The following is a 72,089-nucleotide window of genomic DNA, read 5'->3' on the forward strand; positions in this document are numbered from 1 at the left end:
ATATCGCTACAAATAAAAAACAATGGCTGCGCAGTGCGATGTTGCGCTGCCTTAGTTCGCACTGTGCTGCCTTAGCAATAGTAAGCATTCAGAAAGGTACAAGACAGGACTATAGATTGGAGTGTAACTAGTAGCAACCGCAGCTCACAGTCACGTCCACAGAAGCAGAGCAAGCAGGCTAACAACAGTCACCAGCAAGCATCCACCCAGGCAAGATTACAGGATAGAACGTAACTAACAGCAACTGCAGCCTATAGTTACGTTCCCTGAAACTAGAGTAGCAGGAATACTACCAGTCACCAACGTGGTGATGGCAGAATCCAAGCTATCTGGATAATGGACTTCACTGACCCACCGCAGATGCAGCGAACGTCCATCAAGCATGGAACTAGGCAATACACAATAATAAGAAAAATAACAAGCGGCTCAACTAACGGATACATATATATTAGCAAGTCTGCATATATATTTATAAAAAACTAGCTAAAGCACAAGTAATAAGGTCTCATAGAATTACAATAACAGAACTATACAGAGTAACAAGGTGCCCAGCAGATCAGCGCACTGACCACTATGATGGGCGGGATATGAAATGGGAGGCAGACTTTTATGATGGCATCAGCCAATGGATGCAGGTATGCAAATCTCCACACAGCTGAATGATAATCACTCAATCCTGAGCTGGCTTGATTACCATTTGCTAGCTGGCTGTGAATGCAAAGGACTCCCATAAGAAATACATGCAATATTATGTAACAACATGCATGCAGGAAATCCAGGGCTAGCTCAGCTGCATCAAGCAATTGGTGGAATGATGACAACATCCTGAGCTGCCCAGAACTGCAGAGCGATTGCAAATGACAATTAGACCCATTGAAAATGCACAACCAAATGCAAGCAGATAAGCCATAACTGTCCGTTTGCAGCTCCACTGCAACGGACAGAATACGCTACAGGAGGGATCCTAACACCCTACCTCTGTATTACATGCAGTATATAAAATATATTGGTGCTTTGACTGATGTGATCTGTCAGGGGGGTACGTTTTTGGTGGTAACTCACTACAAATATTGAGCTTGCACTTGACGTAACCTATAGAACAATCCTGTTCAGTCTTGTGGCTTTCCCTAAATTAGTACTTTATTTTGGATTCTGGCTTTCTCAAGCTTTAGCACTGGATAAGAGTCCCAAATATTAATGTACTACATCCCATTTTTATAAAATTACCAATATTTTTTTTATTGACAGTTATTGACATTTTTTTTCAAATTGCTCATTGATCAATAATGTAAATATACAGATACTCTCCTTTCCAACATTTGAGTTAGAAATGGTTCGTAATTATAAATAAAGGTGTCCATGTGTTCAAAATGTAATATTCTGTCTTTATTACATACATTATGTTTGTAGTCCAAACGGTTGTAAGTTCTTTCAAGCATATTAAAGCACGATGAAAACTGTAAAGAAAAAAAAACATTGTTTATACCATATATAAAAAATTCAAAGTTGTTGGAAAATAAAGCATTTTATACACACATACCATTATGTATAATACATGCTGGACTTGCAAACAAAGGGATTTACAAATAGCCTCTGGGAATAGAACCTGTTTGTAAGTAGGGGACCAACTGTAGTGCATTGCTGGTTTTATACTTGTGAAGAGATATGAGGATCCTCCAGCTACCTGTTATTTTCAAACACTTGTCCTCCACAACGACCTGCATACTGTGTACATTGTACAACGGCTTTACTATTCCAGCAGCCCTGTGTGAAATCTTTAATCATGTAGCTTGAATATCAGGGGTGATCATTGCTTACTATGCTGTCCATCCTTTTCCTATCAACGGCCTCCATTCTTCTAAGGCACACACATGAACAGGAAGTGATAAACTGAGAATGATTATTGGACTGGGATGCATAGCGCAGATGCATAGATATGTGCACACTGAAAATGGTGATGCGCTTGTGATTTTGCTGAGGCTATAATTTCCTGGTTTTCTGATTGTTTATATAAAAAATGCAATAAAAATCACATGCATTGCGGTTTTTATGTGTTTTTTCAAACACAGCACTTAAAGAGAATCTGAAGTCTCCCTAAAATGAGGTTTTTATTTTAAAAACCTCATTAACATTACAGTCCGACCTAAAACGCAGCAGAACCGTGGTTGAAACCCCTTCAGGCAGAGCTGCGCTGCCTCTATGCGGAAATTGCCTCCGTGTACCGACGTGAGTTTGGGGTGATTGAGGGGGTTTTCAGCCGCGGTTCTGCAGTGTTTTAGGTTGGACTATACTGTTAATGAGGTTTTTAAATTAAAAATCTCATTATAGAGAGACTTCAGAGTCTCTTTAAAAAGCGCAGCAGTCATTGAGCCTGCGCAGTACAGCCCGGAGGACGTCTGATGATGTCAGTGCGCCGGCGTGGAACGCACAAAGGAGCGCAGAAGAGGCCCGACCTGGCCGCCGGCCTGGCCAGGTCGGGTCGGCCACCGGAGACCACCGGGAGCCTGCGGAGCAGCGCCGAGGGCACCTCCTGCCTGCCATGGGTAAGTGGATTTGGACTTATTTTTTTATGCCTGTGCCTGAACCTTCCTTTTAACAATCATTAATCATTAGAGGGCTCTGCGGGGAGAGAGGACAATAAAGATCCAATGTTCAGGTATAGCCAAGAACCACATACTGTTCTATGGAGAGGAGGAACAAAAGGAGGCAAATGGCTTCCAGCTGGCAGGCTACAAATGAACACACTTTTTTGTCACTTGTTGTTTTTTGGTCCATCCTTTTGAGTTGTCTGTGTGAGAACTAAAAACAGTTGTCATTGACTAAACACAGTAAAACTTTTTAAACCTACATTTTTGGGCTTTTATACACAAAACAAGTCTATGGGATTAGAGGAAAACTCTATTTAGGTCTAGGACTATAGATGTAATTAATTATTTCATCCGTTTATTTTCACTGCGGGTTTATATTGATTTTAAAGCATTCCGTGATGAAAATGTTAAAATATTTTTATCCCATATACCATAATACTATCACTAAAACATTATTATTGAGATGAAAAATAGATTAAAATGTCAAAAGCAGCCCCAGTCCTACTGCAAAATACAGCAAGTGACAGCAGCTTATGCCAATCATCTGGCAGCACTAGCTGTCACAAAGATGTCATTCTTCCTGGCTCGTGCTTTGTAGCACAGGTGGAACAGGTCATTGTTATATTGAGACGCAGCAGGCTTTAAAGGAAACCTGAACTGAGAGGAATATGGAAGGTACCATTGCTGATTTCCTTTAAAAGGGCTACTTCCCTGGCAGTTGAGCTGAGATATCAATGTTCAGATTAGCAATGTAGAGAAATCAGAAGTGTTGGGGGAGTTGTCACTTCAGCTTTCTGTATAGACTATAGCAGGAAGCAGAAATGCTACATAATCATGTGATTATCACAAGAAAATAGGGAGACTTATAAATCAGCCACATGATCAAACGGATCACATAGTTCTTTACAATTTTTCCAATGGAAAAATATCTAAGAAAAGTCAATCATCTCTAATCTATAGGACTAAAATTTTTCACTTAGGTGATATTTCACATCTTATCAATAAAATGCCTTTTAAACTGAATCTGAAGCGATATTAAAAAACAAACAAAAACAAAAAAAATATATATTCACCTAAGGCAGAGGTCTCAAACTAGCGGCCCGTGGGCCATTTGCGGCCCTCGATACAATATTTTGTGGCCCTCGCCGGCAAAAGCTACCTTATAGTTCACTTCAGTGCTCCAAGTAATCCGCCGCATTCTCGCCGCTAAACGAGGGCTGCAGAGCCCCCAAATTGCCAGGGGGCAATCCACCAGCATTTCCTGGAAGGGGCAGAGCTTTCAGCTTCAGCTCTGCCCCTCCTGACGTCAATCGCGGCGCATCACCGCCTCTTCCCGCCCCTCTCTGTGAAGGAAGGGTGAGAGGGGCGGGCAGAGGCAGCGATTGTGAAATCCCTTATGCGGCCCAGCCTTATCCTGACTTTGCCTCCTGCGGCACCCCAGGTAAATTGAGTTTGAGACCCCTGACCTAAGGAGACGGAAGCCTCTGGGTCCTATAGAGCCTTCCTGTTCCTCTCCTCATCTGCTCGTTCTCCCACAGGCTCCTCCATTCAAATCTCCTGCTGCAGGAGACTTTGGAAGTCTTCGGGTGCCCAAGTGCTCCCGAAGATGGGTGGCTTTGTACTGCGCACGCATGAGTGTGCAAGAGAGGGTGTTTGCCCATATGCAGTATGGAGCAGCCCGTCTTCGGGACACTGAGTGCTCGGAAGCCCACTTGAATTGGAAGAGAGCAGACTCTGACCGATCGGTCGGAGACTACTAGCGGGGGAGCCTGAGGGAGAATGCGGGGACCAGGAGAGGACTGGGGAAGGCCTTCCCTTTTTGCTTTGTTTTTTTAAATTTCGCTTCAGACTCTCTTTAAGTCACCAGCAAACAAGAAAATACTTTTTGGTACTTTTTCAGTTGCAGAGTGTTGAAAAGTTATTTTAAGCAGAAGATGAGAATGATCTCCTAGGAGAAAACTTAGGAGAAAAAAGTGAATTGGATCAGACCATAGTGTCAAGTGTATATTGCCTTAATTGCAGAGAAGAAAAAAATACTGGACAGCTTCCTTATTCAAAATTTTAATGAAACACAATAATAATGACAATAATAATAATAATAATATATACTTACCTTAGTAGGGGGAAGCCTCAAGGCAATGCAGAAGCTACCCCGATCTGCTTACCCTCCACCATTCCAGTGCTAGGTTCCTTTAAACATGATATTAGACAAAATTGTTGGCTCCTCATGGCCAAAAACTGGTACAAGTTTATGCGCAATGGCTTAGCTATGGAGCTTTGGGCCCAGTGCAAAATTTACATTGCCCCCCAGCACTCTATACATAACAATTAATATAGAATACAGAAACTTGCAAAGGAATGCCACAGTATTAGAGGTGCAGGAAGGGGATGGGGAACGGTTTGTTCATGATTTACCACTATTCAAGGGGCCATATGCAATTCACTTTTTCTCCTGCGTTTTCTCCCAGGTGATATTTTCACAACTTAAAATAAAATGCCTTTTAAACCACCAGCAAGCAAACAAATACTCAAAATATTTTTTACAGTACTTATTTACCTACTTTTTAGTACTTTTTCCATTGCAAAGTGCTAAAAAGTTATTTTAAATTGAAGATGAAAAATTATCTCCTAGGAGAAAACTCAGGAGAAATAGTAAATTGCATTTGGGCCAAGATGTGACCAATAAAAAGCTAATTCTGCGACTCAGGGAGGGCCCCTAGGGGCCCCGGTGCCGTTGCAACCTCTGCACCCCTATATTTACGCCACTGCTTATGTGTTCTGAGCCTTTGTAAGTGGGCTGTGTATGCTCAGTAGAATTAAGTTATTTGTACATTACTTTTTTCCTCCTTGAGTGAGTGCTTCATTCTACTAGGCATGCTCAGAGCTCACTCACACATGCCCAGTAAGGAGAAGCTCATACATGGATAAGGAGCACGGCCACAAGAAGAATAGGGTCCTGGGCAGCAACGCAAGGCTAAATGAGGAACTGTTAAAACTTAGGACCATCTGGAGGCTTCTCACTAATTCTCACAACTGAGGTCAGGGATTTAAACTTCTTTCTTGTTTGCTTATAAAAAATGAATTCAAATTTGTTAAGTGCTAGCTGATACTAGCCCTATCAAACTAATACAGGGGCTAGGGATGGTCGGGAAGGCTGATTTCGGGTTCAGATGGATTTCCGCATTCTGATAATTGTCTCTCCAATTTCCGCAGAAATCAAATTTTTCAATTACCGATTTCCACAGAATTTTTTTTTTGTGTTGGCCAATAGGGTTAGTTAACTGTAAAAATAAAAAAAAATTGCTATTTTTTAAGCATATATGCTATTATGCAGAATACGCATTTCCAATCGGCAACTGTGGTAAACATCTGCATTCCCTAATTGTCCTATTACTTTCGAGTCTTCTGAATGGCCTAAAATGTCTATGGTAATCCGATTACCCTGGCACAATGCTGATTCTCCGATTAGTCCAATGCGTCTGAGTCATGAGACTAAAATGTCTGAGTCTTGGTAATGCAGTATTTCTGTGTAATGGCAATTTGGATAGTGTGCATAAGAATGACATTTTTCTGACTTATTACTTCTGTCCTCCTTAAAGGGAAGGTTCAGGCACAGGCATAAAAAAATAAAAATCCAAATCCACTTACCTGGGGCTTCCTCCAGCCCGTGGCAGGCAGGAGGTGCCCTCGGCGCCGCTCTGCAGGCTCCCGGTGGTCTCCGGTGGCCGACCCGACCTGGCCAGGTCAGCGGCCAGGTCGGGCCTCTTCTGCGCTCCATTGTGCGTTCCACGCCGGCGCGCTGACGTCATCGGACGTCCTCCAGGCTGTACTGCGCAGGCTCAGAACTACTGAGCCCGCGCAGTGCAGCCTGGAGGACGTCTGATGACGTCAGCGCGCCGGCGTGGAACACACAATGGAGCGCAGAAGAGGCCCGACCTGGCCGCCAGCCTGGCCAGGTCGGGTCGGCCACCGAAGACCACTGGGAGCCTGCGGAGCGGCGCCGAGGGCACCTCCTGCCTGCCACGGGCTGGAGGAAGCCCCAGGTAAGTGGATTTGGATTTTTATTTTTTTTTTGCCTGTGCCTGAACCTTCCCTTTAAGGATGGCACTGACTGAAAGTCTGTATGAAGCTTTAGACTCACTTTCCCCTGTACTCCACAGTCTGAGGTCCTATCTGTCAGGGGTCTTATAACAAATGTAGTGGTATGTGTGTTTGTGTGTGTTTATTTGTGTGTGTGTCGGGGGGGGGGGAGGGCGGATAGAAAGCACCCAAAATAGAATACTTTAAAAATTAGAGGCAATGGAAGCATTCCTCTCCTGATGAAGCGGCCAAACTTATAGGACAAAGCAATGTGCCAAGTGGCTGAAGTGGACAGGAGTGAGTGCCTCTTTCCGGCCCTATTCCAAGTGGGGATGAAAAGAATCCCTTGCAGACACATATGGTGAGCAAGTACCCCTTTATGTTGTATACATTTATTTGATGTACTTGCAGTAAGCACAATTGGCCCTGTTTTTTTCTGTTGATATATTCTTGTCCACGGATCCCCTGGTACCATTGTTTTCAAGTTGTTATAACACGTGTGGCCACCATGATCAACTCTCATAACAGTGCATCCACTATTATATCCCCAACCGTAACAAGTGTGGCCACAGTAACACCAGCTCTTGAATGAAATGAGGCCTTTGCATTGAAGGGAGGGTGAGTAGTTGGGACCTCCACAGCACTGGGACTCCGTGGCTGCAGTGTCTCCTCCTCTAGTAGTTATGCCTCTGTTAACTCCCTAATCCCAGCTCTTCCCTATTCATATAGTTGCTGGACAAGGTCGAGAAAGACTGAAATAAAAGGCAGTAACAGTGTGGTATTATCAGGGCCGGTTCGCCCATGAGGTGGGGTGAGGCAGGTCCCTCAGGCGGCAAAGTCCAGAGGGTTCCAACCTCCTGGCCGTGGGTGTGGGGGGCCGCCGAGCTGGAGGAGGTAACAGGCAGGAAGGGGGGTATTGGGCACAGCGGTGGGGAGGGGGGTCGACCCCCTCCCTCACCTGGGTCCCCTGATCTGCGCTCCCCCTGTAGCTTTTAAGTGCAGCAGCAGCGTATTAATACCAGGCAGCGGGCGGGGATGACTCACCTCTCCCGCATTCCAGCGTGCATTCCACTATCGTCACTTCCTGCAATGCAGTCCACTTACAATACAGTGGGTGGCAGTGCAGGAAGTGACGAGAGTGAAATGCATGCTGGAACACAGAAGAGGTGAGTCAACCCTGCCCGCTGCCTGGCATTAATACGCTGCTGCTGCACTTAAAAGCTAGAGGGGGAGGACCCAGGTGAGGGAGGGGGGTCCGACCCCCCTCCACGCCACTGTGCCCAATACCACCTTGCTGCCCGCTACCCCCTCCAGCTTGGCGGCCCCCCACATCCACGGCTTGAGTGGGGGGGCTGGAGCGGCAGTGGTTTCTCACAAGTTGCCTCAGGCAGCAAAAAGTCTAGAAACGACCCTGGGTATTAAGCTTTTCTTTTGTTTGCCAAATGGCATTAATTGACAGCACACATTACTTATCTTTTTATGGCTGCACTTTCAGCATCTATGGTGCTGAGAATGTCAAGAAAAATGCATCTGCTACAGTACTATAGCCTCAATTCATCATTGTCTTTGAGATAACTTTTTCCAGTTTGTTAAATTACCGAATTCGAAGTTTATCAATTTCTAGTTGTATTCATCAAGGTTTTTCCGCATTCGGTGTGAATTTGATAAAATATCGATAACAATTTGGTAACCATTCGGTAACGTGTCGATATTTCCATTTTACAGCGGTAATTTAACACAAGGCCATAAGATTCCCATGGAATTGTGGGTAAAAGGCAGTCCTTTGAACACTACATAGCATTGGTATGGTTCTAGACCTTATTCTTGCCCTTCTGGGCCTTTGAATTACTCTCAGCTGATACATAACCACTTCAAATGGTTCCATCTTCTCTGTCAGCAATGATCTGACAGAAATAACGACAGAGCAGTGAAGGAGATAACTAATCCTAAATGTAACGCTAAACCACGCCCACTTTCATTTTTCATGAATTGCATTTTCTTCTGTTTTAACGCATCACTAACGAATGATTACCGAATGATTACCGAATGCTCGCTAACAGCTGTAGATAAATTTGATGAATCCTGAAATCAACTTAACGAATTCGGTATTTTACAGAACTGTCGTTAAACAATTCGATAAGTCTTGATGAATCGAGGCCATTATGTAAAAATGGAGCTGTTACAATGTTTAAGAGCATAGATATTTATTTCTGGCTACATCAGAGCACAGGCTGCCTAAGCATTGTCACTGTTCTGCTTTATGATTATTTTACTCACATAACACACTTCGGACCAATCATAATTTATGTTCAGGGACTATCTCTGATTCAGACAATGTTCTGCTTTTTTTACTTTTATCTATAAGATGGTTTTTCATTGAGGCTCTGAATCCATTTCTAAAATAGACGCGGCACCCATGCTGATGCGAATTCGCTTCTGATACATTCTGTGGAAATCTGCAGGTGCATTGTGATTCTGCATATGAATTGCATGCGGAAAATGCCCGCGATTAGGGTCTAGTAGAAATGGGCCTTTATGCTTACCCTGAAATTATTCCCAAGCTACCATTGTTGTCTGCACTGAGTTCCTGGTGTTTGTTAAAGAATACAGGAAGATCAGAAAAGCTTTGGGACCAGTTTTGTGATATGCAAGCAAACTGAGTTTATTGCGAGTGTTGGTATAAAATAAATGTTATCAGTGTTATTTGTAAAGTGGGCCAGGAGCTAATGCTGCAGACTCTCAGTGCAGACTCCCGATGATCGTATTGTGCTAAGTAAAATTTCATGAAATTTTGCATCACTTTCATAATGATCGTAATAGAAAAGTCTTAATTGCAAAGAATTATGTGAAGTTTCACATAATCACCACCATACACACATTTGTTTCGTAACTATGATCGCTTTCATAATTACATTAGTTTTTGTGATAACATTTTTGTAATTACTAAAATTTTCCTAATTACTAATATTTTTAGTGATACAGTGTAAAACGCAAAATTACCATTTCCTGTTACAATAATTTGGTAATTTTGGGGACTTTTCTTATTTTACAATTAAGAGTAACATGAAATTAAACACAATCAAACAAATTTAATTAAGAGTAACATGAAATTAAACACGAAATTAAGATTGGATGCGAAATAATGACACAAAATTAGGAAAGATGAAATTATGAATTATGAATGCTCTGATAATTACAGATTACAATTTGGTGTCGTAATTGCAAATTTTGTGTTGTAATTGTGAAAATGTGAAATGTCAGCCCATTGCTAGTGCAGACTGGCTTATAAATAGGTACCTGAGGGCCTGTGAAAAGTCAATAATGCAATATAAAACATTTACTCTAGCTATCGGGATTACTTTAAATGATTTCTGTGAGAAAGCTGAAAGAAAAGCTGTGTTTATGATGTTTATTAATCCAAAGTGCCACTTAACTCCATGGCCCCAGATAGCTACAGGGTGATCTGGGGACAGTGTATCATTAATGTTGGCACTTTGTTTACTCACCAATGCTCCTTCCAGACCACTATATCTACCTATGTGTCTACTATGATGTAGACATAGGAGTATGGTACACACGTTTAAGGCACAGTGGAACTACTGTAAATTTTGAGTATTGCTAAAAGATAGCCAAGTTATATATTGGCCTTACCTTAAATACGTTGCCTTCTACTGAAAGGTAGTTCAAAAGAATAAAAAAACTTCATTTGGCACTTTGTTTTGACAACACGTTTCATGGCATAAGCCCCTTCCTCAGGTCGGGTTATGTGCCTCCAAAGTGCTATGGACAATCTCGGGCTCCTGTTATGCTGGTTATAATTTGGTTACTTTTTAGCTATACTCAAAGTTTACAGTACTTACACTGTGCAATACCCTTCTCTCAGGGTCACATCGGACCAATGTATGGCATAGACTGTTAGATAGTAGATTGCTGTCTAGTTAGCGGAATATGTTGAGGCGTTGTTTTAGTCGCCTCTGTTGTTTAAGTGTACCATAAAATATAAAATCAATAAAAATATTCTTTCAAAAACACTGTGCAATATACGTATGGCTTTTTTGGATAATTCTGGGAACCCCCTACCATACTCCTATACCTTACCTTCCTCACGCGCAGGCAGGGGCGTAGCAATAGGGAGTGCAGAGGTTGCGACCGTATTGTGGCCCTTGGGCCAGAGGGGCCCTCCCTGAACTTCATTATTAGCTCTCTATTGGTCCTGTGCTCATAATAATCACTTCTATGGATACTTTGATTAGTGGTAATCATTAACAAACTGTTCCCCATCCCCTTCTTGCACCTCTGACACTGTGGTTGCCATCGGCAGGTTTGGGTGTGCCACATAAATTGTTATGTTTAGAGTGCTTAGGGGGCCCCAATGTAAAACTTGCATCAGGGCCCACAGCTCCTTAGCCACCTGCTGCGCGCAGGTGCAGAAGATGCTGACCTAGCAAGGTCAGCATCTGCAACAGAGGGGACCCAGAGAGACACCAGAGCTGCGGCAAGGGATATATCGGCTGCCAGGAGCGGCTGGAGGAAGCCCGGGGTAAGTAGAGCTTGTTTTTTTTTAATTGACGTCAGATGTGTCCTTTAAGGTTGAAAGGCACTGCTAAAGGGATCTTAGGGTTATGCATCACAGGGGGGGGGGGGGGGGGGGTCTTAGGGGGTCTTACTTTAAGGCATTGGTAAAGAGAAGTTCTGTGTAGTACTGCGTAGTTCTGAGAGTAGGGTTAAATTAGGTTATAGTAAAATATTGGTAAGTAATACCCATATTTTTGTATATGAATTAAATAGTAGAATATCAGTAATTTTACAGTTGGCTATTTCCTGTGCCCATTTCAGTGGGCACCTTCATTAAACGTACAAATTGTTAATTCATGGATACAATAATTATTTGGCCTTCCCCTGGTTCTGCTGCTGCTGCTGCTGCTGGGTGCTTTTCTTTTTGGTTATTAAACATTTCCTACGTTTAATCATCTAATTCTTCAACTTTGACTATAAAGAATAAGGGGCAGAATTTTGAAAGTGTCTGTTTACAGTAGCTTTACAGCAAAAACTAAATCATTTTCATACTCTTTCTCTGTGAAGCCATTAAGAGTAGAACATGCTGGTTTTGGCAATACAGAAATCAAAGTGGCAGCACAGCAGTCACTATCTATGTTAAAGGAGGAAAATCTACAGGCTGCTTCAAATATCAACAAGGAACCCTGAAATTTTCCATCAATTTCTTTTTATGGCCTTCTGACATTTTCAACTTAAAACTATATTGCTTAACATCAAGGCACTTTGCGATAGCTTCAGTTGGCAAAGGTAATTTTTGAGTGAGATTCCGCAGGAAGAAAAGGTAATTCTTTTTTTCAGAGCATTTCACAAGAAAAAGGTAATTTTTAGAACTGCTTGTTGTTGTTTTTTTCGATGTTATTTTGTATCATTCTAAGTACTTCTAATGTCATTCATGGACACACTTTGTCGATATATCCACAGCAGCTAAGCTGCTTTTGCAAAGCAAGTTTACGCAAAATCTAGCTAGAGGCCAATGTTATTTCAGAGCTGTGAAGTTCAAACAATACAATTTGATTTAGAAATTTCATCAATTTTGCATCAATTGTCATTTGAGATTGGGGGTAGTGCAGTCAGTTGCATACAAAATGGTAATGTCCTAGAGATGAATATGAGCTCAATACTGCTGTCATTCAAAGAGCAACTTTACTGTGTATAACTTAATAAATAAAATAACTGTTTTGTACAATATTAATTTATAAATTAATTTATCTGTCCCATTTTAAGATTATACCTCACCCTGATTTACTTTCTTAAAGTTATCAGAGATGCTGGCATCTTTACTGCTGGCAAGTTGAATAACTGATACATTTTTCCCCCTTCTATGAATTTAGCAGAAACATCTCAACACCTTCCCGAGTGCTCTAGGGCAGGGCTTTTCAATGTTTTCACTCACTGTACCACTTTTATCACCTGAAAAATGTGAAGTACCACCAGTGTGCCAGCACAATAGATCTGACCAGATTAGGCTCGGCTGTTTCCAGAGGAGCCCGAGCGGAGAGAGCCGCCACAACCACGCATACACTCACACCAACAAGGAGATCTTCGAGGGGTTCCAGCGCTGGATCCCCTCTACTGAGGAGGAAGGGGGAAGCCTCTTCAGGATCAAGAGGCTTCCTCCTCCCGGGGCACTTTTTTCTTACAGGTACACTATAAGAAAGGGGGGGGGGCATATGGTAGGGGAATAGCAGGAGGCATTGGTGGGGAGGCATAGGAGCAAGTGAGGGGTAGCCAAACTTTGTGGAGGCAGGGCGGGACCAGGACAAGCGGCAGGTGGGCAATTAAGTAGCAGACAAACTTGGAATGTACCACCTGGCCAACAGCAAAGTACCACTGGTGGTACGCGTACCACAGGTTGAAAAGCCCTGCTCTAGGGAGAAGGCTAAGGCATCATTGCTAGAGATGGCCCGAACGGTTTGCCGGCAAACAGTTCCCGGCGAACTTCTGTGGTAACGCAAACTTTTCCGGAAGTTCTATTCGCCCCCATAGTGCATCATTAGGGTCAACTTTGACCCTCTACATCACAGTCAGCAGGCACATTGTAGCCAATCAGGCTACACTCCCTCCTCAAGCCCCACCCCCTTTATAAAAGGCAGGCAGCATCAGGCTTTTCACTCACTTGTACTGCAGGCACACTCACTTGTGTGCCTGCAGTAATTAGAGAAGGGAGAGCTACTGTGCAGAGACCTATAGGGAAAGCTTAGTTAGGCTCTTGTAGGCTTGTTAGCTTGCTCCTTGCTGACTCTTATTGCTAAAAAAGCATCCCTCAACAGCTCTTAAAGCTAATCTTGTTCTTGTGATTTTTTTTTGTGTGTGTGCGTCCCACAGACACTTGTGTTGCATAGACAGGCTTGGTAATTTCTACTGTGTGTGCCCATCAATGCATATACCTACCTGTTGTTCACTGTGCACCCACCTAAATACGTGAGCACACGCAGTGTGATATTTAACCATCTTAGCGGTATGGACGAGCTCAGCTCGTCCATCACCGCCGATGGCTGCCGCTCAGGCCCTGCTGGGCCGATTTTGTTCAAATAAAGAGCAGCACACGCAGCCGGCACTTTGCCAGCCGCGTGTGCTGCCCGATCGCCGCCGCTCTGCGGCGATTCGCCGCGAGCAGCGGCGAAAGAGGGTCCCCCCAGCCGCCTGAGCCCAGCGTAGCCGGAACAAAAAGTTCCGACCAGCGCTAAGGGCTGGATCGGAGGCGGCTGACGTCAGGACGTCGGCTGACGTCCATGACGTCACTCCGCTCGTCGCTATGGCGACGATCTAAACAAAACAAGGAAGGCCGCTCATTGCGGCCTTCCTTGTTTATTCTGGGCGCCGGAGGCGATCGGAAGAACGCCTCCGGAGCGCCCTCTAGTGGGCTTTCATGCAGCCAACTTTCAGTTGGCTGCATGAAATAGTTTTTTTAAAATTTAAAAAAAACCCTCCCGCAGCCGCCCTGGCGATCTTAATAGAACGCCAGGGTGGTTAATACCACCAGTCACTGTACCTGTACACAGTACGTGTGTGTGACAGGTGCACATTTGTAATACCCATCACTGCATATAACTACCTGTTGTTCACAGTGCACCCACTTACCTACGTGAGCACATGCAATGTCACTGTGCCTGTCTGGTACCTGTCTGTGTGTGACAGGTGCACATTGTAATACCCACTGCATATACCTACCTGTTGTACACTGTGCACCCACCCACCTACGTGAGCGCACGCAGTGTCACTGTGCCTGTTCTGTACCTGTCTGGGTGTGACAGGTGCACATTGTAATACCCATCAGCATATACCTACTACTACCTGTTGTTCACTTCAGTGCACCCACCCAGCTACGTGAGTGCACGCTGTGTGATATACCACTCCATGCATACCTGTTAACGCACCTGTGTGACTGCACACAGCAGTCTGTGCGAGGTCTGTGCGAGGTCGTGCTGATGTGATTTTGTGTGGCCCTGGACCAAAGTACAGTGCTCAAAAGAAGGCACGTCCCATCAACACCCAAGATTGTCAGGACGTGGTTGACTATTTAACACAGAACACCTCATCTTCTGCAGCCACCAGCGCTACTCCAAGTACCACATCCGCTACATTTGACAGTTCACAGTAGTTATTTGGTGGGGAAATCACTGATGCACAGCCATTATTGTTACTACCAGATGAAGGTGCTAAGCAAGTTGCACCACCTCATATGTCTGAGTTAGGTGACACTATGGACGAAACGTGTGAGGGGGAGAATGATGAAGTACCTGCTGTTGGTGCAGTTTTGGAGGTGTCTGAGTCAAGCGAAGCTGGGCAGGATGATTATGATGATGACGATAATACGGATGCCACGTGGGTTCCTAAGAGACGAGATGACCAAGGGGACAGTTCAGAGGGGGAGTCAGAGAGGAGTAAGAGGAGACAAGTTGCTTCACAGCCACCCTCTTCCACTCTGCCTCTTACCTGCTCCTCTGCCCACCATAGCAGTCAGGTGTCTTTGAGGGAAATCTTTGAGCAAAAGAAGGCAATGTCTGCCAGTCACCCCCTTGCCCGGTGTCTGACAGCTGGCTTGGCAGAACTGTTAGCTAGCCAGCTGTTAACACACGAGTTGGTGGACTCTGAGGCCTTCCCTAAATTTGTGGACATTGGGACACCGCAGTGGAAGATACCAGGCCACAATTATTTCTCTAAAAAGGCGATACCCAAACTGTACTATGAAGTTGAGAGGCAAGTGGTGTCACCTGACAACGGATGCCTGGTCTGCAAAGCATGATCAGGGCGGGTGCATTATTACACAGCCCATTGGGTCAACCTGGTGACCGCTGACAAGCAGGGAGTACGTGGCTGTGCAGCCAGCCTAGTTGTGACACCTCCATGGCTTGCAGGCAGGCCTCCTGCCACCTCCTCTTCTCCTGCTACATCCTCTTCGCTGTCGTCCTACTGCTCCTCCTTGGCTGAGTGGCAGTTCAACTCTACTGGTGCTGCGATCTCCTCTCCAGCTACACAGCCCCAGCTCCCCAGGGCCTATGCTGCATGCCAGGTACGACGGTGTCACGCCATCTTAGACATGTCTTGCCTCAAAGCGGAGAGTCACACTGGAGCAACTCTCCCGCCTGCTCTTAACAAACAGGTGGATCAGTGGCTGACCCCGCACCAGCTGGAGATCAGCAACATGGTGTGTGACCACGGCAGCAATCTCATTTCCACTTTGAATATGGGAAAGCTGACACATGTACTCTGCATGGCACAGAGTACCCAGGCTTAGAGGACGTCCTGAAGCAGGCCAGAAAGGTGTGTGGGCATTTCAGGCGGTCTTACACGGCCATGGCACACTTTGCCGATATTCAGCGGAGAAACAAGTTGCCGGTGAGACGCTTGATTTGTGATAGCCCGACTCACTGGAATTCGACCCTTTTTATGTTCTCTCGCCTGCTAGAACAGGAAAAAGCCGTCACCCAGTACCTCTACAACTACAGTAGATGGACACAGTTTGGGGAGATGGGGATGTTCTGGCCCAACAACTGGCCACTCATGCGAAATGCACGCAGGCTCATGTGGCCATTTGAGGAGGTGACCAACCTGGTGAGTCGCAATGAGGGCACCATCAGCGACTTGATCCCGTACGCTTACTTCCTGGAGCGTGCCGTGCGTAGAGTGGTGGATCAAGCTGTGGAGGGGCGTGAACAGGAACAGTTACAGGAGGAAGCATTGTGGGATCAATTCTCATCAGAACCAGATGTTTCCTCAACACCTGCGGCAGCACAGAGGGGGGAGGAGGAGGATGAGGAAGAGTCGTGTGCGGAGGAGGAGTCAGACTCGGATGATGAGGAAGGTGTTTCTTTGGAGGAGGAGGAGGCGGCGGCAGAAGAACAACCGCAGCAGGCATCGCAGGCGGCTTGTGCTGCTCAGCATTCCTATGGTATTGTTCGTGGCTGGGGGGAGGAGGAGGACTTACCTGACGTCACTAAGGAAGAGCAAGAGGAGATGGATAGTACATCCAACTTTGTGCAGATGGCATCTTTCATGCTGTCCAGCCTGTTGAGGGACCCCCGTATAAAAAAACTCAAGGGGAATGAGCGGTACTGGGTGGCCACACTACTAGACTCTCGGTATAGGCACAAAGTGGCGGAGATGTTTCCAAATCACCAGAAGGCAGAAAGGATGCAGCACTTGCAGAACAATCTGGCAACTATGCTTTACAATGCTTTTAAGGGTGATGTCACAGCATAACGCAATAAAGGAACCACTGCCAGTAATCCTTCTCCCATGTCCAAGCAGGCAAGCACAGGATGCTCCAGCGATCTCATGGTGATGTCGGACATACGGACATTCTTTAGTCCAATGCCTCGCCTTAGCCCTTCTGGATCTACCCTCCACCAATGCCTGGACCGGCAGGTAGCCGACTACCTGGCCTTAAGTGTGGAAGTATACACTGTGAGCAGCAATAAACCCTTGGACTACTGGGTGCGCAGGCTTGTCACAATTTGCCATCCAACTTCTGTCTTGCCCTGCTTCAAGTGTCCTGTCAGAAAGGACCTTCAGCGCAGCTGGGGGCATTGTCACTGAGAAGAGAAGTCGCCTAAGTCACGAAAGTGTTCAGTACCTCACCTTTATCAAAATGAATGAGGCATGGATCCCGGAGGGCTACTGCCCGCCCGAAGACTAAGTCAGTCCCCACACACAGCATCTCTGCCTATACATCGTGTGACTGCCTGCCCCAAGACTAAGTCACTCCCCACACAGCATCTCTGTCTGCAGGGTGCTTGACTGCCTTCTCTGCCACCACCTACAGGGTCCAGGACACCAGGCGGATTCCTGAATTTTTAACACCGCTGCTAGCAGCGGCCGCCATAATAATTTTTCTGGTGCGTGTGCATGCCTGCTCAATTTTTCTGGCTGCACTGCAGCTGCAACAACAAAACAAAAGGCATGTACATGTGCCAATTCCCCTTCGTGATCATTACCTTGCCACGGTAAAGGGGCGGATCGTTCAGAAACAGCCTTATCAGTCCGCCGACAGACTGTACACACGCTGTACTGTCTGCTGAAAACCCGCCCAGCGGGAGGTGACGATGGACCCGTTGTTGCCTTTTATACGACGTGTGTACGAGCCTTAAGGGCCTGTTTCCACAACACACAGATTGGACGCAGAATGGATGCAGAAAAACTGACTTCAATGTATTTTTATTATATCTAACTTTACCTTGATGGGTGACTCAAAAAAAGCCAAGAATGGACATTCTTGGCTGATCCTTATGGTCCTGAGATGATCATAAAGCTAGAGCTTGTCTATACATAATAGTAGTTTATGGATAGTATATGGACAGCTCCATCCCTGGACGTGTTTAAATCCAGACTGAAAACCCACCTGTTCAGTTTGGCATTTGCATAAATATAACTTTTGTTGTGTGAATACTTCATCCTACTACGAATTACTGAATCTGAGCGAGCCTAAGCGCTTTGAGTCCTATTGGAGAAAAACGCTATAGAAATGTTATTGTATTGTATTGTATTATATGTATCAGGCTGAGACTTGCTTATTCCAAGATATCTGTACAATATGGTAATATGGCAGTCAATGTCTTTGACTGATGCTTTAATTATATGGCTACCTTAAAGAGAAACTCCAACCAAGAATTTAACTTTATCCCAATCAGTAGCTGATACCCCCTTTTACATGACAAATCTATTGCATTTCACAAACAGACCATCATGGGGCGCTGTATGACTGATATTGTGGTGAAACCCCTCCCACAAGAAGCTCTGAGTACCGTGGTACTCTGGGCAAACTGCCACAATGTAACAATGTTCACAGACAGGAAATGGCTGTTTACAGCTGTCTGTAACAGCCAGAACAGCTAGAAACAGCTACATAACCTGCCCACAGTAACAATGTCACCATGTAATACATGTCAGAATGTGAATCTTGGAGAGGAAAGATTTTACAATGAGCAAACACTGACTAAATCATTTATACATAATTATTGTAAAAAATGAAGCACTTTTTTTATTACATTATTTTCACTGGAGTTCCTCTTTAAGTGTTAAGAGCTAAACCTATCCTGTGAAGTACTTGAAACAAAAAGAAAAACCGAGAGCCCAATATAGTGCAGTAAGTCTAACAATAGTTGGCGAAATAATTAACAGATGTGGATATACTCACAAACACGGGTTACCACATAGGCAACCACTTGAAATGCAGGTGGGGAGCATTAGAACCTGACCCCACTCAGGTTTAAGAAGTCGTTCTCTGTAGATAGAAAGAAGGGGACAGTCCCCTCCACCCAAGGTGGACTATAGACTGTGCAAATTTGGACAGAGGCGCCAATGACAGATGGCCCTATCCTGTGAAGTGCATTCTTTCAAACCCCAGATATGTCATTATATTGCATGCATGTGGAGTCTGTTGACTGTGCTGCTCCATTTGCCTGCATTCACATGTATGAACATGTACAGTGGCTTGCAAAAGTATTCGGTCCCCTTGAAGTTTTCCACATTTTGTCACATTACTGCCGCAAACATGAAACAATTTTTTTGGAATTCCACGTGAAAGACTAAAACAAAGTGGTGTACACGTGAGAAGTGGAAAGAAAATCATACATGATTCCAAACATTTTTTACAAATCAATAACTGCAAAATAGGATGTGCGTAATTATTCAGCCCCCTTTGGTCTGAGTGCAGTCAGTTGCCCATAGACATTGCCTGATGCGTGCTAATGACTAAATAGAGTGCACCTGTGTGTAATCTAATGTCAGTACAAATACAGCTGCTCTGTGACGGCCTCAGAGGTTGTCTAAGAGAATCTTGGGAACAACAACGCCATGAAGTCCAAAGAACACATCAGACAGGTCAGGAATAAAGTTATTGAGAAATTTAAAGCAGACTTAGGCTACAAAAAGATTTCCAAAGCCTTGAACATCCCACGGAGCACTGTTCAAGCGATCATTCAGAAATGGAAGGAGTATGGCACAACTGTAAACCTACCAGGACAAGGTCGTCCACCTAAACTCACAGGCCAAACAAGGAGAGCGCTGATCAGAAATGCAGTCAAGAGGCCCATGGTGACTCTGGACGAGCTGCAGAGATCTACAGCTCAGGTGGGGGAATCTGTCCATAGGACAACTATTAGTCATGCACTGCACAAAGTTGGCCTTTATGGAAGAGTGGCAAGAAGAAAGCCATTGTTAACAGAAAAGCATAAGAAGCCCCATTTGCAGTTTGCCACAAGCCATGTGGGGAACACAGCAAACATGTGGGTGAAGGTGCTCTGTTCAGATGAGACCAAAATGGAACTTTTTGGCCAAAATGCAAAACGCTGTGTGTGGCGGAAAACTAACACTGTACATCACTCTGAACACACCATCCCCACTGTCAAATATGGCGGTGGCAGCATCATGCTCTGGGGGTGCTTCTCTTCAGCAGGGACAGGGAAGCTGGTCAGAGTTGATGGGAAGATGGATGGAGCCAAATACAGGGCAATCTTGGAAGAAGACCTCTTGGAGTCTGCAAAAGACTTGAGACTGGGGTGGAGGTTCACCTTCCAGCAGGACAACAACGCTAAACATAAAGCCAGGGCAACAATGGAATGGTTTAAAACAAAACATATTCATTCAAGAATGGCCCAGTCAAAGTCCAGATCTAAATCCAATCGAGAATGTTTGGCAAGATCTGAAAACTGCTGTTCACAAACCCTGTCCATCTAATCTGACTGAGCTGGAGCTGCTTTGCAATGAAGAATGGGCAAGGATTTCAGTCTGTGGATGTGCAAAGCTGGTAGAAACATACCCTAAAAGACTGGCAGCTGTAGTTGCAGCAAAAGGTGATTCTACAAAGTATCGACTCAGGGGGCTGAATAATTACGCACACCCCACTTTGCAGTTATTGATTTGTAAAAAATGTTTGGAATCATGTATGATTTTCGTTCCACTTCTCACGTGTACAACACTTTGTATTGGTCTTTCACGTGGAATTCCAATAAAATTGATTCATGTTTGCGGCAGTAATGTGACAAAATGTGGAAAACTTCAAGGAGGCCGAATACTTTTGCAAGCCACTGTATATGCAGGAGCGCCTCTAGCCATTTTGTCACTCCAGAAAATAATCATAATGTGGGCAGCATTTCACCAGCAAATAATCGTAATGCAGCAATGTTTCACCAGCAAATAATCGTAATGCAGCAATGTTTCACCAGCAAATAATCGTAATGCAGCAATGTTTCACCAGAAAATAATCAGAATGCAGCAATGTTTCACCAGAAAATAATCGTAATGCGGCAATCTTTCACCAGAAAATAATCGTAATGCAGCAAAGTTTCACTAGAAAATAATCGTAATGTGGGCAGCGTTTCACCAGAAATGTTTAAAAAAAAAAAGCATTTACTCACCTGCAGAAGACTCCTCTCCCGACGCGCAGCTCCCGTGATGATCTTCCTGCAGCCAGCGGCTACGAACTTCCCGCGCTGACACAGGCAGAGCAGGGCTATGGGAAGGTAGCACCTGAAGCCCTGTACTGGAGACGCAAATAGTCTCCAGTGCAGGGCTTTCGACGCCATCTTCCCGTAGTCCTGCTCTGCCTGCAGGGCTGAGGTGAGCTGCAGGCTGAGGGAGTGAACTGGCACGGCACCGATTACACCTCTGGCGGGGGCGGGGTGTGTGTGCACAAAGTCCTGTTGAGCAAATTGGATTTTATTTATCAGATGCTGATGTCAGTGGAAGAGTCTACTTAGTGTTTTAATTACAATTCAATTATATATGTCACTAGAACAAAGTTTTTCAGATAACACAGAAGACTGAATACAGGTATGTCCAGCCAACTATTGCTGACAACCATATGCAAGAATTATTGATAAAGATTTAAACACACAATGTATAAAACCATATCTTTTTTAACTAAATCTTCACAAATTAGTCATCAGTTAATGTAGTTTGGGCCCTCAGGCTACCATTAAAGACCTGGTGGTTGCTATAGATGACACTGCATAATCTGTGATGATTTGATTAAGGAAGATATGTTTATACAGCATGTACGGACATGGTTAACAGTTGCTTGTGGTATAGTTGTATGGCACTCATGCCTACATCTCTGTTTAACTATACACACGATTACAGTTTAGTTATACACAAGGGGGTTGATTGGTTTTACCTTGTGTCTACTGTCAATATACACTTCAGATTTTCATCTGCTAACACAATCATACTTGATTGTTTCAGCCAGAAATAAAGAGTGTTTACAAGTGTCACCTGATGGTACGTGTTACCTCTTCCATAATCAACCACAATTGATGGACTCATCTGGTGCAACTCCGCCACATAGAACAGTACATGCTGCATGGCCAGGAGCTAAAAAGTGTGTCTACATAGTGACTGCACAGAAACTGCCACTCAAAAGTATCTATACAAATTTGTTTATGGTGACAAAAGTCAATAGTGTATACCAGGCTTAATATCTACTTTCATTAACAGGATGGTATTGTTATACATAGACAGAGACAGAAAGAACAGATATGAAATTACCAAGCAGCTCTGCATAATGCCAACATTCCAAGCAAGGTGGCAATGTCCATGAACGCACAAATTTAAAGCAGTAGAAATCGATGAGAGAAAAGTAATAATGAGTGACACAATACCGTGATGTTTGCTTTACGGACAAATTTAAATTCAAGCTTGGAAGCCAAAGATTAGTCATGTTATTTTATTGCTTAATATTTTGGGCTTTCCCCCTATACCTTTAACCAGTTGCCGAGTGCCGACTGCTCCACGCCAAATTGGCGTGAGCAGTGCAGCAGCCCCAGGACCACTCCACGCCGATTGGTGTGAATGGCTGTTTATGGGGCTAGCAGGAGATCGCGCGCAGGCTGCTTGGAAGGCGGAGCTTGGCTCCACCTTCAGTCTCCCAGCGGCGCTCGGGAGACTGTGACGGCGTAACTGCCATCTAATTACTTTGTACAGCGCTGAGATCTATGATAATGTGATAATGTGTGCACAAATTATTACCTAATAGACTTCCCCACGGCAGTGACGTACCCGCTCGGGGAAGACCTAACACTAGTCTAAGGATAAAAACATGATAATCCTCATGCTGCTTATCAAATAAATGGTATACACATTTCATAGAACAAACAGACAAAAAAGTGACAGTGCATTCACTGCTTCACATCCACTTTCAAAATTTTAGATTAGAATTAGCACATAATTTGCATCTGTTTTGTATTCAAGGCATGTATTTAGTTCCAGAGGGGCTCTGCATTGCCTCTGTTGGCTTACATTTCAGGTCCCTCCTTGAGCGCTGTCACTTTTTTGTCTGTTTGTTCTATGAAATGTGTATACCATTTATTTCATAAGCAGCACGAGGATTATTATGTTTTTATCCTTAGATTAGTGTTAGGTCTTCCCCGAGGGCATATGTCACTGCTGTGGGGAAGTCTATTAGGTAATAATTTGTGCACACTTATCACTGAAGCTAACACCCCCCTTTGCCTGTTGTGAGTGCTAGTTGTGTAATGTAGTCCAGTTATTGGAGCTCTGCACATCAATGCAGATAAATCATTCAGGTATAAGTTTTGTTTGAAAGCGCTGCCATGTCTCCCACTGTGCAACTTGTATGTAAGTATACTTGTGGCTAGCTGCATTCACTGCTTCACATCCACTTTCAAAATTTTAGATTAGAATTAGCACATCATTTGCATCTGTTTTGTATTCAAGGCATGTATTTAGTTCCAGAGGGGCTCTGCATTGCCTCTGTAGGCTTACATTTCAGGTGCATCCTTGAGCGCTGTCACTTTTTTGTGTGTTTGTTCTATGAAATGTGTATACCATTTATTTGATGAGCAGCACAAGGATTATTATGTTTTTATTGTTAGATTAGTGTTAGGTCTTCCCCGAGGGGGTAAGTCACCGCCTTGGGGAAGTCTATTAGGTAATCCTTTGTGCACACTTATCACTGAAGCTAACACCCCCCTTTGCCTGTAGTGAGTGCTAGTTGTGTAATGTAGTCCAGTTATTGGAGCTCTGCACATCAATGCAGATAAATCATTCAGGTATAAGTTTTGTTTGAAAGCGCAGCCATGTCTCCCACTGTGCAACTTGTGGACTTCTGTTGGACCTGTTAGATTCATTTTGACATGGACTAGTTGAAACGAAGCTGACAAAGCTAGAAACAGTGACTTACAGTTAAACCGAATATCTTAGCATAATGGTGTCTGCGTAGAGATAGATGTAAAAGGTCTATAGCCAACTTTAATGTTGCTTTCACAAAGGCTTTGTACATTTATATGGAATCATAGTGGACTTTAAATACTTCCTACAGACAACTGCAGTCTATTTTCCTTTAGTTGTGAGTTACCAAAGGCAAACTAACCAGACTTGGAATTAATGTTATTACATGTTATTTGGACAAGTGGCAGAGCAAGCAGTACAAAAGCCTAGACCTTTCATCTGCTTCTTTACGCAAGCTCTAATTTACCCAAAGCAAATCATACAATCCAGTTTTAATGGTTCAAATAAAGCTCCTACAACTTAGCCAGCTTTTCTTTTTCCCTTTGATATTATTTTTATTGAGGCAAACAGCTTCTTTAAATGGGTGCAATTTATATTAAAAATGTATACTATATCATGGATAATTTCAGGGAATTACAAAGGATATGTTTATAAAGACAATTCTTTCTCCAGCTTAAACTTTTAGCAGAATACTAGTAGTATGCCAGCGAGACATATTTGTTAGCGATCATTATTATTATCAGCAATAATAATATTTATTTTTATTTTCAAGTACAAATAATATAAGGTCAACCCTAAATGGGATATAATACTTTTTATTTATATAGCAGCATACAAGTTCAACTGATAGAGGACAATATTTTGGGCAGAGAGACATTTTTTGCAAGTGATTTGCACAGGGTACATGTGGATTTGGTGTGGGGACTTTGGGTGAAAACTTGTGATGAGTAGAATATTGGCAGTTGTATTACTGATACTCTGCTATTTCAGTTTTATGATAGTGTTTTTGTCAGTTTTGGCACATCTCCTTCATTCATCCCAAAGCCAAAGGTAAATCCCTTTCTTTAAAGTGAACCAGAGACGAAGCACCCTCATGTATTTTACCATATATATCAGTGGGAACATTAGAGAAAACACCTACACTGCTCTCTGTTTCATTTTTAACTTTTCAGCTTGCTTCTTATCAGCCATGATAAAATCCACGACTGAGCATTCAGTCTGGCTTTGCTCACGAATCATTATAGCTGAGTCTGTCTTCTTTTATGTCTTTTCAAGCCCAAGCCTGCCCCCTTGTGACTCTGCTATAATGACTCAGCTATAAAGATTCCTGAGCAAAGCCAGACTGAATGCACAGTCTGGGATTTTATCAGGGCTGATAAGAAGCAAGCTGAACAGTTAAAAATAAAACAGAGAGCAGTGTAGGTGTTTTCTCTAATGTTCCCACTGATGTATATGGTAAAATACATGAGGGTGCTTCCTCTCTTGTTCACGTTAAGTCTCACCCTAATCCTTTCCCCAGCTTTATCCACTCCTGAATGATAGCTAACCCTAACCTCTACTAATATAAACTCCTTCTTGATGACTAATCTTAACTTCCCCCTAATATTTACTACTCCCTGATGCCTCGCTCTGCAACACAATTTTACTGGTACCTACACCATTTAGATTAGTGTGCAATTACTATTAGATTAACCACTTTTTGTTCTGTTCACATTTCAACTCCTCCATTCATTTGCCAATAACTGTATCACTACTTATCACACCTAAATAATCTATATCTTGATTTTTACACCACAAATTAGGCTTTTTTAAGGTGGTTAATTTTTTAGGACACAGTGGATGTGGTGTCAGGACACCCTGGAAAGAAAAGACAAAACAAAAATCGGGAGCCCAAATGGTGTAGTATGTCAGTAACACTGAAAACAATATGATAATAAAAGGGTTACACACAAAGGTGAGTTGCTAGGGGCAACCGACCACAGGAAGCAGGTGGAAACAATTAACCCATCTCCACTTGGGGTGTCCGACTGGTAGTGATCACTTCGTCTTTAAAGGACAATAATGGCTGCAATCATGGGCCTTTTTTGAACCCTGCCCACAGCAAATTTTGCGGGGGTGTGGTTATGGGGGGGTGGGGGTGGTGACTAAGCACAATGAGAGTAAAGAAGCGCCCAGAGGTTTATAAAACTAAGTTAAAAACAACAGCAAAACGATAAGTGAGGTGGCTTACCTCAATAAGAACATTCTCATAGGAAAAAAAGAGAATTTTATCTTGGCACAGGCAATGCATTTCACAGGTGATCAATGATTACTGTAACAGCAATCATTGAGGGACTGGAAGAACATGGATTGGTCAAAGGATCACATGATCCCTTGAACCAATCACTGCAGCCACAGGAGTCAAGGTATCACATGATGCCTTTGTTCAATCGCCGTTGCAATAGGGGGGTCACATGTGTGCGCACACATGTGCATGATCATTACAGGGAGTTGTGTATTTCCTGTGTGCATTTTTTGAGAATGATTGCTGTTACAGGTTTAGATTGGCTAAGGGTACACTTGTCACCTTCCACCAATCCTTCCTAGATTGTTCATTGCACCCTGCTGAGTACATGGATGCGACTATCACGTCCGTGTGGCCAACAAAAACACTTGACAAATTTGAATTGGTCAAAGACATTTATCTATTTTTCAGGAAACTCTCATTTAGGAAACATTTCTCTTCCTCTACCCCTATGGAGTTGGGGCTAAGTGAGATGGACAGACAGGCTCTCAATGATTTGATGGATCTATTAAATGGAAATCAGGCCAATCAGGATGTGATTTTTTTCTCCAACGCCACGTCACTGCTTTGGACTCTTACCTACATGATAGCTTGGATCTTCTGAGAATTATTGAGGACATTAGGATTCCACCGGGATCTATACTTGTCACATGTGACGTCGAATCTTTGTATACTAATATCTCCCATCACTGTTACAATTCATATTGGGCCACAACTACTTCATCTTTAATGGACGGTTCTATAAACAGATGTCACAACAACAAGTGGAATTCCTTGATGTCACTATTAAAGTACAAGAAGATGGCTCTCTATCCTCGGATCTCTACCACAGGCTAATGAATTACAACAGAGATTTCTGGATCGTGGATACCCTAGAAAGATCGTTAAGAAGGCGTTCCATATGGCTCAACATAGAACTCGGACTGAATTGATCAACAGCAGACCTCCACCATCTAATAATTTGATTATCCTGTTGATATGTGTAATGCCCTCATTACTGTTGATGTATTACTTGATGGACTCCCAATGGACTGCTTGCTATGGACCTGCCGGTTTTTTTGTTCGTTTCTTCAAAATGGATTATCGTTTTTGTCTAGGTTTACCTTTTTACGTCGCATCGGCCATGCCCTGTGGACTTGCATTGTGGGACTGTCATTTCTTGCCTGCCTTTGCTCTATGGACTTTACCCCTGCCAATAGATGGACTTGCAGATTATTTGACCGCTTTGATTTCTATTTCTAATGTCACATAATGTAATGGCTCATATATATTATGTTGTATTTATTTATTACATTGTAGAAATTGCTTATAGGCATATGAGGTTATAATTTATATATTTTGCTTGAGATTTAAGATAGTGGATCCATGGATGCTTGACTGATAGTACATCCTTGTTTATCTAGATTATCTTGGCTCTTTGCACTGTTCCAGCTTCTAATTACTAGCTGGAACGAGTGTTGCCAATTGTCCCATGTGTTTTGCCGTATACTTACGCCTCATGCGCTCCAGCGTGGTTTACTTCTTCCTTGGTCTCCTAGCTGGAACGAGTGTTGCCAATTGTCCCATGTGGTTTGCCGTATACTTACGCCCCATGCGCCCCAGCGTGGTTTACTTCCTCCTTGGTCTCTTCTTTCTCCCATTGGACGGCTTATTAGGGGCGGATCACGTGATGCGCATCTGGCGCTCACGTGACCGTGCTGCTAGCACTATATTTATCCGGCATTTTTGCCGGTAACATGCAGGATCCCCCACTCTTGACAAAGCGGTGTGACTGCCGCGATACCGTTAGAGAAGTCTACCGGGGATCTTTCCTTCATTCCTGGGCACCTCTCTGGTCTCATCCTCACTCGGGTCACGTAAGCCTCTTCCTCTTGTTTGCCACCCACGCTGCTAGGACGGTCCCAGCATCATACCACACTATTATTCAGCATCCATGGGTTGCTACTGGGCTGATCTTGTATGAAATGTATTAGCACGTTACGCACTTTCTTTTCACAGGTTGTTCACTGTCATTTACATGTTGTCTAATCATGGGTTATATTGATGTTTATTCACTTCTTTATGCACTTTAGTATTATGGCCCACTGAACCCGGGTTCAATCCCTGTGGTAGCTCTTATACTGAGCTACCCAGGTGATATTATACATTTGCTATTACAGCTATTAATTGTGATTATTTCCTTTATGGATCTTTACCAGTGAGATGAGGTTGCCTTTTTGGTTTTTAGATGTTTTTAATTGGTTCTATGGTGCTACGTGATGAATATTTAAATAAATTGTTATATCTTTTTGAATTTGAAGGTGTGGTGCTATATGTGGTCATATCCTTTGCTTTGTATACGTGTGGCTGTATTGGCTAATGTGCAATTAGAGCATCCCTGTGCTTTGGTAATGTGTGTACTATGGAAGTGGTGCATATATGTAAGGTATTTAGCAACTTAGTATTTAGTGACAAGATATATATATATATACATTGTACAGCGCTGCGTAATATGTCGGCGCTATATAAATACTAAATAATAATAATAATAATAATAACTTGAATATCTTGCTATGTAATATGCATAGATGCCCATAAACTAAATTAGCACTGTCTGCACATGTTAAGTTTACCTCTCTTTTGCGAATATACTCCTGTGAGAGGCACTGGTGAAGACATTAAAACAGAATTAAAGTCATAAAACTAAAACTTATTTCCCTAATCTTTATTGCCCTTAATTCCTACTTGCATTTGTCCCAAAACAATGTCATCTGTGTAAATACCACAAGTCACCCAGCTCACAGTACAGCAGTGGTGGGAGAAGGCATTGTATGGATATTTTAAATCAAGATCATTCAAAAAGATCTTTAGTGAGGAAAAGTATCTCTCCTTTGCTTATGGTCACTGAATCCTGTGGAGTGTTTGCTCATCTTATCTTTTGCAATTAATGATCAAAGAACAAGCTGAGGAGCTGCTAACATTACTTCAGTGTAACTGATAGACCTACTGAACTAAGTGAAATACTCTATTAACCTTTTCAGTAATATTTTATCCAGTGATGTTTTGCCCCTAGTGCAGAGGTGTCAAACTCAAATACAATGTGGGCCGAAATTGTACACTGGGACCTAGTCGCGGGCCAATCTCATTGTCTACTGGCCACCTTTTTTCCTTATAAAGTTCCCTGGTGTCTAATGCCCCACCCTCCAACCCCTACACAGTTCCCTGGTGTCTAATGGTCCTGCCTCCCCTATAGAGTTCCCTGTGGTCTGGAGGCTCCCCCCTTCCCCTATACAGCTCCTTGGTGCCTACAGGCCCCAACCCCCCCTATACAGTTCCCTAGTGTTTAGTGCTTTCCTCCTACCTTGCCCAGATGGCTTTCCTGGTTATCTAGGGCTTACCCTCCAATATAGCTTTCTTGGTGGTCTAGAGTGGGCCAAACATAATGCAAAGTGGGGAAACCACTTGAGGGCCAAATTTAATGGCTCTGAGGGCCAGATTTGGCCCACGGGCCGGAGTTTGACTTGTATGCCCTAGAAGAAGGTATTGAGTATGGCTTATTTGTTGGAGAAGAGGGAAGTTTTTGACTATAGTTTTACGTTATAAAAGATGTTCTTCCCTATTTCTCAGCAGAAAGTGCACTGGCATTCGCTAAGGATGATGCAAAACTTTACCAGTGCATCTCCGAGATAGAGGCTGTGGTAGGAAGGGTTAAGTTACCTGTGTGATATCCAGAACCACAATGCACTCCATCCTCGTGATATTTCCTCATTCGCAGTGAAGCAGGAAGTGTCAGGGGATTGAGTGCAGCATGTAGCAGACATCAAACAGGTAAATAAATCCCCCTGCCGCAGAATCCATCTTGGACATGAGCAGGTACAGTTTTGCTTTTTGCCAAATTGTTCTTGCTCATCCCTAGCATTCACAGCATTACTGTTAAGCTTCCTCTAGTATTCACTAGTGACCTAATGCTCTATTAACCGTGACAAACGGGAATGGACTACTGAAAATTTTGGATAAACAGGTTGATGCTTATGAGACTTTTCCATGTGCAACAGATGAACACTGAGGAAGTGATAGTGACAGTGTTTAAAAACAGAGAAAAAGACAGCTAAAGTCTTAGCAAAGCTCTGAGCAAGTGACTGAGCAGCAATGTCCTAGTGCCTGATGAGACCCTTGTCATATGGATCATTAGAGACATGACAGTTGGTGCCTAACGTGAATAAACTGTACGTTTGTGACCTGTTTAGCTTAGCAGATGCTATCTCTTATTGCTTACAGTACATTGAAAAAGACTTTGGCACAGTGCACTAGGTTGTGCTGTTTTCTGCTGCAGGTTTTTTTTACATTGTTGCAGGTCTCTGTTGGAATCTCCATACACTATCTCAGTCTTTGGAGATCCTCTTGTTTGTCCTTTTAAAGTGACTGGATTGGCTTAATCCACCTTGTTGAAAATCATTATTTTTTCAAAAAATGTGAAATTAAGGAAATCACAGCCATCATTTACAAATGTGCCAATCAATACTGTGGCTTGAATGTGTCTCTGTCCAGTTTGATGACTGGACAGAGACATGTACAGGTTTCAGTGAGAGTAGGTTCACACTAGGTCAGGGAACATATCAGTAGCTCTGTTTTTCAAACCTGATCAAAACCGGAGCCAGTGGCGTAGTAATAGGGGGTGCAGAGGTAGCAACCGCATCAGGGTCCTTGGGCCAGAGGGGCCCCGAAGGGTACACCATCTATCACAGTATCCACTCTCTATTGGTCCTGTGTGGGTAATAGTCACTTCTATAGATGCTTTTAATAGTGGTAATTCTTAACACACTGTTCTCCATCCTCTTCTTGCACCTCTGACACTGTGGTTGTCCTTGGCAGGTTTTGGTACGCCATATCAATTGTTATGTATAGAGTGCTTGGGGGACCCCATGTAAAACTTGCACCGGGGCCCATAGCTCCTTAGCTACGCCACTGACCGGAGCCATGGATAGCAATGTTAAAATAGCAGCCGTCTTTACCCAAACAAAAAACGGATCCGTCTGCGTTTTCAAAACCTGAATGGAAGGTCCGGATCTGCTGCATTTTCACGGACCGCATATGAATCTTGATACATGCAGGGGTAGTGAAGGGTAATAGGAAAATGGATCCCCCTCTAAACAGGCTCTTTTGGACACAGAAACGGATCCGTTTTCTGTGTCCCAGCCCTGCCTGTGGGTGGGGAGGGGACGCCATGCTGGAGGGGGTAGCAGTCAGGTCCCCCCTCCCACCTCACCTGGGTCCCCCCTTTCCCCGCTCCCCCTCCAGCTAGTTTCTGCTTAAAATACTTTAAAACTCAATGTTATGCGGTGAGCGGGTAACTTACTCACTTTCTTGCACTCCACCGATCGGAAGTGACGCGGCAAATGGTGGAACGCAAGGAAGTAAGTTCCCCGCAAGCTGCTTGCTTTATAACATTGATTTTTAAAGTGTTTTGAGAATAAACTAGCTGGAGGGGGAGCAGAGAAGGGGGACCCAGGTGAGGGTGGGGTGTTCCCAGTCCCCACCGCTGCACCTGCTGCCCCCCTTCCAGCCTGCTCTCCCCTCCAGCATGGCGCCCCCCCACCTACGGCCAAGGCTGGGGATGTTTCTAAGGACTGAAAACATCCCTGCAAAAAAATGGAGAGAAAAAACGGATCTGTTCTGCAGGGGACAAGTGTGAACCTACTCTAAGAAGGCAGTTGTCACACTCATTTAAATTCGCATGGGTACTGCTAAGTACTGAGTTCATCAAACGTCCAATGTATTCAATAGAATCACATATTTTCTGCATTTACATGCAATTTTTCTGTGTTTTATAATCACATGGCAGGTCTGCTTTTTTTGTGTGTGATGTGTGATACGTGTTTCAATGCAATGCAGAAAATTTTCATTTTTGTATGACTAATCAGATTTTGAAGTCAATTAGATATATTTTCATGTAAACAGACTTCATTAGTTTTCCTAGAACAATCACAAAATAAACATTTGTATACAAAGGCGCACAAAAATTGCTAAAACTAATGCAATTCATGCATGTGAGATTGCATGCAGAAATCGCTGTGACAAGTGTCAACTCCTGAATCCAAACACCAGTGAAGTCAATGAGGAAAATTCTGGTGGATTATTCTAGTCTCTAAAGAGCAGAGCAATCACAACAGGCAAATGCAGCAAATGACATGGAAAGCCCATCAAATGTCTGAGGATTATTGTCCTATTATTAAAAAAAAAGGAGGGGAATGTGTACAGTGTTAAGGGAGGAGCTATCTTATGTTGCGATATTGGCAATGTCGGAAGGCAGCAATTCACAAATCCTCCAATGCAATGTACTGCATATGTATTTATTATAGATTGTACCAGCATGCACAATTTCAATGACCTATGTCAGTTAATTAAAAAATAAAAAAATAGGCCCACTTTAACATTACTTTTGGTATGGTCCGCCTAGTTCCTACAATTACCATTTATATTCCTGAAAGTCATTTGCCACTTAGGTAGATCTCAGGGTCTTATTATGCTAAGGCATTCATATTTTACAGCTTAGAGCTAACCCCTATTCCTTTTAGCCAGTGGAGTTTTTTTTTTCCTTTAGGCTGTTGACTACCCTAGGTTACTAGCATTTGGCTCAATAACAGACAATTCTAAGGAACTAGAATGACTGTTCAATCAGTATTAAATATTCTTAATTATATAATGAATGTAAATTTAAGTGATTCTTTAATGATGAATCTACTCATGGAGGGATCTTGAAAAGAAGAGGAAAGGGTCATCCACACTTTACAGAACGGCTACAGAGAGGCGTGTTGCACTGATTAAGTCAGGAATATTTTGTGCGTTTACTCCAGCAAAAAAAAAAAAAAAGTAAAGGAGATCATTTTCTAAAAAGTTTGTTTTGCCAGTGGATGATCCCTATTTGCAGAGCTGGGACAAGGTCCTCCAGCACCCAAGGCTGAGACACCAAAGTGCGCCCCTCCATCCCTCCCACCCCGGCCATCACACGCTGATTTCTATCAGACTAAGAGGCCCCCCAGGTCCCCCATCACCTTAATCTCTAGTTATCTGGCTTGCAGCCACTGCCATGTATCCCCTTGTCTTATTTCTCTCTGCTTCAAACACAATAGGGGAATGATCCTACACTACGCCCTGAGGCTGGAGCCTCTTGTGCCTATGCCTCAGCCCGGCCCTGCCTATTTGTTCCACAGCGGACCTCTCACTTTCAGATAATTAGTTGATTGTTTATCACTACTGTACTGATTCCCTCCCACATTTTGTCATCATTTGAAGCCAGCCACCTGAACCTATATCAACCTGTTATTTAATTGCATGATGATAGTTTAGAAGAATTAGAACTTAAAATAGTATCTTTATTGTTCACGGTAAAATAAAAAAGGGAATAAAGTCCAGACCGTTTAAAAAAATGAGCTGTATTAAATTAAATCCAAAATAATAATAAACATAAAAATAGTAAGGTTATTAATAGTAGTACTACTACTGATTTACATGATGACATTTTCTTTCATGGTGCTCCACAAGGTAAAATACAAGCATGGCTGTAAAGAACAAAAATGCAACAATACTACAGTCGCCAGTAGAAAACAAACAACAATTACAAGAAACAGCAGGGGAGAGAAACCCTTCCTCATCCGCTTTTAATCTAAAATGAATGAATGACTACATTATAAAAACAATAATAATAATAATGAAAATAAAGTATAATTAACGCTTAGGACTATTTCATTCCCAACATTTCTGTTAGCGTTGATGGCATAATTCCAGCGAGATCTGCATTATTTAAGCCAAATATGTAAATCTTAAATAACTGTTTCTAACTCAGATGCAGATGACTCAGCTTTCCAGGGGGAAATATAATTTACAAATTAATTTTCCCCACAGAATTAACATCATGCAGATTTTCCGTAAGATTGAAAATATCTGTTTGTATTAATTGTGCGGAGCATCTTTGTGTGGTGGAAAGGGAGAGCGTCCTGAGGTTCATGCTTCAAATGAAAGGCAAATTCCATTAGCATTTATTTTTTTAATGACCTTTTTAATTTGATTTTGGTTCACTGGAATACAAGCAAACATGGCAGTTTTCTCACAGACTCAGGCAGCTGATGGGCAAAGGTTAATTTGTATGTACATGGACACATTAGCTTGTCACATCTGCTGTTAATTACAAACATATACACTAGTCTAATTAAACATTGCAAGGAACTGACCTAAATTGTTCAATGGTCTGTTACAACATACACTATACTATTAGAGGACATCATGTTTCCTGCTTAGTACTTGCATAATGATGGGAAGTAGCATCCTTGCAAGCAAAGCCTTTTCTCTCATTCACCATCTAGCACACGATTGGTGTGTTGTGAGGGATTGCTGTATAACAAGTGGCGTATGTGATGCAGTCATGGGAATATTATGCCAAATCACAGCAATCTCTGTTTTGCTGTCATTATCTCGAGTGTTTCCAAATGATTATATTCTATGACAGCTGTCTGAGTGGCCGCCCCAGTCTAATTTAGAGCACATTATTGAAACAAACAGTTGCAGTACATCAGCGGGATCATCAGGATTAATTAAAAGCTGTGTGTACAATAAACTGCTAATCAGATCATTTCCACTACAGAAGATACAAACATCTCCTGTAACAAGTTATATAACAAGTTATACAGGAGTGTGTTAATGTCTTAATGAATATTGTTTATATAGAAGATTTCTGGAAAAAATTTGTAACTTTTGCACTTTGCATATTTTTAATCTATTCACTTTTTTTGTTTTAATTTGCAAGAAAAAAGATTTATGCAAGTAAAAAAAAAAAAAAAAGATAATTTTAAGAAATGTCATTTAGCAGGTCAAGTGTCTAGAACTATTTTAGAATGTTAGAGTACATATATACTTATTCCTAAGTGCGGTAATACATTCTCTGAAAGCTTGCATTATGATAGGGATGGTCGGAAATGCCAATTTCCGCTTACTGCCAATGCTGATTATCGATTCCGCTTACCGATTTCCACATTCCCCTTACCGCTTTCCGCATATTTCACCATTCTGATGTAGAGTTTTGGCAAAAAATTTTGTGAAAATTTCCACATTATCTGATTGGCTTATTCATTTTGTCTTTTGATTGGCTTCAAATTACCGAATACCGCTAATGAGGATTTTCAGCGTAAAATTTCTGCCTAAATCCGCATTATATGATTTATTCATTCTGAGGCTTCTCCACGGAAATGACCGCAGTTTCTGTGAAAATCCGCTTACCGCCTGCGTATGTCTGCTTTTCACATACCGATCAGAATTACAGATTTCTGATCAGAAATGTAGAAATTGCATTTCCGCAGAATTCGAATGAGCATCCCTACATTATGAAACCTCTTACTTGGCATTAGTTTTACTTTTTTTTTTCACCTTCAATTTATTTTCAGTGAAAAATTGTGCAATGTGGATTGCAGAGAGATGTGTTCAATCAATGCGGGATTCAGTTTATTGTATTGGTTCCATACTAACACAGGAATTACTGCAGCTCAGGAGGCCACACAGCATCATTCTAATTGGGCCTCCAGCTGTAGATAAACTTATAGAGGATTTGAACTGAAAAATAATATAATAAATAAAATTACTTATTTTTACTATATTAATTTATAAATGATTTAGTGAGTGTTTGCCCTTTATATTTTTTTTCCCTCACCCTTTCTTTGCCCTGATTAATATTCTAAGATATATTACAGTTAATAACATCTTTAGTACTGGCAGGTGAATCATTGCTGAATGTTTGTTTACTGAGCGTTCCAACGTCAGTAGAAATAATACCTCGGGCCTGATTCACAAAGCGGTGATAACACAGTTATCATGCCTAAAAGACTTTAGGCGTGATAACCTTTGCACTAGCTGAGTTATCACCGCTTTGTGCTGCTGATCACGTGCAAAGTCCTGTGCGCAAAGTTTTGCACGTGCAATTGCGCGCGCAGCGCCCATAGGGTTTAACGGGCACTGCACTGCGCGCTGTGCATTTCGCGCGAGTTTCTTTTTATCACGCCTAAACTGAGTTTAGGCGTGATAAAGGGCTTTTCACCAGCGTGCAAACACTTTGCACCGCTTTGTGAATCAAGCCCCTAGTCTCCCAGAATGCTCTAGAATTGCATTAGCAAGAGCTTTTCAAAATGACTAGTGCTTAAAAAGCTCTTGTTGTACTGTGAACAAGTCCTTACAGGTCCTGCAGGAAAGCTGTATTTTACAATATGTCTGCAGGAAATCTATGCTTCTCGGGGGACTTTCACAATGCATCTGTTGGGTTGTGGTATATTGCACAAATTAATCACATATAAACATGATGCAATTAATATTGTATTAAACTGTTCACATTACTCCACCGGCAACGTGGTGTGACAGGTCCTCCAGAATAATGCATAAGATGCTGTGCATTCTTGCACAATGCAAATGTTGATGGACTCCTTACAAGTGAATGACAATGGTTACCACCCAAAAAAAATAATATATTCACATTGCATGCATTACATTCTTTGTGATTAAATACTTCTGTAGTGATGCATTGCATTTTATGGCATGTGCAATGCACATAGTGTAAAAGTAGCCTTAAAGTGCACTTAAACTGAGAGGGATATGGTTGCTGCCATATTATTTTCCTATTAAACAATAGCAATGACTTGGCAGTTTTGCTGATCTCCTTGGCTGCAGTAATGTCTGAATCACACACCTAGTCAGATTTCAGTCAGAAACACCTAATCTGCATGCTTGTTCAGGGTCCATGGCTAAGAGTATGAGAAACAGAGGCTCAGTACTACAGCGAGGCAATCTGCATTGTTTAACCTTTTCGGGACCGGCCACCTACCCCCCCTTAAGGACCAGGCATTTTTGGCGGGAAGGGGGTGCGCGCGTTTGGGGGGGTCAGGCGGCCGGATCCCGTGTGTGGCTGCCGGGCATTGTGTCCCCCCTTGGTGGCCTGGGCCCCCCCTTCTGCCAGCAGCCTTCACTTACCTTCCAGGCTCCAGCGATGAGCCGCACGGGACCCTCTTCTCCGGCCGGCATCTCCGCTTCATCTGACGAGCAGTTCCGGGTCGCGGCTTGATGACGTCATCAAGCCGGGACCCGGCGCTGACGTCAGATGAAGCGGAGATGCCGGCCAGAGCGGAGGGGGGCGCCGATCGTCGCTGGAACGGCAGGGAGGTGAGTGGATCCTCTTCTTTCCCCCCCTGCCGCCGCAGCTGTCAAACAGATCACTACGATCCGACGGCGATCGTAGTGATCGTGTGATCAGCAGCCATACGCGATGGCTGCTGATCACTCGGGGGAGATGTCGGCTGTCATATGACAGCTTGATCTCCCCCTCCGGGTGCGCACGATCGCGTTGGGAGCGGAAATTTCGGGCCGGCGTAGATCCTACGCCGCATCAGGCTAGAACAGCCACAAGTGCGGCGTAGGATCTCATTCACATGGTCCCGAAAAGGTTAAAAAGAAATACATATGGAAGCCTCCATATCCCTCTCAATTCAGGTGTATTTTACAGGTTGTTTATGAGAGATAAGGCAATACTCTTTTCACATATTTTCTACCGGCTCTGCATCTATGTTTAGACAATGATTTTTTTTTTCTTCAATCCAAACAATTTACACTTCTTGTATTCCTCTCCCTGAGTATCAACATTCCATGTAAGTACGTGTGTTTGGTGGTCACAAGGTGGAAAAACTTCATTAAAAATAAAAAGTACAGTGAGTAGCTTGAACAGGAGATGTGTGCTATGGCTTCTGTTTTTACACCCTTGCATACTAGGAAGGTGGAATACATAAATTTGACCATTTAATTTTCACAAAAATTCTGTTCTTGCTAGAGACGAAAGAAAAACATAAAATTATATAAAAATCAGATTGCATATTCTTGCTAAAACTAGGCATACACTGTACAATTTCAAACTCTTATCTCCACAGCGCTCACGTTGTCATATGTGGCTAACAAAACCTCCACCAACACCCTTCAGTGATACACTCACCAAATGGGATGGACCATTATTACAGGGGTCTCTGCTCGCATGTGGAGGTTTTGTAAGCCACATATGACAACATGAGCACTGTGGAGATAAAAGTTTGAAATCAAGTGAATAGATTACCTCTGTCTGGGAACCCCAGCGATCTGGTCAAAGATTAATGAAAGTGGATATATTGTGATATACTGTATATGAACTGGGACTCCAACTGATGTGAACTATTTTATATTATTTCTTATACCTGTTGTATGGTTTGTGACACCTGGCGTGTCATTTTAGCACAGTTGATATTGTGTATCTATCTGTACTTTGTATCTTAGTGCGCAGGGATATTTGACATATAGTGAATACACTGTACAATGTAGATCAGTAGATCTGACATTCAATATGATATCAATAGTAAATCTACCAAAAATCTATAAAAACAAAGGGTTTTTCACATTGATATTTCAAATATTTGATCAAAATGGTAATGACAGTGGTGAAAGAACTGTGTTCTTTCGGGAACACAGTTTGTTAGTGCTGGACTGCGTGGCTGTAAAGTGGCTTTTAAGGGGAGTTGGTGGCACCAATATTGTGCTTTGCTTCCTAGATGCTCTGCTACTTGCAATTCACCAGCTAGGGACCCCCCAATAGTCCTTTTGAGGACTCTTTTTGACCTCAAAAGTCCTTTTAAGGACTGACATTAACGTTGACCCAGGTATACTTATTATTTGTTGTTGCTTTTGTGTGGTGTGATTAGTTGTAGCAACACAACACCACCATATAGTGTGTAGTTGCAGCACCATTATAGCCCACCATCACTGCGCAAACGTAATTTAGTGTCTGACTTTGTGACATGACGCATACTGTTAAAGGGTCACAGCAACACCCATGTGACCGACCATACTGTGTTATTGGTGATATCAGTGTGCCAAAAAACAGTGTGACGGACATGTGTGGCAATACCCCTTTGCTGGTCACTGCCCGCTGTGTGATGAAGGAGTACTGTTACCGTGTCACATCAACATCTGTGACACATGCTGTGTTACTCTCACACCCGTGTGACCGACAGTACTGTGTTATCAGTGATATCAGTGTGCCAAAAAAAAAACAACAACAGTGTCACAGATTTTTTGACAATACCCCTTTGCTGGTCAATACTAAACCAGTGAAGAAAGTGCATAGAGTGGGGTATGCGCACCAATAAACACCAACCATGATTTATATAAAAAACATTTTACTTTATTGAATACAAAACATATTGCATAGGATTAAAAGCAGGTAAAAAGATTGTATATGGCAAACAACCAGGTATTATAGGGCCTCCGCTGAGCTTGTGTTACAGATCCAGAAACTTTTGTGACTGATACACAGGCGAATACTGTGATGGATCAAACAAAAAGCAGCATTGAAAGCATAAGCCATGCAATAAGCCAAGTTAGCTGTGCAACCTTCATGTTAAAATAAAGCTGTAACAATGTCCGCCAAGGCCAGGTATGCAAGCAGCAATAATAAGGAAGCTCAGGTTAGATCCAGCAGGGTTTATAGTAAGCAAGATGGAGCAAGAAGCAGCATAATATGCAGAAAATGGTATGTTCACCCACAGGTCCTGATAGAACACACCTCGGCTGCAATGTCCTGGCAAAGCAAGGCTGACAAACCCCTTATACATCCAATGGGGTAGCGATGTTGGCTCCCAGTGGTGAGAAACAAACAAGTGGTGGGTGATGGCTTTAGAAACCCATGTCTCAAGGACACGTTGTAGTATTGTACCAATCACAGAGGGCAGCCGAAATGCAGAACTTCCATACCAAGCTGAGGCAAATGGTGTATTCTTCTTTTCAGGATGGTGGTACAGGAAGAGCCATTAACAGCCAAAGAGGTGCCAGCAGTAACACTCCCCTGCCTTCATGAACAGGGTGAACTGCTGCTGAGAGTGATGTGCCAGTCATGTCCGATATGAGGTCCTTCTGCTGTACAATGCCTCAACAGGTCGTTTCTGGATCCACCCTCAGGGAACCAATAGGTATCTGACTACATTGGGTTAAGGAACACAGAGGACACTCTGAGGAGCAAGGAACCTCTGCACTTCTGGGTGTGCAGGCTTGACCTGTGGCCAGAGCTGTCACAATTTGCCATGGAGCTTTTGGCTTGCCTCAAGTGTCCTATCTGAACTGTATACAATATCTGATAACGGATGTTCAGTGTAGCTGGAGGAATTGTGACAGACAGACAAAGTCGCCTAGCACACAGAATCGATTACTTAACATTTATTAAAATGAACGAGGTGTTTTTGGAGGAACATTTAACCCTTGATCCCAATCCAACATACCACGGTCCAGGTTTTTGTATACTTTGTACACCTTTTTAAAAGAAATTCTGACTGCAGAGATGCCCTGAAGGTTTTTGATGTTTATCTGCCATTGAAGTCAATGGTGCTCGCCACAAATTTCTGGTTTCCAAACTTTTGCGGTAACATTTACAACAGCAAAATTGTGATCTTCAGCCAGTGTGTATCATATTTGTTCGACCTCTGGCTCACTTACTTTTTTTACTTTCCTGTATACCAACTTTGGCCTGTCCATAATTTTTCCTGTATGCTACATGACCTGACCTTGGCTTGCCCACCATATTGCATGAATGCTGCCTAACCTGACCTAGATTCTGTGTACCATGTTGTCTTTTCATCCGTCTTCCAACAACCTCCTCAGTTCCTGCTAGTTGGCTGTGGTATGAGCTTGGTGGACATGTTCTAGGAATCCTCAGCGGAAAATTTCTTGCATAGTGCTCTAGAAAAGGCCATGGGCTCCTTGGATTCCTTGAATTGTGTGAGCCTATGTCAACTACTGCTGATTGGAGCATTGGGGAGGGGAATCAGAAAAAGGTTTGGTGTGCATAAACCTTTAAACCATTTGACAAAAAAAAATGTTCTCCCGGTGAAAACATTTTTGCAATGAGAACAATTTTGCAAATATGAGTGGAGGTGCAGATACCAGAGGCATTGCTCCTGTTGTCAACACAGGGAAATACATTTTTAACAAGAGACTGAATAACCATTGTGATTTAATGGTATAGGAAACAGTGAGTGATGTTGGGGTTACAGACTGATTTCCACCATTTTTCAGGGGACAGTGAGTGACAGTTACTGCTATGTTTAGGGGACACAGTCAAGTTAGAAAAGTCTAAATGAACAATACAAATGTAAGGTTACCTCTACTCAGGAAAAAACAATGAAAGCTCAGCCAGCGTGTGCCAGATATCCAGTAAGTACACCACTCCTGCTAACCTTCCAGAGGAAGGGCTCCACCCAAAACATGTTGTTTGTCCACTAAGCTCCAATGCAGCTTGTTGCTGATCACAGCTTTTTGAGTGCTGTGTCCTTCTTGTGCATTGTGTAAATGAATAATATTCAGAGTTCAGTAGATATTACCTTCCCACACACAGGAATCAACATCCCTTGCACTGAATCATATGCACCCCATATGTGACCTAAAAGTCCATGCCTTTTCCCCATCACGCACTGCCTACTTCCTTCTTTGCAGAATGTCATTGACCTCACTGTGTGCCCCTGGTAAGATTCCAAATGATCCACTGATGTGAAAGGCAGTTTCTTCTTTATATCTGGCAACAGAAAATGTAGAAGTGCCAATAAAGATGAGGGGCCTCAAATGAACCCGATACCCTCATTTTATTGTTGCTTTTTGAAGGTCTCAGATGAAGCAACAGAATCACCCTGCTAAATGGCAGGACAGCTCTGATGTGAAGGCAACTCCTCTGCATTGGGTTCCATGCATCTTTTCCCTCTCTAGGTGCACTTGAGACAGCTGCTAAAGAAGTCCTAAACACAGTGTTACAGCTTTGAACCTTTTAGTGACACGAGTTAAACCTTGTTTGAAGAAGTCACATTAATTAGTTACAAGTCTTGAATTCATAGGTTTTTATTCATTTTCCTAGTGATTACATTATCATCTCTGCTTACAGCAAAACTGTTATTATTGTAAAATAATTAGCACACAAACTGGAGCACATCATAATGTAGTTAAGTACCTTCCTACAAACATGCTGGTGGTTGCTAAAATTACCAGAAAGTACTTAGCTATATAAAAACAGCTATTTTGAAACAATTGGAAAATATTGCAGAAACGACAAATGAGAATGAATACAAGTCCAGGTTATAAATAGAAATCCAAACAAAATAGAGAGTTCCTTTTGAGAGTTGGACTACCAGAGTGTTTCTGAATTGATTTCCAGTTTGACTACAAAGAGCCATATAATGTGCTATTAATGTACATTAGAGCCATATTATGTGCTATTCAGTCAATGTGTTGTAACTTAACCTTTTCCGGAACGCGTAATGTAGATCCTACGCCCTCCCGATACGATCATTCGCACCCAAGAGCCATATGACAGCTGACATCTCCATTCAGTGATCAGAAGCCATCACATATGGCTTCTGATCACGTGATCACTATGATCACTGGCAGATCATAGTAATCACTGTTTAGTGAATGTGGCAGTAGGGGGGAAAGAAGAGGATCCACTCACCTTCCTTACGTTCCCCTGGCGATCGACGCTCCACTCTCGCCCATTATGAAAAACTGTAATATTTAAAATATATACATATTAGAGGAACATTTGCTCCAGAATAAAAATGCTTTATTTAAAAAAACGTATTTCCTGTTGTTGTCTCTTACAGTAGGTAGTACAAATCTGACAGATCTAATAGTTTTTGGGTAGGTCCATATCAACAAGGAGGAATCCAGGGTTTTCTTCCAGGGTTTTCAAAAGCAGTTTCTGAATGGTAGTTGCTCAGCCCAACTGCCAAAATCATGTGCAAAAAACAGAGACTTGCTGGCATTTTTATATAGATACTTTCTAGGGAGTGCTTTAATACTGAGAAGCCCCTATGAGAAGATGGACTAATCCAAGATTGTAAGATCTGTCAGATTTTTACAACCTACTGTAACCGATCTAGCGATCTAAGAAATAAAGTCAATTTTACGCTGGGAGAAGTGTACACCTTATACGTATGTATTTACATTTTAAAAACAATTTTAATATCACTATTAGACTCTTCTTGTTGTCATTTTCACCATATTCACAAGAAAAACAGATTTTGCATCACGATGACCTCAGAGGCTTAGAAGCTCATGCTTTATTTCCTTATGTTTTTTCCCTATTGAGGACTTCCTGTTATATTTTTAACATTTCCAAAATGAAAAAAAAAATAATCAGAAGGACTTATTCCTTAAAATTAAGTAGACATTACTGATTGATTTACATATGTTTTAATGACAAGCTTGCTTTAAAGGATAGCTAGTCTTATAAAATAAACTATGCTAAATTGAAGGGCTCAATACAGACAGCGACTAATTTTACCCTCCAAGCAACTCCCCCCTCCCTCCAAACATTAGATGGTGCTGTGTTGTACATGGTGGATAGTTTATCCTTTCATTTCAGTGGAGAAGCATAAAGTAGCCTGGAGGGAGCAGTATTACAGCATGCAAACATACTGCATGCTGGCTGTGGGGAGCTATTGAAGATAATGTACTTTTATAAGATAATGTACTTTTATAAGCACATCCATCCTCTAAACTCCTGAATAAGGTTTTGATGTCATTTAAATCAGCAAACGTATTTAATAAAACATCAGGGTCTTCTTTGACATGTACTATCAAGTTTTATTGTGAAGTCCAAACAATAAGCCAGTAGAAAGCTTCTATTCGCAGTGCAAATAATGATTCACACACCCTGCATGATAAGAGTACCTGGTGTTCCAGCAACTATAATGTCTCCTCTTATTCCTGTAAACTTTCTGCTGTATATATTATCTACTGAATCAGTTTGAAATCCAAGTCTTGCTTGATATTTCTTTTTGTTGTTTTCATTATTGTTGACAGTAGTTCAAACACAAGTAAAATATTGCCTCTGGACTGCATTGTGCCCACCCCCTGCTTACCAGATCGCTCAAAGCCTCAATATGCATCCTTGTCTTTGATAAAGGGAGAGGAATAAATAGCTCTCATGTTTGTAGTTAGTACACAGATACACCCATGTTGTGAAATGTACGGCGCCATAAGAAATACAACATAATCTGCCCTCCTGGTGTCTGTAGATTATCCAGGAAGGAAATAACTTTCTACAGAAGATTTGACAGGCTGTAGAGCACATAATCCACAGCAAAAGTTTCTTCTTGATATGTGTTAGTTTAACCAATTTATAAGGTCAGTGCTCTACTGCATGCTGTGATTTTATTTGAATTTTTTTAAAATACAAAAGAAATCCAAAATGAGAACTTAAATAATAAAGGACAAAGAATAATGGTGGCAGTCCACAGAAGCCATAAATAGCATTGAACAATTTAGCTATGCCAAAAAATTGTATATCTCTCTTTATTAATTTTCACTGAAAGCAGGAGGGTGTCTGGGGCAGATCTTTTATGTAACAGTGCTGCACTGTCTGATAATGAGGAAGTTCTTTACATCTATATACTTGTAGTTGCAGCGCATGGGTGGACTGAGCTCCTGCCTCCCTGGATGTCCATCACTGCTTATCTCCCTTGATGTTGGCTCTCCCATTGCTTTCTACTTCCCAGCTATACTCACTGTGGCCACGCTGTAACTCCTCCCCCTACTCTGTCACTGTATTGTGCAAGGCCATGGAGTGGGTAGATGGTCAAAAAGTCTCAGCATGTATGCACCACGCAAGGCCTGCTGTCTCTGTGACTGAGTGATCTCATCTGTAAGCAGGCTGCAGACACACAGGTAAATAAGACAACTGTGCCTAAACCCATGATATTATGCATGTGTGAAAGGTCAACTGTTCATAATACTAATAAAAATCTAAATATATAAATAATCTAAATAATCTTAAATTGGTCCACAGGTACATCAATTGGTCTATAGGTACATCATTTTTTAGGCAATTGTAGGCAATTATATATTGTCCCAAATTGATCAATGAGAAATATAGTTTCCTGGAGACCCTAGGGACGTCATCATTCTTAGTCAGTAATAACAAGCACTGTTGTTTATTGATTGTGATTGTCCACAGTGTTGCTTGGATACTACTTTTCACTATCTGGATCTAATTCGGATCCGGATACCTCTCTATCCGATCCGGGTCGGATATTCGAGTTTAAAATTTTCCAATCCGAATCGGATATCCAACCTCAGTATCCGTCCGGATTCAGATATTCGGATAGAACACCGGAAGTGACCTGAAAATAGCAAAAAAAAAACGTTCGGAGATCTCTCTCTCTCTCTCTCTCTCTCTCTCTCACTCTCTTTCTCTCTCTCTCTCTCTCTCTCTCTCTCTCTCTCTCTCTCTCTCTCTCTCTCTCTCTAGGCCTGGATGCCTTTTACCATTGAAAGTGATTTGGGCTTTTGCTCGGATACCTGAACTAACTATCCGCCTGGATTTCGTATTTCAGATGGGAATTCAAAGTTTGCTCGGATAGTCAATTCGGATTTTAAAAAATATCTGAATTGCTATTCAAAGTTCGGATAGTGGAAAAAGTTCTGATTATCTTTGTAGTTCGGATATCTGGAATCCAGATGAACACCACTGATTGTCCACATCACCACAACCCTACTGTGACACTGATTATCTCATTACCATGGTACTTGTCAAGGTTTGAGACATATTAGGTACCAACTGAACAGTCAATTCCTAAATGTGATGCGTTGGGACCAGTAAAAATGGGCATGTGCAAAGCTATGAAGCTTAGAGCCTGTGGTTTAGGAACCATCGCCATACAGATAATTGTTGCTTGTCTATTTGCCCATTTTAGGGCCTATCTCCACTTGTCCGTTATTCAGTGCATTTTCTGCACAGGAAAACTGCAACCATTGTTAACCAATTGGCTAGTTCATTTGAATGTGTTTTCACATGCAGAAAAACAAATGACAGCAATGCAAAACTGCCAAACCCTCATGCAAAAAAATTGGCGCACAGAAAAAATGATGAGTGGAGACAGGCCCTTATAGAAGGGGGGGAACTACAATACCATAACAATAGCAGTCAGAGACCAAGTGGGGACCAAGGACGTCAGCTAACACATAGCTACATAATTATTTGGTTTGAAAAAAGACACTTCCATCGAGCTCAACCAGAAAATATGGTACAATATTACCCTGCACCTTCACATATCTCAGTTGATCCAAAGGAAGGCAAAATACCTTGCAAGCAAAAGGTTTGGAACAATTAACCCTAAAAGGGCAAAAAAAATCCTTCCTGACTCCAGATGTCAATCAGATAAAATACCTAGATCAACACAGCCAGTAATTACCTAGTAATTATAGCCATGGATGCCCTTAAAGAGACACTGAAGCGAAAAAATATATATGATATAATGAATTGGTTGTGTACTATGAATAATCACTAGAAGATTATCAGCAAAGAAAATATTCTCATATTTTTATTTTCAGGTATATAGTGTTTTTTCTAACATTGCATCATTCTCTAATATGTGCAGATTACACAACACTCAGCATTCAAAATGATTCTTTCAGAGCAGTCTGTGAACTAATGACCTGTCCTCTGGCAGAGAAAAAGTAAATAGTTAACTAACAGTTGAGATAATAAAAGTCAGAAAACAGCCCTCTCCACGACTTTGGAAGTCGTAGAGTTTAATGGCTTTTTTGTATAGAGATAACAACAGGAGTTTCTTAACTCTTCCTGTACTGGAAACAATTAGACTGATGTATCTGATCTTAATGTTTTATTTCTTAGCTGTACTACACATACAAATCATAATATCATCATTTTTTTTTCGCTTCAGTGTCTCTTTAAATACAAGGAAAGTAGCTAAGCTCCCCCTTAAAGGGAACCTAAACTGAGAAGGATATGTTTTTTTCCTTTTAATATAATACCAGTTGCCTGACTCTCCTGCTGATCCTGTGTTTCTAATACTTTTAGCCACAGCCACTCACCAAGCATGCAGATCAGGTGCTCTGACTGAAGTCAGACTGGATTAGCCACATGCTTGTTTCAGGTGTGCGATTCATCCACTATTGCAGGCAAAGATCAGCTGGACTGACAAGCAACTGGTATTGCTTAAAAGGAAACATCCATATCCCTCTCAGTTTAGGTTCCCTTTAACCTCCTTGCCGGTTTTCCCGACCTGAGCTCGGGGTAGAAAAAAGCAGCTGCTATCGGTGATCCCGAGCTCAGGTCGGGGTAGGCATTGCAGAGCTTTACCTGTAGTTGTGGAATCCCGCGCGCGATCTCGCTGCGCAGCGGGACTCCAGCCTCTCTCCTCGGCAGTGTGGGGTCTTTCCCTGGCCGCCGGGATCCCCCATGTCCCCGCTATTCTTCCGGGGACCCGGCAGCCAGTTGGAGCAGCGCAGCCGTGGTGGTGGCAGCAGAGCGGTGGTGGCAGCGTGCCGTCATCGGGGGCGGGGCTAACATTGAAAACGAACTTCTCTATATTAGAGAAATATAGAGAAGTTCATTTATATGTATATTAGCGCCATCTTGTGGGCAAAGAGAAAACTGCAGCCCAGGAGCCCAGGAAGGTAATTTTTTTTTTATTTTGCTGCAGATCTCCCTGCCAGAATGATTTTTTTCAGGTTTTAGGGTCTGAAAGAGTGAAAAAAAATTGCACCGCTTTTAGACCCTAAAATCTGGAAAGAATCAGACCGCCAAGGAGGTTAAAGGATATCCTAGGTGAGAATGCTGAATAAAAATACCTATTTAGCTGCATAAAGCTGCTGGGATGCAGACTGCATCCTGCTTTTCCCACAATTACCTCCACTTCATGTGAACACTGATTTAATGGGCGGAGCCAGCACGCCATAGTGGCAAACTCCATACATTCCTCTGACGGTGGGAGCGCCTTTTCATGGCGTCCCACGTGTTAGCCCGGCCGAAAATCTTGCTGAAAGAACTGTTGGTGGACAGAGGAACACGGCTTTTCACTGGCTGATACCTGCCCACCATTCATAGTGATCTACCCTGGTGTGAACTACCTGGACAAGCTAAGCCAAGCACATCGCTGTGGGTACCCACGGGAAGATTAAAGCAGCGGAGGTGGTGAGAGTGTTGCAGGCAACTGCTGCGCAGCTTCTGGAACTGCTTTGTTAGTGACTAACTTTTTCCTGTGGCTTGCATTAACCCATGCTTGATCGCTGCTGTGCAGGTGGATTCCATGCCCCCTATGGGGAGATTACAGCATTCTACAAAGTAGATACTTAGACATAAATGTCTGTCTGGGTCCATGTGTCAGTATGCAAGGTGCTGGAGAATGGAAGTGCCGGCATAGCTTAGTTAGGTAGAGCGCATGTTGAGCATATCCACTGGGTTCTTAGCTCTGGCAAGAGATTTTTAGCTAGTTTTAGATTATGATGATTTTTGCATGCAATCAAGCAAGTGTGTAATTTATATATAATTATCTTTATGGAATAAATTTGTACTATCTGGTTTAACATATCAAGAACCCTGCCATTCTTTCTACCTTTTCAATGTCTATTTGGGTGATGTGTTACTTTATAAAAGTTATACCAGGAGTCTATATGAGAATAGGTTTATGATTCTCATCTTGGGAGGTATGCTGCACTATATAATTACCAGAAGTCATGTGAACAGTGTCTGGACTGGGCACTGACCCTCCTCTGGGCCGCCATCCTTGCACTGGAAGTAGTATTCTGCAATAGCCGTCATGCCTGCGCAGTTCACATGGCTGTGCGCGCACCTGCGAGGTTTACCTCCTCAGTCACCTTTTATCTCTGATTTCAGTATCTAAAGATCAAAGACCCAGGTATTTACTTAACCACTTAGGTCTATCTGGACAGATATATGCATCCAGATAGCCTGCCCTGCTGCCACTGCGCAGGCACGCAATCACCTGATCACACGCTCCCGCCGCCTTCCATTAGCCCGGAGATCTATGAATGGGAACGCAGTTCCCATTCATTGATATAAGTCTCCATATGAAAGACCAACACCGTCAGCGAGACGGCTCTGTCTTTCATAAATCCTTTTCTGTCCTGGCCACGCTTTACTTCTGCTTGCGTAGTAATACTACGTGTGCAGACGTAAGCTCCAAGGTAATCTTGTGGCCAAATAGTAAAATTACATCTGGAAATAAAAATCTCCAGATAATAAAAATGTATTTTATATATATATATATATATATATATATAAATAAAGTACAAAATAAAAAAACATAAATAGCTACCTTAGGGACTAAACTTTTGTAATATGTATGTAGTAAGGTATATTACTGTTATTTTTTAAATTATGGGCTTGTAATAAGTGACAGACGCAAAACTGAAAAAAAATTATTTCCAAATAAAATATCGGCGCCATACATTGTGATAGGGACATAGTTTAAATGGTGTAATAACCGGGACAAATGGGCAAATAAAATACATATGTTTTTATTATGGTAGCATACTGTATATTAATTTCAAACTATAATGGCCAAAAACTGAGATACAGTATAATGATTTTTTTCAATTTCTTTCTTAACCTTCCTGTTAAAATGAATTTAGAATAAAATAATTCTTAGCACAATGTACCACTCAAAGAAAGCCTAAATGGTCACGGAAAAAAACAAGATATAGATAATTTCAGTGTGATAAGTAGTGATAAAGTTATTGGCGAATGAATGGGAGGTGAAAGTTGCTCGGATGCATAAGGTGAAACAACACTGTAGGCTGAAGTAGTTAAGACAAATTATATAAGTAACACGTGCATTGTGTACATAATGTGAGTTGCAGTATTTGCGTACATTCAGTACGTAGTTTGAGAAAATTCTTTTAAACTTTACATGCGCTGTGTGTGCACATTCATTTTATAGATTAAGCTAACAGGAATATTGTGGCTGGATGGTGTAATGGTGGCTGGATGGTGTAATGGTTAAGGGCTCTGCCTCTGACACAGGAGACCAGGGTTTGAATCTTGGCTCTGCCTGTTCAGTAAGCCAGCATCTATTCAGTAGGAGACCTTGGGCAAGTCTCCCTAACACTGCTACTGCCTATAGAGCGTGTCCTAGTGGCTGCAGCTCTGGTGCTTTGAGTCGGCCAGGAGAAAAGCGCGATATAAATGTTATTTGTCTTGTATTGTAAAGTGAACTCAGTAACTGACAATTTTATGCTATAGCATTAGCAACCTCATATCATAAATGCTTTACAAATGACAAGTCAAATAATAGGTTATACAAATATAATTTTTTTGATACAGGACATCACCACCACATTTTATTGAAATCTTCTACCCACAAAGGTCAAAGGTCACTGAGGGCATCCCGGCATACAATTTATTCTCCTTCTGCTTCACCTATTTAAGAGCTTTCTCTGGATGATTAGGATGTGCAGCAGTTACATTACACGTCAAGTTTCTCTAATTAGCTAAAGCCCAGTGGAGGTCGGATAAAAGTAAAATAGTGCACCTTTCTACTCCGCTTATGACTTACTATCTGGCTGCTTTAGCAAAAGAAAATACATGAAGCCAAACTGCATGATGTCAGCATTACTACGTCTTGTAATTATTTACTTGTTAATGAGAGATGAAAAGTGTGTTTTATTTATACATACAAATGCTGCCAAAAACATTAGCATTTTTGTCTCAGTGGGTAAAAGGAGGAAACACCAGGAAAATAAGTGTCAATTCCTAAATCCTCAGAGAAAACATCCATCTATTTAAACTGTGTGGCTTGCATATTTAACAATGTTAAATACCATTTCACAGAGCCAGATGCATTTTTTTTCTCTTCCCAAAAATAAATTAAATGCTTACATTGTGATTATGACTAATAGACGGCCGGGGTAAATTCCCCTCAAGTTGGTCATAGATCTTACTTGTTTTCGCGCAATGTAAGTTCCTAAAAGCGGTTCTGTTTTACAGCTTGTTCTGCCGGTATGCTAAAGAGGAACTTAATGTTCTCTGTCGATAAAGAAGTTGTGCTGCACTCAGCTAGAACTGAACTACATGAAAACTTTGTGAATATTGGCAATTGTATTATTCATCTTACCTTAGCCTGCTGCCAACTCCAACCCACAAATAAATCATTTCACAGAATAAAGGGAACTTATAATAAAATGTGCAGAATTAAGGCCTCAGTTCAGGGAACTTTTTTTCCTGAATGCTGTTATTAGCAGTGCATTTTACATTTTAATCTCTCACGCTAAAACAAATGTAAAATACTTGGTGCAGCAGATGACTATTTGTCTCCTTGCTTAAAGCATGCACCAGGTATTTTTTTTTGTTTTGTTTTGTTTTTCTGCAATAACTGAAATGTTTTTGATTGAATTGAACAATCATTAAAACATATATTACATTGATAATAAATAGATTCAGAAAAAAACTCATTTCCTAAACATGGGCTGCCTTTAACCCCAAATTTCTCCGTATTTTTAAGGCAGTGTGCTGATGTTGCCCATTTGAAAAGATGGAAACCTCCTGGCAGCCTTTTGTTTATGTTTTTCCTTGATTGTACATGGAGCATTGCCACCAGCACTTTCCTGTGAACATTTCTAATCAATGTGTTCCCCAGGAACAAGGACTTTTGGTTTTATAGAATTTCCCCCAAATTGATAATAAGCACCCCACTCTGACTAATGTGCGCAAAGGTATCGTAAGACCATTTTGACATTTTCCCAATGTTTAAAGTGAATGGGAACCGCATTTAAAAAAATGAGACAGATACTTACCCAAGGAGAGGGAAGGCTCTGGGTCCTATAGAGCCTTCCGGCTCCTCTCCTGGTCTCCTCAATCCAGTGCTGGTTCGCCCGGTACTGCACCTGTGCAAGCACGCTCTCTTGCACGCTCACGCCCGTGCAGTATGGAGCCGCACGTCTTCGGGAGGACACGGCTCCCGAAGACTTCCAAATACCCTTTCGATGGGGGATTGATACAGGGGGAGCCAGCACAGGATAGAGCACTGAGAGAGGAGACAGAAGGCTCTATACAACCCAGAGCCTTCCCTCTCCTTAGGTAAGTATTTGCTTCATTTTAAAAAAAAAAATGCGATTCCCATTCACTTTAATAGATTGAATAAATAACAAAAACAGGGGCCTGTAATACTTTATTATATGCAACATAGAGCTATACCAGCCTGCATGGACAAAGGCATGTGGGTCTCTGGAAAAGCAGGGCAGCAAAGCCTGCTCCTCTCCCCCAAAGCTCTTGTCTATGTCAAGGACAATGGGTTCATCCCCACCTCCGGTGCCCAGGAGGAGGTGGGGGTAACTACCGTATGCCGTTGGGTGTAGGCCTAAGGGAAGGGATGCTTATAGTGAAATCTGGTGCCCCTTTAAGATCAAGTGGGACCCCAGATGTCCCCCCTCCAGATAAAATGGGTAAAGAGGTATCTATGGTCCACAAAGCGTTAGGTAAAAGACCACACAAAGAAAAAAGTATTTTATTATTCTAAACAGAAATATTTACATTTAATTAATGATCCCACACCAATACCCTCTAGAAGAACTTGATTCATAAGCCTCCCCCCCCCCCCCAATGAGCATACACACAGATCTAGAGATGGCCCAAACTGTTCGCTCAGCGAGTAGTCCATGCGGATATCAGCTACCCGCGCCTGCAGCGGGTAGCGAATACATAGCGCATTCAACCTGCCTCCTATACCACGTCATTGGGCTAAACTTTGACCCTCTACATCACAGTCAGCAGACACATGGCAGCCAATCAGACTGTACTCCCCCACGGACCCCCGCTCCCCCTATAAAAACATTGCAGCATCAGCCATGTTCTCAATCTGCTGATCTTGCTATAGTGAGAGGAAGGGAGAGACAATTGGAGATAGGGAAAGCGTTAGTTGGACTGTTGTTAGCCTGCTTCTCTTTTGAGAGCTAATATTCGCCTGATGCATTTTTGTTTTTGCGTGTGTGACCACAGACAGGTGTAGATACAGCCCTGTTGCAGCTGGGCCTAGTTCCTGTACTGTGCCAGGCACAGCACAGTCTGTATAACCATTGCATATCTTTCCTCTGTACTTGTGATTTAACTTACTAAAGCATAGCTGTCTGTGTGGGTGACACTGCATAGATAGAGCTCACAGACAGTTGCCAGGCCAGCTGGGATTTGTAGTCCCACCACTGGCAGCACACTGTATCACCATACAATTGCATATCTTTCCCCTGTATTTGTGATTTAACTTACTAAAGCATAGTTGTCTTTGTGGGTGACACTGCATATACAGTAGATACAGCCCACAGACAGTTGCCAGCCAGGCCAGCTGGGATTTGTAGTCCCTGACAGCACACTCTATTATACCAGTGCATACCTTTCCTCTGTACCTGTGTGACAGCACACTGTATTATACCAGTGCATACCTTTCCTCTGTACCTGTGTGACAGCACACTCTATTATACCAGTGAATACCTTTCCACTGTATCTGTGATTGAACGTACTATACCATAGCTCCCTTTGTGGGTGACACTACATACAGCCCACAGAGAGACAGGGACAGTTAGCTAGGCTGTTCTTTATTGCTGTTCTTTATTGCTGAAGCCACTCCAAAACAAAAACCCTTTAGAGGGCTCATATTCTATTTTTGTGTGTGTGTGTGTGAGACAGACACTGCATACAGGGCAGGACACAGTCATTGCTGGGCCTTGCAGTTCTACTATCGTCTTCTATCTATTACAAGCCAGAACATTGTCTATCATCATAAGTTGTGCTTAACTTCCAACTGTATCTGTTATTGATATCTGTGTGGGTTACACACTGCATACAGGCTACGGTCAGTTGCTGGCCCTTGTAGTTCTACTGTACTCCTCTAACTATTGCTATCAAGCCAGCACACTGTCTATCATAAGCAGTGCTTAGCTTGCAACTGTATTTATGATTTAAAGTACTATATAGGATATCTCTGTGTGCATGTTAAGTACACAGCCCAGTGATACACACACGCACACAGCTGCTGTGTATTTGACACTGATTGTGTGCCTCTTTGTGATTACATACACTGTCTACCACTATTAAATATTGTTAGTACTACTGCATACCCCCCTCCCCCAACCAATATGGGCTGGAAAACTGCCATCATGCGCACCAGCACGGCTATCACTACACAAACAGCTGTTTGCGGTGCATTACACAGTGAGTTTAGCCTGTCAGTGTGAAGCAGTACACTACTTACACTACCTGATCCATGTATTCATACACAAGATGTTTCAAGCACTTTATGTCTCCAATTTAAGAATACAATGTGATTTCTGCCCTTTAGGGATTATAACCCTGCTCTACGTCAAATCCGTAATTTTCCCTGGGATTTTTGGCGTGTATCCCACTCCGCCATGCCCCCCTCCAGGTGTTAGACCCCTTGAAACATCTTTTCCATCCCTTTTGTGGCCTGAAAAAGTATTTGTAGTTTTTAAAGATTGCCTGCCCATGGACTTTTGCAGAAGTTCGCATCCGCGGTCCACAAACCCAAAATCTGAGGTTTGAGCCATCTCTACACTCCTGCCACTAACTGCTGGAATCCCTACTTCGTGCTGGGTGGTTTCTGGCAGCCTATGCCCATACACTGCCACCAAGAATAAGGGGATCCCCAGTGGCTACGCTATGGTTACATTTTTTGACACCCACTATTGTTTAAGTTGAATAAATAGCCTAGGGTACCAGGGCATTCCAGCTTTTGCCTTGTCTCCACTATTTACCATAACATACCTAACAAATTTGGTGATGATAGCATTTTTGGGGGTTTTCTATTATCTGCAGAGGTCAACAGCTTGGCACCACTGAGTTCAATGCAAGTTCGCAAAAATGTTGCTGAACTGTTGGAAGTAAAACAAAAAAATCTTGCAAGCACACCAGCAATGATTTTGCTTGTCCCTAGTTTCTAGTTAAAAAGAAAACAAATGCACACCTTCTTTGTCACTGGAATAAACTTGTGTACACTACACCACTCCCCAATTCACCCACTACCCGATACATCCTAACTTTGCCAATGAGTTTCTCACTCAGCAATAGAGCAGAAACAGATGTATAAAGCTACTAAACTGAACAATGAAATCATTGCTAGATCATGTGCCAGCCTCTTTTTTGTGGTCTAGGCCTGATCTTTACCATATAAATAAATTGTTTTTTGCCTGCCACCACTAATGTGGTTGCCAGAACTTGCAAGTCCATCTAAGGTAATCAGTGAACCTGGGGATTACAAGATAGCACCAAGGCTTCAGAAATTTCTATACAATATTGAACCAAATAAACAATATGCAGGAATCAAACTTTTTAGAACAAAGCTAAAGTAAGTAATGCATTTATTTTGCATTGTTTGTGAAAGCAAAACTTAGTTATAACATGCATGCATGTACACCTATGCTTACAAACTTAGTTATGTAATCACAAGTATACTTATTTTAACCATCAACCTCAGGTTTCTTTAAAATTTTGTAGACGACTTGGAGAACAACTGTTTTTAGTGTATGAAGAAGTTTGAATTTCTTCTTTATAGTATAATTTTCTTGCTGGAAACATCACTTTTGTTGTTAATTTTCCCAAATCAGGTATAACCAGGTATTACAACCTAGCTTCTCAACACATGGTGAGTGCAATCCAAGGGTTACATTTGCTGGGTCCAGGGGGTGCTAGAACTTCTCATAGCCAATCCATTATAATAATTTTGATATTAAAAATAAGAAATCCTACATAAAGAAACCTGAACAAGTATTAACCTCCTTAGCGGTAACCTCGGGTCAAACTCGAGCCAGAAATCCACAGCTCAGAACAGCAACCCCGAGAGTGACACATGGTAGCTTCTGGGAGCTATATGCATAGCCTGCAGTGCAGCAGGTGTTTGTCGCTCACCTCCCCGGGGATCCAGACATTGGCAACCATTCTCCTTCCAGGCCTCGGAAAGGTCTCGATCCTTCTGGTTAGATTGCAGATTGATATATGACATCAGACTGAAAACTCCCTATAGCAGTAGAATTGCAGCACTGGAGCCAGGGGAGGTGAGTTATATGTTTATATAACTAATATGCAAGGAATTAAGGAATATTTGTAAAGCATATATACAATTATGGAACACTCTTGCAAAGTATAAATGCGTCAAGCAGTACTTGTGGTGATATGAATAAAAAGGCACATACTATAAAAATGCCAAGACACATTGCCTACTGGTCCAGTACTGATTAGGGCGGAGTTGCCTCAAAAAACAAATGGATGAGAGGACCTTAATCGCTTTTTCATCTTTTATGCTCAGCTGTAACCAAGTGCATATGAAATAACCCATTCTGACATATAATTTCTATATTATTATTAGCATTAGCATGAATGTTTAGCGATAACATTGCGATGCTATGAAAGATTTCACCCCTTTGCTTTTATTTTCCTTAATTTGTAATGTTATCAAAAATTGAATGTGACTTTTTTTTTGTCCTTATTATGACAAGTTTGTCAAGCCAGAGGTTTTTTTTTTTTCTTTTTCCACTTTGTAATTTTGTAATTTGATTATTCACCATCACAGAAAAAAAAGATTATCTCCACTGAGATTTCCATCTGCTATAATGACAAATCTTCATCCATATTTCACCTATTTCCATTGACAGTGTGCTAATAACTTGCATTAATTCCATAAATAAATGTATTGTTCAACTCATGGGCTGTAAATGCTTAATGGAAATGCATGCGGTCTGTCAAGAAAATAATTCTAGTGGAAGCAAAGAAATAATGAAGTAGTGAAAAGAAAACGCTGCAAGACTACTTCCTACTGACCAATGCACCTTCCAGCACTTCCCCGTGGATTCTTTTACACAAAAACACATTGTTATCTGCTCCATTATAAAGCTGTTCTGCTTTAGTAGCCTCCTCATGACTCGAGGGAAATAGTGATAGATTGCAGTTAAGATGTCCATCAGCCCAATCACTGCTTGTCCGAAATAATGCACTAGAACACTCCAGCTGAATAGACAGATTTTCCAAATGTTTAAAATCAGTTTCCCGGGGAAAAAGGAAGACGATCAGAGATGGATGTGCCTTATAAAAATTAAGCCCTGCACCACCCATTCCTTGAAAAAAACAGCATTTGCTCCATTCACAAGCACAATAGATGCAGGAGGAAAATGGGGAAAAAATACATACATAACAATTAGACAGCAATTGAAACAGAAACTGGCTTGAAAAGCTGGTTATACGATGGTTCAATAGCTCGAAGGCTTTTCATTTTGGGATACAAAGAGGGTAGCAGAAAATTCTGTTTTCATTTTAAAAACCCTTTTAAACTGGTAACTGCATCCTGTCCTTGTAGATGTATTACTTATGACATTCCAGATTTCATCCGTTCATGATTTTACATTAGAGTTAAATCTCGGCAGCTTGAATCTCACGGCTGAGTTAGCCAGAGCCTATAAAATATTGAAACCTTTAGAGTAGCAGCCAGCTAGGTTGAGAGAAGTTCATGTCCAGAGCTCAGCTTTAGATTCTGAGACATCCCAATTGGAGTGTAGAACAGAAAAAAATGCACTGATAAAATTTTCATAAAAATGAGTTAAGGATATTGCTAGCATGTTTCCCAGCATCTATATGAAAACTTAATCTGAGCTAATGGAAAGTATATGAAAGCCTTTCTCAATTCAAACAGGGTCGGTGCATAATTCATAAATTATTGTCAGAGAAGTGATTCTGTTCTGAGATTTATTCTCTTTTGGGCTCAAGTAGACAGCGGAGAAACTGCCTGTTTTTGACCTTTAATGCTTGCAAATTTTACAGTAGAGCTGTCAATATACCTAAGTAAACTGGTCACTTCTGCAAATGGCAGGAAAGCACCTATAACAACTGACTGATATGTAATATTTACAGCGTGCTCGGCTTGCGGGTGGTTTTTCCAAGATGCACGTAAACAAACTCAAGAACCATCACATTGAAGCATTGAAGAACCAGCACATTGAAGACAGAGGATAATAAAATAGTCATATTTTCTGCAAAAAATAATAATAAAATGGAAGGTTTAAATGAATCAACTGTAATTTGCAGCTAATGCAACTCTTTATTAAATTAATTTACTTCTATTATATGTTCCAAAGTTGTTTAAAATAATAATATAATTTATATATATATATATATATATATATATATATATATATATATATATATATATATATATATATATATATATATATATATATATATACCGTATATTCTGGTGTATAAGACGACTGGGTGTATAAGACGACCCCCAACTTTTCCAGTTAAAATATAGAGTTTGGGATATACTCGCCGTGTAAGACTACCCCTCTTCCAACGCACACCAAATAAAAATTAAAAAAACATCATTTATGGTGCTATGTATGAACAGATACGGGTGCTGTACTGTGTGTTACCCAGTATATAACAGTATATAGTCAATTGACTTGTTACTGAGAGGAATATGGCTGTTTCCTTTTAAACAATACCAGTTGCCTGGCAGTTCTGCTGATCTCTTTGGCTCTAGTAGTGGCTGAATCACAGACCTGAAACAAGCATGCAGCTAATCCAGTCTGACTTCAGTCAGAGCACCTGATCTGCATGCTTGTTCAGGGGCTGTGGCTAAAAGTATTAGAGACACAGAATCAGCAGGAGAGTCAGGAAACTGGTATTATTGTAAAAGGAAACTTCATATCCTTCTCAATTTAGGTTCCCCTTAAGTGGATTGGTCAGCTCTCCTTGTCTACCTGTTTATCAGAGTGGTATGGAAGAATAGATTGCGCTACCTCAGCAGCGAGATCTGAGAGGCAGTAACAGGATGGAGCGTATCACCCGGCATCAATGACACCCGACGTATAAGACGACCCCCAATTTTTCAGAAGATTTTGAAGGGTTAGAAAGTAGTCTTATATGCAGGAATATACAGTATATATATATCTTTAGTACCAGAAATACAACCTCATTGGCTTTTCTGAGTTTCTCCTTACATAATATGTATTACTACTTCTATTTGTATTTATTACTTAAAGGATCACTTTTAAAATGCATGCATGTACATATGTATAGTTGTCCCAGGGTAATGTGCAACATAAATTATTTTTTTTTTTACAAAAAATCAAAGCACACAGGTAAGCGCCAAGAGAGGAAAAAATTTGAAAATTTCTGGCGTCACTGATTTCAATTTTAGATATGAATAAAGCCTTACAGTAGATACTATTATTCTGAAAACTCTAAACCACTTATCGACAGGTTATGGACTAGTGGGTGCATATTATCTCGGCGCTGCTCAGTTCGGCGCGGGGAGAGCCGAATGACGGCTCTCCCCGCTGCTGCTAAATTCCGAGGCGGCATTAAATACTATTCCCCCTCCCAGCTGCCAGAGCCCTGAATTACTGATACACGGGGCGCGCATCATAGCATTGCCGCTATGACGGCACCCAGTTTCGGTGGGAGCCGCGCGCTAAAATGAACTGATCCGATTGGCTAGTATCTATTAACTAGAGATTCTCAAAGTTCCTTTATTGTTTTCAAAAGCACTTCATGTGCTCCCTATTTTGGCAGGTGAACTGTGGCAATACTGTCCAGGAATGTTTTTTGAATAAAAAGGAAATTCTGAGATTCTGTCATGGTCATACTAGTCCAAAACCTGGCAGCTAGAGGCTCAGGGCTGTCAGATAGTACTTACAGTAAATGAAAACAACATAGGAAAAAGTAATTTACAGTGCACATTGCTGTCAGACTAATAATAGCTACTTTAGGTGACAGCTACAAAGGAAAAAGTAATTTACAATGTATTTTACTTTGGGGCAAACATGTCTCTTATACGTATATGCACATATTAATTTTACATTTTACAGCATTTTGTGAGTGATATTTTTCCTTTAAGGGACCTGAATTACTAAGGCTTTGGAAGTGATCACTGAGGATTCCCAGAGGGGATTCCATGAATGAGCCAACAAACCTAGACTGGATTTTTTTCTTCAACCTCCTTGGCGGTATGGACGAGCTCAGCTTGTCCATGACCACAGATGTGCACCGCTCAGGCCCTGGCGGGCTGATTTTCACAATAAAAAAAAAAAACGCAGCTAGCAGCGTAACAGCCCCCCCCCCCCCCGGGACCCCGGAGCAGCCTGGCCAATCAGTGCCAGGCAGTGCTGAGGGGTGGATCGGGACTCCATGCCGATTACGTCATCGTGAACGTCGCCATGGCGACGGGGGAAGCCCTAAAGGAAATCCCGTTCAGAACGAGATTTCCTGGTGGGTTTGATCGCCGGTGGCGATCGGAAGGGGTGGGGGGGTGCTGCTGCACAGCAGCTATCATGTAGCTAGCGCTAGGCTAGCTACATGATTTTTAAAAAAATTTAAAAAAAAAATACCGCTGCGCAGCCTCCCTGGCGATCTTAATAGAACGTCAGGGAGGTTAATTGTCTAGTATTAGATAAACTCCACAGTATTGACACAGTGGAGAGTTGCTTAAAGCTTAGTAAATATGCAATTGTGTAATTGCAAATTCATGCAGTCAACGCTGAGACCTTTAAAAAAATAAAAATAAAATAATAATAATAATAATAATACAGTGCCTTGCAAAAGTATTCACACCCTTGGCATTTTTCATATTTTGTTGCCTCACAACTTGAAATGAAAATAGATAGTTTGAGGGTGTGCACCATTTTATTTACAAATCATGTCTGCAACTTTGAAAATGTATTATTTGGTTTATTGTGAAGCAAACTTAAAAACAGCAGCATGCATTACTATTCACCCCCCACCTAAAATCAGCACTGTGTGGCGCCACCGTTTGTGGCATTTACAGACCCAAACCACTTTGCATAATCTCTATGAGCTTGTGCTCTGGCTCCTTCACGTTGGATGGTTTTTGCTTGTGAACAGCAATCTTCAAGTCAGCCCACAGATTATCTATTGGATTGAGGTCTGGGCTTTGACTGGACCATTCCAACACTGGTGCCCTGGTTCCCCCATTGTCTATTGTACACATTTTCAGCCTCTGGGAGTTGGTCAAATAGCTTACAGGGGAGGGGGGAACACAGCCAGGGACTGAGGATGTGGAGAAAAGACTATATGGGACTATGATGGCTTTATGGGACCCAGACCCTTCCCTCTATATAGGTGAGTACCTAACTTTTTTACAGATTGTGTCAGTGTAACTTTAATACCCCAGATTTAGACACTCCTATAGCATGCCTAATTAGGAAGATGGTGCAACAATTTCTGCCACAGTATTTCATAGCTAAATCCACATTTAAAATCTTTTAGTGAGTTAAATGTTTAACCTACAGTACTTTTTTTATTTACTTTGTATTTTTGTCTATTTGTTCAGAGTATAGTTTAACGATGTAGAAAAGCATAGTATTGTGACAAGCCTTTGAATTAGACAAAATTAATTAACTGGAATCTCTTTCAGATTCACTGATTTTAAAGGGGCCTAAGCATGATTTTTATAAAATATACAAAGCAAACCTCCCTCTGAGGGAGGCTCATATATGGTGTGGGTCATTGGGAGTGGTGGCAAGCATTTGGGTGGCTGCTTTCTAGCCTCCATCTGTATGCATTTCCCAATCTTGTTCAAAACAGAGCTGAAGCTGCAGCAGTTTGAAGCACCCACATTTGTAGCACTTGTCCCTGGCCACTGCAATGCATGCTGGGAAATGACGTTCTTCCATGTGAGTTCTTATCCATGCCAGCCATCGGTTCTGGATTGAGAAACTGGTGGAGCACATACAGTCTTGGGAGCAGCTCCCAAAGTTAAAATGTACCAGAGATGATATATTGTATAGTAAAGGTTTTATACATACCTGGGGCTTCCTCCAGCCCCATGCACATGGATCATTCCCACGCCGCTGACCTCAGCCTTCTGTATTGCAGGTACCAGGTCCTGTAACTTCAGCCATTCGCGGCCAGTCTGCGCAAGAGAAGTGCACTCTCTATGTATCTCTCTGGCAGCTGCAGCTCTTGCGATGTTACGGGACCCAGTAATGTTGATACAGAAGACTGAGGACGGCGGCGTGGAAGCGATCCGTGCGCATGGGGCTGGAGGAAGCCCCATGTATGTATAAAACTTTTACTATGTATCGTCCCTGGTTTCCTTTAAGTAATTCTCTCAACTAACCCCCCAACGGCCCACTCCATTTACAAACCCCTCTCAGGGGAGGTTCATTTTATATATTTTGTGAAAATCATAACCCTCCCCTTGATTACCCCCCTAACCCTTTAGATTTTAAGCTCACATAAGTAGAGCTTTCTCACCCTTTTGTATCTTGGAATTCGCTATACATTTTGTTCATCAAATTATATTTCTCACTGTTCTACTACGTCTACATCTACGTCTGCGTCTTCTATATTATCTGCAAATGTCTATATTTTATGTAAACCCTTGTCTATATTATTATGTATCCCATGTTTCTTTCTTATTCTGTTCAGCACCATGGATCTTTTATGTAGGATCTTCATAAATCAATAATAATCATAATGCTCAGGTCCCTTTAGGTCAAATATCCTGAATTATTATTATTTTTGCTTCACCACTAACTTGTGTGACCAGTAAAATTTCACAGAAATATGGGTTTGCATTTTCCATGAAGCTGAAAATATGTGAACGTAAACAGGGGGGGGGGGGGGGGGAATCACTTTTACAATACGGCCAAAAAGGTTATTTTTTTTGTCATCATGTTTGCTGTGGCACTTTACATTTGGACAATGGCTACAGTTCATGGTGTTCAAATATGTTTTAATTTGTTCAGATGGAAATAAATTTTGGGACTTGTGTTCAGCTATTTCCCAGCCTAAATGGTGGTATTGAAGATTTCAGCTGATAGCAGTTGGATACTGCTCCAAAGGTGAAGACAACAAAAGAAGACTTATTATTATTAGGATATTCAAAAGGTGCCCACACATCAGAAGATTATGGGCAGATTTGACAAAGAGACAAATTTATCTTTAATCGAATCTGAATAGAGATAAATTTGTCTGTTCACCGAAGCTGCCCATATACTGCAGGCCGATTCCCGCCCGATTTCAGCATGAAAATCTGCACCACCAGTGACCCCCAATGTATTAATGTGCCCCCCTCGTGTGTGCATTTATACATTTCCTGTCCTGTGTCAGCCTTCAACGCGGTGTCAGTAACCTCTGGGCGGGTCTCCATACTCACCACTGGCGCATAGCATCTGACGTCAGACGCTATGTGTCAACGTTAGATGCTACGCGCAAGTGGCATGTACGGAGGCCGCCCGGAGGTTACCGACACTGGGGAATTCACCCCACTGCCTCTATACTGAATGCTGACTGCAACACACACAATTGCTCACTCCCAGCTCTAGCAATTTCCTACCTTTATCTGGCCAGCAGGCACCTGTCAGCCAATCAAGTGCACAGTTATACACCCATTGCCTGCCGTACCAAACCACCTGAATGCTGCCTAATTTTAGGCAATTCCTGCAAGATTTAGTACGGCATGCAAAGGGTGTATAACTGTGCACCTGATTGGCTGTCAGGTGCCTGCTGACCAGATAAAGGTAGGGAATTGCTTGAGCTGGGAGTGAGCAATTGTGTGTGTTGCAGTCAGCATTTAGTATAGAGGCAGTGGGGGTGAATTCCCTGGTGGTGAGAGTTCCAGGGGGCGCACCCACACTTCCCCCTAGGTATCGCACTGTGGTTTGGGGGCCCTGGCCAGTGAGAGAGTCTGGGGCCCCTGGCTGTCATGTGAATCAGTGTTTGTGGTTTTACATACCTTTAGGGTGAACCTTTCCGGATACGGTGGATGAGGTTAATTTTATTGTTCAGGGATAGGCATATCCACAGTGGTGTATTGCTGTGCATTGCATTGGACAATACAATCACATTGTTTATGCAATGCAATTATATTATAATGGTGCATCCATAAAGGCATATTCATATTTGCATAATAGAAATGTGGGACAATGGATCCATTTCCAATGATGCAATGCATGAAGTGCATTACAACATAGCATGCACATTAACAGTTGCAGTGAAGCATAGTTTCTATATATAGTATGCTTCATTGTATGTGGTGTCCCACATACATTCCTGTTTTTGCAGGGAACACAATGCAACCTCCCACTGTGAACATAGCCTTAAAGTTGGGTGTCAGATGGACAAAAATTAATATGATGTGTCAGGAAAGGGTTAAAGTTAATGTTAGGGATAAGTTAAACTTCAGGGTTTGGGGTAGTTGTCAGGAGAGGGGTTTTCATTTAGGGAAATCTGTTAGAAATAGCTGATTGTTGGGGAAAAAAACAATAAAATCACAAAAAAAAAATACGGTTACCATATCAATATCTCAGCTGTGCTGCCTACTTCCCAAAAGACTCTTTTTTTTGGAACCCTGTGACTGACTGTCATTGGACACTTGCACCTCTGTCAACTTCTGTTTTCGTCTTCACTTTGAAAGCAGCTAAGAGCTTTTTGGGGAAAAAAATGTAGAAACTCCTTATAAATCAGTAATGGGGTTTGTGAGATGCTGTAGTGTTTTTTTTTGTTTGTTTGTTTATTTTTGTTTTTTTAAATACTGGCCAATTCCAGGGTGGCTGTAATCAAACACAGCAGTCCTTTCTTGTACTAGTTGGCAATGTGGTATACTAACAATTGCCATTCAGAGGTGCACAACGTCCAGGGCCACAACTGATCAGCAACTCTGGCCTTTCAGTGATTTGTTTATATACCCAGTGACCAACAGAAGCCATTGAGTACCTCTAGATGGCCAGTTATTCCTATAGGCATTGGTTAGATAGTCAGCAATGCCTTGGCAGTGACCACCATGAGGGTAAAGCTCCTGTGTTCATTCCAAGTGCAGTGTACTCCTGCAGGGACATCAAGAAGAGGTCAATAACACTTTGTACTAACAGAAAAAATACTCTTCAACGTACATTCTTCAGTAAAAATGTTCAAAATCTCAAAATGTAACCCTTCCGTATTTAGAAACTAAAAAAAAAATCCTAAACTTTTTAAATTGCAGTACTTAAGATAATCCTTAAAAATGAACAGTTCTTCAAAAGTAGAGCTACTTACTTGACACATGAAAAAAAATATGTAAAAAATGTAATTTAAAGTACATTATGTTTACTAGTATTGCACTTAACAACATTATCCACCTAAATTTCATCGTACTTTTTTTTTCTTTATATACATTTATTTTGTAAATATGAACTTTCAAGTGCTAAATTAAAATAGTAAAAATAGACCTTTTTATCTTTCTGCTTTCGCTTAAGTAGCCATAGCTGTTCCGTCTGGAAGAGTTAGAGTTAGCGTATACAAATGGTTGGGAAAAGTGGTAATAAGGCATGAGTTTAGATGCAATGGGAGCAATTCTCTGGCCCTCAAACAGCTCTTCAGGTGATGTAGTTCATTTTCTGTGGCTGGCTGTGTCAAAGCATACCCAAAGGAAAGGTGTCCAGGGACGCAATATGCAGAAAGTGTCCGGCTGATAAAGCCCAAGATATCCCTGGGCTCAAACAGTTCACTTTTCAGTTGCTCTTGATTTACTTCAGAATGCTCCTTAAGGGAATTTTTGTCTTTCTTTGGTTTAGTTTCCCATTTCCTTCCTTGTCATCTTTAAAAATCCATTAAAGATCAGTAAGACAGCTTCTACAAGGTTTGATTTCAAAGTGTTTGTGCACCTCAAGATAGCAGAGTGTATTAGGCTTGATTTAGCAGCTTAATGTGATATGTCATGACTTCAGCACAATGTTCTGACCTGTAAAAAAATATTTTAGTTCATTCCAAATCATCCTAAATCACATACTTTGTGTTAGGAGTAACATTTTATTGTAAACGTAATGTAACAAGCATAGCTTATTTCCTGTTTGATTTTTCAGAGCAAATGAAAATACTGCAATAAATTGTGAACAGTGCAGTGAACATTATTATTATTACTATGCATAGATATTTATGGTCATCAAGTTATATATTTATTTTTAACTAAATGTATTTGTGTTAGAGTCTGAACATAAATAGGACATTTGAAAACCACATTTTAAACTCCTGGACTGTATTTTTTTTGAATGCATAATTATTGTGTTAGTTTATGAGGGGCGGGAATACAATGGCATTGTTTTCTCCTCTTAAAGAGAACCCGAGGTGGGAATTTATTATGTTAGTGGGGCACAGCGGCTGGTTGTGCACACTAACACCAGCCTCTGTTGCCCCATGGTGTGCCTCCATGCCCCCCCTGCTCGCCGCTATACCCCCGCAGTGCTGGCGACACGCAGCGCGTCGCCAGCACAATGTTTACCTAAGCGCTGTCTGTCAGCGCCGCTCCCCCGCCTCCTCCGCAGCGGTGCTACCCGCCCGTGTCCCTTCCCTCCCGCTGATAGGAGGGAAGTGACGCGGGCGGGTAGCGCCGATACGGAGGAGGCGGGGGAGCGGCGCTGACAGACAGCGCTTAGGTGAACATTGTGCTGGCGACGCGCTGCGTGTCGCCAGCACTGCGGGTGGTATAGCGGCGCGCAGGGGGGACATGGAGGCACACCATGGGGCAACAGAGGCTGGTGTTAGTGTGCACAACCAGCCTCTGTGCCCCACTAACATAATTAAATACCACCTCGGGTTCTCTTTAAGGTGGTCATACACTGGTCGATTTGCCATCAGATTCGACCAACAGATAGATCCCTCTCTGATCGAATCTGATTAGAGAGGGATCGTATGGCCACCTTTACTGCAAACAGATTGTGAATCGATTTCAGCCTGAAACCGATCACAATCTGTGGAGCTGCCACTGCTGCCGCCCCCCCCCTGCATACATTACCTGTTCCGGCCGGTGCGATTCCCCGCTTCTTCTCCGCTCCGCTCACTGAACTTCCTGTCCAGGGGAAGTTTAAACAGTAGAGGGCGCTCTACTGTTTAAACTTCCTGCCAGGACAGGAAGTTCTGTGTAGCTCTGGAGCCCGAAGCGGAGAAAAAATGGTCTGGAGCCCGAAGCACAGAAGACCAGGGGACTTGCGCCGGCCGGAGCAGTTAATGTATACCCGCTGTATTGCGTCGGTCGTCGGGCATTTGAATGCCGCTAACGACGCACTCCCGACCCGCTGGCGACAGAGAAAAATGTTCCACACGGATGGGGAGAAGGGAATCCACAGGAATGATTGATTTCGGATGGAAATCGATCGTTCTGTCAGCAGTGTGTGCTGCGATTTCACAGCTATTTCGATCACTGTGATCGAAACGGCTGTATATCGGTGGGAAAATCGTTAGGTGTATGGGCCCCATTAGAAGGCCTTATAGAGAATCTGAAGTGAAAATCAACTTATGAGATAACGAATTGCATGTGTAATTCAGTTAAGAAATAGAATTAGTAGCAAGTATATGAATCTCATATTGTTTCCAGTACAGGAAGAATTAAGATACTTCAATTGTTATCCATGCAAAGGAGCTTCTCTGAGCTTTCTGATCCACTTGGGTCGAAGACAGCACTGTTTTCTGAAGCACTTACAAATAAAAAAAAAAGTGAAAGACTTCAGATAAGGTTTTACTGCAGGGGAGTTCAAAGGGTCATTAGCTCTGCTCTGTTTGAAGCTGCATTAGCAGTAGGACGGTGCGTTGCAATGCAACGTTAAAATCACAACGCAGCATTAGACAAGACAAGACAAATAACATTTATATGTAAAAATCTATTGAAAGCCTCAGTTGGGCAGGATGGAAAATCTAAATCAGTTGGGGGAAGGACAAGAGGAGCCGTAGATTGATGGCCCAAAATGTTGCATTGCATCAAACAGTGCAATGCTTTTTGATCGATTTTCAATAGATTCCGTGCTGAAATCTATTAAAAATCGATGTGCTGTGTGTGATAGGAATCAGTTGTGTTACATTCCCTGTTACAGCAGGATTGCAATGCAATTGATTGGGGTAAGCAGCACAGCATATTATTTGTGTGTTGCGTCACATACAGTGAAGCATGCAGTCAATGAAATGCATGTTTTACTGTCACAGTTATCACAAGCATTTTACAGTATACTGAGACAGTAATCAGTTTTCTGCTTTTACTATTCTACTACTTCATATTTATGAATAAACTTAACAAGCTAGGCAGATGAAAAATATTTATCTATGAGTGTTAGTTTCAGTATCACTGCTAGGTGCAGATTATGCACATACTTTTAGGTGCTGTGAATTATGAACACTATGAGTAAACTAAACTAAAGTAACATAACACAGGTTTATAAAGGTTTACAGACAGAACAATAATTATGCCATATGACAAACCATATTGCTGTCATGTTACAGCCTGATGCTAAAGCTGCTATTCCGTCATCTGCTTGCATTTTGTACTGTGATCTAGGTTATGACCCATTTGCCCTTATGTTCCCATTTTTGTATTGTGCCACCATACCCACAGATATCTGTGCTGGGTTGATCAGCAATGGTGGATTTACAAGATAATGTTCCTCCTTCCAGGAACATTTTTCAAGAGAATTTAATCTGCCTTTACTAAGTATGTTTGGGGAGATGGGAAACCAGTCGACTTAAGTTATAACCCCTTATGTAAACCCAAATTAGATGGAGGACTTGCCCTTCCGGATATTAAGACATACTATAAGGCAACAAGACTCACTCATATTGTAGATTGGTATCAAAACAGACATGTCAAGCAATGGGTTCTATTAGAATCTCATATTGCTAACGTGGATACTAGGGCATTACCTTAAACTCTGAAGGACTCTAGGGGCGATTGCAGAAAATGTCCTTTATGGGTTCGGCAGGTTTTGAGGGTCTGGGATGGTGTATGTACATCTAATGAGTCGATATCTTCCATCCCAGGCCCTTTGATGCCCTTTTTGACAATTTTTCCTTTCCTCCAGGTATCGGGGTCCAGGAATTCCTGGGTTATAACAGACGAGATTGGCCACAATAATGTGGGATCCTAGGATCCCAAATCAATGGTGAATCTGCAGATATAAGGTTGAGGGAAGGAGTCTGGGTCTCACCCTCAAGCTGGTTCGAGATTATAGAGCTTGGTGATTACATTTCCTCTATTGTACCCCATAGTGTAGTGTTTAGGAAATTAACTGGAGGAGGTGTGTGTGGATGTCTCCCCTGCAGCTCATGTTCTCTCTCAGCTATATCAAATGTTACTGGGAATCTTTCCGTGTATTCCAGAAGATCCGAGAACGGTCCGAGAACGGTGGAAATCTGATTTACAGAAGAGTTTCCCCCAGAACAGTGGAAGAAAGCCCTCATTATGACCCATGTGTTATCTAATCCTAATGCAGACCAGGTACATAATTATAAAATCATGACCCATTGGTTTCGTACACCATGTGTAATTAATAGATAGAGTCCCTTGAACCCTGACACCTGCTGGAAATGCGGGCTCCAAATTTGAGATTATATACACATGTGATAGGCTTGTATTAAGGTTAAACCGATCTGAGACCTAGCATTTTATTGGTATGAAAAGATGTATATGTGTTCAGCTCCATGCTACCCGGAGGTGTCACTATTGTCAATGTATCCGGGCTCTGTTAAGAGGGTCAAAAACTTTTTATTATTTCATTTAATCACTGCAGTAAGAACTGTATTGGCCCGGGTATATATAGGGCTATATATATATATATATATATATATATATATATATATATATATATATATATATATATAGCAATACTGAGTCTAATTGATGGCAATATTCAGTCTAATTGATAGCAATATTTTTTAGACACTGAGACTTTGCGGTCAGACCAGTGAAATGGTCTTTATGCAAACATTTACGATTGTGGATATTATAAATTTAATGTTTACTGTGGTCTAGATAAATGGGAATATGGCAGTTGAATGTATTCAATAATGACATTTTCTTTCTTGTTAATAAATATAAATGTAAGACTAAGGAAGCAGGAGGAAATAAATTATATATAAAAGTACAAATTTTATTAATGACCAAAATAAACACACATATATGTAAATCTATTTAAAATTGACCAGAACACACAGGTGGGCCACCATGTCTAGGCCAGATGAAAAAATGTAGGGAATCCCCTAAAAAAATATTGATAGTGCGCAATCCATCAAATATCTTAATGCAAAAAAAGGGGGAAGCGACTCCTAGCAGGTAACATTGAAACAAAAGACCTTGGAGAGAAATATATCATTGGTTTTAAAGGCCAAGTGTCCAGGACCTAAATGGAAAAAAAAAAAAAAACATCCTAGTAGAAGAGCACAGGTGTATCAGATACTGGCTGTGTTGCTGCAATGTTTCATTGGTTTTAAGGGCCAAGTGTCCAGGACCTAAATGGAAAAAGACTTCCTAGTAGAAAAGCACAGGTGTATCAGATACTGGCTGTGTTGCTGCAATGTTTCATTGGTTTTAAGGGCCAAGTGTCCAGGACCTAAATGGGAAAAGACATCCTAGTAGAAAAAGCACAGGTATATCAGATTCCGGCTGTGTTGCTATAATATTTCCAGTGATTTGCAGGATCAAAAGGCTGAATAACGGCTGATAGAGAGATTCAATCCATCACAATAGGTGGTCTTACTGCATATGTTATCACAAAATAATTGATGTGCAGGTCCACAGGTCAGGCAAGCTGTCTCATTTATGAGCTATAACAATGGCCAGGTGCACAGAGGTAGATTGATAGGCACACACTGTATGTGGCAAGCACTTCGGGCTAGTAAACAAAAAAATGTTATATTCACAGCAAGCCTGACACATCCGCAAGCCCCAGGAGCAACAAGCAATTCACCAGAGTTAGTGCCCCAATCAGAAGCACATTCTGAGACAGATTCACAGGCAAGTGTTTAAACCACAGACATATGCAGGTACAGATGGTGTGATATTAAAGTTGATATAGTTCATTCATGGAACAGTCCGCCAGGGTCATCCCTTCAGCAGCATCAACTTGATGTAGACAAACTCAAAATTCCAGCAAACAACAGCATATAGCAGCATATAGGTGCATCCTAGGAAGCTGTTTCAATGATCATATGGTAAACAGTGGTTACTCCATAGGAGGCTGTTTTCAAGTCACCAGTAGAAATGCATATCATTGAGGTATACTCATCTGAGTAGCTGGTCACTGCAAAGTACATCCACAGGAGCCCATGTGCTGCCACCACAAGTGTGTCTGGTCACAAAGAGAGCCTTAGAGGCCAACCGGTTTCACTGGTGAGATTACCAGCATCATCAGGGCAGGCTCAGAAGTTTTGCTGCCTGTGGGAGAGAGGATCCGGCCTAAAATGGCACTGGGCGGCCAAAGGATGCTACCACGCCCCCCCATGACCACTCCCACCCCACCATCACAGGATGCAGGTGGTGAGTGAGAGGTGGAGGCAGAGGCGTGATGCATCCAATTCTCCGCATGTACGCACGGCGTTCCCCCCGCGTCCGCATGCGGTGATGCGGATCAAAGGAGGGAACGCATATATGCGTACAAGTGCACGCACAGCGTTTCCCTCGCGTCCGCAACCGCCAAGCGGATCAAGTAGGAGGGAACGCGTATATGCGTACGACTGTACGCGACCCACAGAGACCCCCAAACAGGGCCGCTATGGAAATGCGGCCGACGCAAAAGGGCTCCGGGAACGCTGAGGGGCACGGACTATTAAGACCCCACCCCCTGATCGATGGTAAGGAGAAAGGGTGGCCCGGCTGTCCCGCAGGCGGGGCCCCGGGTCCCCTGGGCCGCCCAGTCGCCATCACCGCCGGAGCGCCACCATAGCCGCGGCCAAGTGTGCCCAGGGGCAACAGGAAACGGGGCAGGGGGGGGGAAGGGGAGGGCCACGGGGGGAGGAGGACAGGGAAGGCCCACAGGCAGGCCACGGGCCAGCAGGCATTAGCCCAGTATATGGTCCATGTCAAGCCAAAGACTGGGCCGACCCCGAGCACCCCCCCAGGGCACATCGATCCCCCACCAACCCCACCCCACATCCAGGACCACCAGCAAGTGCGGCGCGCCGGGGGGGCCATAGCTACCACCTCCCACAGGATCAGCAAAGTCATCGAAAAAAGTTACATATTGAAAAAAACATAATATAATAATGCAGAAATATTTCCATTAATAATAAATCCCTAATAGCTATATATAATTAAGTAATCATAAGCAAAAAAATAGAATACGAAAGTAAAATGAAATAATAATAAATTGGAGCAACGGGGGGCCACGCCAACCCACCAACCACCATCAAGGAAGTGTCAAAGATCATATCTAAATTAGATGGCATAAAAGGTTTTAAATCAAAAAAATATATAAGGGTCGGGAAAAGACCCGGTTCGGGCGCAAAAAGGCCGCCAGCTTAAGCACAGCAA

Source organism: Hyperolius riggenbachi, chromosome 6, assembly GCF_040937935.1.
Source record: "Hyperolius riggenbachi isolate aHypRig1 chromosome 6, aHypRig1.pri, whole genome shotgun sequence".
Lineage (NCBI taxonomy): Eukaryota > Metazoa > Chordata > Amphibia > Anura > Hyperoliidae > Hyperolius > Hyperolius riggenbachi.